Source organism: Schistocerca americana, chromosome 7 (genome assembly GCF_021461395.2).
Source record: "Schistocerca americana isolate TAMUIC-IGC-003095 chromosome 7, iqSchAmer2.1, whole genome shotgun sequence".
Taxonomy (NCBI): Eukaryota; Metazoa; Arthropoda; class Insecta; order Orthoptera; family Acrididae; genus Schistocerca; species Schistocerca americana.
The window spans coordinates 634118953-634191041 of NC_060125.1; positions in this window are offsets into that span (position 1 = coordinate 634118953).

Here is a 72089-nt window from a genome sequence, read left to right on the forward strand (position 1 = left end):
ACAGGAGCGCCTGCTATGGTGTACTCAACGACGAACCTGGGTGCACGAATGGCAAAACGTCATTTTTTCGGATGAATCCAGGTTCTGTTTAAAACAATATGATGGTCGCATCCGTGTTTGGCGACATCGCGGTGAACGCACATTGGAAGCGTGTATTCGTCATCGCCATACTGGAGTATCACCCCACGTGATGGTATGGGGTGCCATTGGTTACACGTCTCTGTCAACTCCTGTTCGCATTGACGGTGCTTTGAACAGTGGACGTTACATTTCAGATGTGCTACGAACCGTGGTTCTACCCTTCATTCGATCCCTGCGAAACCCTACATTTCAGCAGGATAATGCACGACCGCATGTTGCAGATCCTGTACGGGCTTTTCTGGATACAGAAAATGTTCGACTGCTGCCCTGGCCAGCACATTCTCCAGATCTCTCACCAAATGAAAACGTGTGGTCAATGGTGGCCGAGCAACTGGCTCGTCCCAATACCCCAGTCACTACTCTTGAGGAACAGTGGTATCGTGTTGAAGCTGCATGGGTAGCTGTACCTGTACACGCCATCCGAGTTCTGTTTGACTCAATGCCCAGGCGTATCAAGGCCGTTATTACGGCCAGAGGTGGTTGTTCTGGGTACTGATTTCTCAGGATCTATGCACCCAAATTGCGTGAAAATGTAATCACATGTAAGTCCTAGTATAATATATTTGTCCGATGAATACCCGTTTATCATCTGTATTTCTTCTTGGTGTAGCAATTTTAAGGGCGAGTAGTGTACGTACCTATTTGAAAGTGTCAGTGGAGCGTCCTGTACGCCGTGTTAAATTTCTGCGCGCTCTTACGGAAACACTCTGTACGCATCGGCCGCCCACAGGATTCGCACAGTGTCGCGCGCCACGGCTTGCCCCTCTGCCGCTCAGATCCCGCCGCAGCCGGAGGAGGCGCTGTGCTGAGCAGTGGGTGGCACACCTGTCTGTCTTTCTGTCTCCACCTGTGCCACAGCGCCGCCGGCCAGCTTCCTTATTCGGACGCGCATTAATCTCCGCTTAATCTCCCCCGGCGTAATTAACGCGCGACGCGAATGGAGGGGCTTCCACCCGTATTATCGTGACAACAATTCAGCCGGCCATTTAAAAACTTAATTTCCGAGAGCCGCGGCCCTTTGCCGTTAAACGCGCTCCCCGCCGTCTTTATTACCGGCTGTCTCGCCGCGCAGTTACGAGTGCCGGCGTAATGGCACACTTAACCAGCTCGTCCTCGTCCGACACGGCCGCCGCGCCGGCGCAAAAAACCCTAATGACAATAAAATTACGCCGCCGCCTGAAAAACCGCCCGCCGGTCCGCGGCCGTGGACGCTCAAGGTGCGCCACTTAATTCCCTCCGCCGCTCTCCCGTCGCCGGACCACACGGCAGTGCTGTGGGAACTCCGCGATCCGGTGTCAAGTGAACTGACGCACCACGAACCAACACAACTACTGGGGACGTTCGATAAGCAACGCAGGATCACAGTTCTCCATATTGTTCCCCGCTCTTTTGGCTAGAAAGCCATGTTCTTCGACATAATCTCTGTTCACTGTGACGGACTTGACGCCACCTTACTGGCAGGGCCTGTATGCCCGCGCGGTATCCCTCTGCTGGTCGACGTCAGAGCCAACGTCTTGTTGCATCAGTAAGTTCCACGTCATCACGGACTGCTTCCCGCTGTGATAAACCTTTTCCATTTCTTTTGCGTTTTCGTCTTCTTTAAAGGCAAAGAGAAAAGATGAAGCGGTAGCCCATCACAGTGTCTATACCTACCGTCAGGTATTTTTGATTTTCAGTTGTTAAAAAGAGAGGAGTTTTTCTTGTACCAGCAGGATGAAGGAAGGATTCGCGCCCAGCTAGTGAACGAGTGAGAAGCACGCCATTTTCGGCGAGTAATTGTAAACCGCCATTTTGGGGTCGCTATGAAGAAGTGAGGAGTATGTTTCACCAACTGCTACATAATAGCGTGTACAAACAGTGATCGAATACTGTAAAATGCTTTTATATTCCAGTTTCTGATCACAAATGAATTCTTTACACGATGACCAGTTTCAGTCTGTAATGACCATCTTGAGATACCATGTCCTAAAGTGATACGGTCATAATGGCAGCGTCAAAACATATAAATATAATCAGCATAGCATCGTCACATAGATTTAAAATATGGTGTAGAATAGGCCACATCGTCCACATACTGATTACTGCCAACTAGCTACTCAACAATCCTGGATGACAGGGTTCCTTTCACAATTCCTGTAGGCTGACTCTTTCGGCCATATATTTAAATGAGAGCGAAATGCTCTCACTCACAAACTTCATGAAAGTAAAGACGCTAAAGCGGGAATATTGCACGATATCTCACAGCAAATTCCCCATTTTTTCAACCTAAACTGATCGAGAGAAAAAAAAAATGTGTCGCATTGCTTACTGAACGCCCCTCGTACAACGTACTAGAAGTGGCATCATCAGCGCAACACGTGAAGCCGGCCTCACACGGGAAGTGTTTGCCACCGCCCCACGTGGTACTCGGCACCCGCCGACCGCTGTGCCTGCTGCACGCTCTGAAACGACCTGCTGTTTCTCAGGCCACGTGCTGCTCATCGCGATTCGCGATCGCAGCTCTCTCCAGCGCCAAATATCAGATGTATCTGACGCACTAGCCACACATTTTCTTTACGAAAATGGACGCGCATAAAACTGTTGTCGTAACTATTGTATGTTAGCGATTGTCGAAGAAGGGCGGAGAAAACCGTGAAGATGATTCTGCACTCGTCAATGGCTTGAACAACGAATTCCTAGTAGACGAACACTACCTATTATGTTGCACAGCGTTCTCAAATACGTACTAGCGGAAGATTTTTGTTAACTCAATTTAATCTCTGTCAAATGCGATTTTAAACTAGATGTAGTTAAAGTACAGTATTTATGCATGCATACTGTCAATATTCTCGATGCTGTATGGCTACCACCACTCAGAAGTAACGTACTTCACATCACATGGATATCAAAATCGAGATTCCTTTCATAATTTCATTCGAATGGTGCAGGAGATATATTCGAAGCTACTCACCATCATTCCATCATTCGAAAAAGGTATTTACCAGAAAGATATAAATAGGAGGCAAATCGTCATATTGCCATAGAACTGAAACGGTATACTCTCACAGTAAACAAATTATAATAAGAAAAGCAGCAAATACGAAAACCTTTTAACTACCAGTACGTAGTTTCCTATCATTTTCTTACCACAAATCGTACCAAAACTACACATTTTTAAGAGAGCCTCAATGTGCTGTTGCTTTGAACAGCTTATACGATACTTCGCACTCTACAATATAAAAACTGCCATATACCGAGTTTAGGTCCGTACAATATGGCGTCTCCTAAGTTTTGCTTGTGACGCAAAACCGACGCTGCGCCTCACTTGCCCCCTTCTTCTCCACAAGGCAAAAAGCTGACCTCTTAGAGTCTTCCTTTCACGCTTCGCAAAGTAGTGGCACGTGGAACTGCGAGCTGTGGCGCCCAGCAGCTGCTCGTCCGCGAGAGGACGGCTGTACAGCTCGCCCACCGCAGTGACGTGGCAACTGATGCGGTGCGTGGCGTGGCGTGGCGCTAGTGTCGGGCTTAATGTACAAGTTCACGTCCACAGCCAAAGGGCGTGTCGCGTTTTAAACGTGGATGCGTCTATGCACAGTTATTATCCACATTTAAAAAACGATGCGCCCACCATGACTGCAGGTGTGCGCTCGTACATGAGGCGTGGCACTAGCGACATCGGCAGCTTCCTGGTGCTGCTGGCTATGTTGACCTCTAGTTTGATTTTCACTTGCTAACTTGCTAAGACGCACATGTGGATTGTGACAGTCACTCTGCGAACATGTTCTAAGCACGTATTCCCATTATGATGTTTGTTATTAAGATCAGGCACATTCGGTGCAGATGTGTTTGAATTCAAATAATTAATTTCTAATATTTGTGGACAAAAATTAATTTCTGTTACATTTAAACTGATTATTGTAATTCCTCTTTTGTATTCATAGACAACCATGAACTGTTTTTTGTGACCTCAGTGGATCAGGCCTGCAAATGAACCATTTGGTGCGAAATTAGTCACCAAACACATGTACCACAACTGTTGACAGGTTCGTTAATAAACACTTTATGAAAAACTGAAAATGTTGCTACTTCCCTGTCAACAAAATGTTGAAACAAAATTAAAGTGTCGTCCCTGATGCGGAAATTTTATTGTATGAACGGCGAAATTATAGTAAGCAATAAACTTTTTTCCTTTCGTCATTTTTTCTGGGGTCGTAGGCGAGAAAAATTCTTGAAAACGTTTGAAATTACGTTTTAAGTTAGTTCCCAGTGATTAAGTGCTCTAATCTTGTGCCGAGCTACACTTCTTTTTCACTCCACCCCTTTCATACGCCCACACCGATTCTTTCCAGACAGTAAGTGATACGTATACCAAGTGTAGCTGAATCTGGTCCAGTGGTTTCGGAGGAGATGTGGAACATAAATCTGTACACGCATACATACATACATTTTATAGTATGTATGGCTTTGCAGCCTTCCTGCGGCAGAGACTTAGGTTCTGAAAGCAGGAGCTCATCTTCAAACAGTGCTGTACGCAGATAACTTCCCTTTAATACTGTCTCATCACTGGTACACCCACGCATCCTGCTCACGCAGCACAATCGACAAGCGCTCTCACTTGCGACACAGACAGGTAAGTTAGACCCTGATCGAATCCACGTGGCGAATCATCGACAGTGGCTGGCGAACCAGCCTGCCTGACAGCCGTTTTTAGGCAGTTTTCGACATTCATTTTCGACAAATATTGGGGTGGTCCCCAGTTTCCGCCTCAGAAAATATGATACAGAACAGTTGAACTACAATCACACGTAGAACGAAGACTACACAGGTCACTGCTGGTGACGCACCAAATCTTGAATACGGCGGAGCCCGTACTACACTCACGCTCATAAATTGAGGATAATGCCGATACATGGTGAAACAACTCTCTGGTGGGCGGTTTGTGGGTTTAAATCACCTCCTAGTATGGCCATGCGGTGCATTTGACCTGCGGTCGTCGCACGGTGGCGCTGGCAGCAGTCCACATACGCAGAGGTGTGTTGGTGCATGTCGGAGTACGGTGCAGCCAGTAAGTGTGCAGAGGTTTTCAGACGTGCTGATGGTGACTGTATGTTGAAAATGGCCCAAAGAACACGTACTGATGACGTTATGAGGGATAGAAACAAGGGTGACTGGAGGCTCGTCAAACACAGCAGGTCGTAGCAGGGGCCCTCCGTGTGCCACAGAGTGTGATCTCAAGATTATGGCAACGATTCCAGCAGACAGGAAACGTGCGCAGGCGCTACAGTACGGGACGTCCACAGTGTACAACACCACAAGAAGACCGATATGTCACCATCAGTGTCCGCAGACTGCCACGGAGTACTGCAGGTAGCCTTGCTCGGGACCCTACCGCAGCCACTGGAACAGTTGTCTCCAGACACACAGTCTACAGAAGACTAAACAGACATGGTTTATTCACCCGGAGACCTGCAAGGTGCATTCCATTGACCCCTGGTCACAGGGCAGCCCATAAAGCCTGTTGTCAAGAACACAGTACGTGGTGATTGGAACAGTGGTCCCAGGTTATGTTCACAAACGAATCCAGGTATAGTCTGAACAGTCATTCCCCCCGGGTTTTCATCTGGTGTGAACCAGGAGCCAGATGCCAACCCCTTAATGTTCTTGAAAGGGACCTGTATGGAAGTCGTGGTTTGATGGTGTGGGGTGGGATTATGATTGGTGCGCGTACACCCGTGCATGTCTTTGACGGAGGTACTATAACAGGTCAGGTGTATCGGGACGTCATTTTGCACCAGTATGTCCGCATTTTCAGGGATACAGTGGGTCCCACCTTCCTCCTGATGGATGATAACGCACGGCCCCACCGAGCTGCCATCGTGGAGGAGTGCCTTGAAACATAAGATATCAGGCGAATGGAGTGGCCTGCCTGTTCTCCAGAGTTAAACCCCATCGAGCACGTCTGGGATGCTCTCGATCAACGTATCGCTGCACGTCTTCAAACCCCTACGACACTTCAGGAGCACCGACAGGCACTGGTGCAAGAATGGGAGGCTATACCCCAGCAGCTGCTCGACCACCTGATCCAGAGTACGCCAACCCGTTTTGCGGCCTGTGTACGTGTGCATGGTGATCATATCCCATATTGATGTCGAGGTACATGCGCAGAAAACAGTGGCGTTTTGTAGCTCATGTGTTTGGGGACGGTTTTCTCAACGTATCACCAATACCGAGGGCTTACAGATCTGTGTCGTGTGTGTTCCCTATGTGCCTATGCTATTAGCGCCAGTTTTGTGTAGTGCCACGTTGCGTGGCACCACATTCTGCAGTTATCCTTAATTTATGAACATGAGTTTAGATAGAGGCAATCCCTTTGATTCTGAAACACCTAATATGAACTGTATCTATACATTCTGATCCAGATTTAGCAGAAGCTTTAACTCCGATGTGCTTTTCGTCGAAGCTACGACTGCAGTTCGACAGATTCCATAATTCCCAGTAACGATTGCCGTTTTATTCCCGATTTCTTGAACAGGTGTTGGCAAACATTGAGGCCCCATATGTAACCCATATTGCCTCTGAAATTTCAGCCAAAATACTTCGAATGGTAGTGTTTGCTCGGAAAAAATAAATGGAAAACACGATACATATTAAACTATTTCAACAAATTAATAGCTCGTCGTTCCTTCTCATTAGTGTGCCAGTAAGAATATACACATTAACATCTTCTGTACTTTTGTTGATTTACATCAGATAAGTTGACTAAAGCCTTCATCATCCGAAGAAGACATGGGGCCACTCTACTAATTCCGAAACACTAGCATCTCCGTCGAGACGCATACATGCCAATAGAGGCCGCCAGGAGGTGCGGCTTGTATGAGCAAACCCTTTGGTTTCTCGATTGCTTTAAGTATTTACTGTATAGGGTGACATACCCTCAGTTTCTAGCGCTGGTATCGTCGAAATCATCACCAGGCTACAGTATCTACTGAAGGTAAAGTAGTAGTTTATATATTCTTACTATTTATGACACCTGAAGGTTGAACAGAGTTGGTATGTAATTTAGGGAAAACACAATCATTAATGCATTATATGCCCGTATAAAAGATGCATCTGCATTATAAATAGAAGGTGTAATAAGAGAGTTCGTAGCTATTGACCTTCTGGAACTGTTTTTGTTTGCTCACTCCCATTTTATTTGGGGGGGGGGGGGATGAAATGAAGTAATCAGCATAGGCAATTGATTATAATGGAACAATCCAAATAGCAATTGTCAGGCAGTCATGATGTAGTGTAGGAAGTAAATGAGCTGAACAGGAAGGACACTTTTATTCAAAGACAACAACTACACTGAAGTGACTGCAATTCGTCACGGTCCAGTGTACATTACAAAAGACGGCACATAGTTCTTAATCTGGCGTGTAAACACCACAGATGGATATTCACGCCCTGCAACGTGATTCCATGCTCACCACATGGCTGCTAAGGAGTTGTTGTGGTAGGGATTTCCAGTTCTCCAGCAGCGCAGTTGACCACTCCGGTGCACGTAGACGTCTCCCAAACGCATCCTCCACGTACTCGATGGCATTAAAGTCGGGGGAACGGGTATGCCAGTCCGTTCGTCGCATGTGCTCTCGTTCCAAGAACTTCTCCACCTGCGCAGTTCCATACGATCGCGCATTGTCACCCATGAAAGTGAAGGTAGGGCTGAATGCACCCCTGGAGATATTCACATGCGAATAGAGTACAGTGTGACAAGAACACTGACCGGCGAAAGTACCGTGTTCAAAAATTTGGAGGTCGGTGCGCCCATGCAGATTATGCATTCCCTCATCCAAACACGTGGACCACCTGCTCCACGGTGTTAGATGTACCCTCATATATCGAAAGGTGGGAACATATAATGCAAGCAGGAACATTGTCGAACATGATAGTTTTGGTCGTCCAGGTTTTGTGATGTGAGGAAGCCTGCTGCAGTCGCAGGTTCGAATCCTGCCTGGGGCATGGATGTGTCTGATGTCTATAGGTTAGTTAGGTTTAAGTAGTTCTGCGTCCAGGGGACCGATGACCTCAGATGTTAAGTCTCATAGCGCTTAGAGCGATTTGTGAGGAAGCCGGTGACTTCAAAGTAATTATTGTCTTGGAATAAAAGTGTCATTTCAATTCGTTACTTTGCGGATTTTTGTTGTCATCATATGTACTACACAGTAGGAGCTCTGTCTCTGAATAATCCAAGTTTCATCGAGCTATGTTTCTTGTCGCTTACACATCATACGAAAGTTACTTTCGCTTTGCACACCACTGTAATTGTGCAATTTTTACGCGTTCCGGACGAGTACGAACTCCTTTCTGAACATCGAGTAGTGGGAATCGCCTATCGTGCGCGTAAAGAACAATTTGCATTTGTATCCAATGGGATACAAAATGGACGGCGTCAACATTATTGCGAATCATGTGCATCCGATATCAGGCACTAGCTCCGAGCTCACAAAATAACTGCCTGTTATACAAGGGAATAACGTGCCCTGTGGGTAGATATCTGGTCCCACATACCTCTCTAACCTACCGAGGCCTTGTCGAATCAACGAAACGCAGCATCGCTGTTCTACTGCGTTCCAAATGCCGCTGTATTGCATTCCAAAGGGCCATTAACACACTAGTAAGTATACTGCATTTATATTTTGGCTCGTCAATGTATATTCGATGAGAAGGATGAACGTTATAGTAGACAGATATTTGAGAAATCTCGACTCTGAATACATAAGAAGAGAAGAGGAAGATAAGTCAGTAGTTTGTTGTACTCCATTAAGGAAAAAAACATTTTTAAAAATTCTGCCCATTATCAATCGTCACATTTAGTTTCTTTCTGCGGTTATCGACTCCCCAAATAAGTACCATCAGTACTCCCATATTCAAGAACCTGTTTTCGTAAAGGTAGATTTATGAAAAACCACGACAGTTTCATATAATTTGTTGGCCTAGAAGAAACTACTGGGTAATACTTCAAATCGTCACAGAAATAGGCTTAAACCAAGAGTGGTAGTCACAAAGCTTTAATCGTCACCTCGAAAAAATGAAATTACGAAATCAATTTTTTGTCGGCTTTCACGTTCATTAACACGAACTAATTTGCCTTTATATGATGTGTGTGGACACAAGATGCAACACATGGCTTACGATTAATTCTGGAGAAGAGACTAAAGATGGTTCAGACATATAGATTGCCTTCGTCGACTTAGAGAAAGCATTTTATAGGGTAGATTGGCGACAGCTTTTTAAAATGCTTGGAGAGATTGGCATAGAGTGTAAAGAAGGAAGAGTACTGCACAGACTGTGCAGAGAAGAGGTGGCTGTGATAAGATGTGGCGAACATAAAAGAAGAAGCCACCATTGAGTGGGCTTTACGACAAGGCTGCTGAACTCACCTCTGTCTTGTTCAGTGGATACATTCAGAGGTCAATAGATGAACTCAGAGAGAAAATATGGGGCTGTAGGAGAAGTTCATTTTAAGCAAATAGATATATTGAGTTTTCCTGATAATATCACAGTGTAAAGTGAAGGTACGGAACAATTAGAAGCGATGCTGTTCCAGATGAAAATTGCCCTCAGCTCTTCCCCCAAGGTCAAAATTTACGAAACTAAAACAAAAATCTTACTGGTGAGTAGACAGAACACCGTTTCTCAATGCTCACAACAGTCAGCGATTGGATGTCATGGAATGCTTCACCTACCTAGGGAGTAAAATGACATCAGATGGAAGATCAGAGAAGAATGTTACAATTCGAATCTACCAGACAAAGACAGCTTTCAACAAGAGAAGAAACCTTTGCACATTCAGTTGCACTGAAGAAACATCTCAAGAAATATCGCCAAAAGACTACTGTTTGGAGTGTGCTGTTGCACGGAAGTGAAACACGAACACTCGGAGAAGCAGACAAATCTGAATGTCTTAGAAACGTGGTGCTACCGCAGAATGCTGAAGATTGGCTTGTCCAACACAGAAGGGACACATGGGTCGACCATCAGCTGAGACATGTCGGTCTCATTAAAACTATCATTGTAGCGAAAGTAGAGGGGAAGAACTTAAGGGGGAGACCAAGACTGAGAAACATCAACTGCATCATGCAGAATACCAGCTGCATCATCTATACGGCTCTCAAGAGGAAGGCCGAAAACAGATGAGCATTGCGAGCTGCCGTCAACCAGACTGATGGTTTAAGACGTAAGGAGAAGACGTACGAGTACATGTCTCGTGTCGTGGTACTGGTACATAGTGAAATCACCGTGCCATAGTACCATATAACGCCGATAGAGGAAGCAAAACCGAATGGTCCAGTCCATAGGTAAAGAGGATTGGGTGAAATTAGGTGTGGAAGAAGTCAGCCTTTTGTGAAATCGAACTCACTTCAAACAATCAATATTCCGTTAAGCATGCTTTTAAAAGTCTTGGCGAGTATCAGATCGAAGTGCTACAAATCTGAGTAGTTGTCACTGGGAATCTGACAACGAAGAAGCGCGGATCTGAGAGACGAGTGGTCACTTAATTCATATCAGCTGCCCAGCTAAAATCGAAAGTCAGAAGAATATATTCCAGAAGTTGACAGGAACCTCCTAGGATGCCACTACGACAGTATTCAGATCATCAGCTTTAGCTCTTCCATACCCATTAGCAGATACTGCTGTTCCACCTGAATGAACAACGCACGCACAAACATAATTGATACACATCTCATTAAAGCAATGCACCGCATCACAGGTTGTATTCGTCCCACAAACATGCTCCGGCTACTGGTTGTCAGTAATATTCCACTACTATGCATAAGAGGATCGCAGTCATTGCTGGTGTTACGTAGCTAGTTTTCTGTGAAACAGTCACGCAACAAATTTCAGAGGAATTTTATGCTCACTCCCATCATCAAATAGTCGATCTCTGGCACTGCATACTAATTTTATTAAATATTGAGTACCGCCAGTGGTCACGTCTATTTTATTGCCTTCTTTTGACTTTTGTCTTTATTACGGTGAAGAGACTGCACAGTTGAGAGCCTTCGAACTGGTTACCAAAAGACGAGAGTCTTAGAAGTGCTCATGGTACAAGGCTGGATACCTGCTCATCTCGCCCAGGCCCGCATTCCTGGTGGTGGATGGGACAACTACCTCGCAGAAAAAAACACAGCGTTGTTCTAAGAAGCCTTTTAGGAAGATAAAAAGGATCTAGCCAGGTGCCATTCTCCAGAGGACAACATGTAAATCTCCGCTACCCCAGAAGCGACGCCACAAAATAACGTTCGGTTTAAAGTTCAGAATCTAGCGTTCTGATTGGTTTTTGCTGTTATTTTCCGCGGAGTACGCGCTTTCTCGTCTGTGCCCACGTGTCGGGTGTCTCTTAAGTCTGTTTCTAAACTGTACCACGGGGTGGGGGAGATCTTAGATGTTCTGCCTGCGTCACCGTTCCACGGCTCTGTTGGTTAAACGTAGCGTAAATCCACAAGAGCAGGAGACTGTTTGACATCTTTGCTTGAGTTTTACTGGACGGAACCCGCAATGTCTGCCACCACTGGTCGATGCGATCCGGCTCTGGCAGAGACAGCAAAGTTGCAGAGCGTTAACATCGAAGACGTTAGCTGCTTGCAGATGCAGGATTGAGAAGGCACGAGGAGGTCGTGGAGAAAAGACTTGTCGCTGTGCGACTGATGAGACGACCCCTCCGGTTGGACAGGACGACGTCGCCACCTGGGCTCTGAGCACACAGTGGGGCCCGAACCCACACAGTCTCCAGCCGCTGGCACCGCCGCCTTCCGTGTTATGCTACGGGTTCGGCAAAGTGGGCCTTCTCTGCAATCACAGATTCTGTAGGGACGTGATATTTGTTGATTCCAGTCACGAGCCGGCGGTTCCACTTTAATGCTAGGCAGCCAGCTAGTTTGCTTTCAGTATCCTCTTCGACGATCTTACTGGTGTTCGAACGTATTTTGTCATGTTCGTCCTAAAATTTACTGACCATGCTTGCAGTCACTGGCTATCTTCGTGTAATATTCACGTAACTCTGCTGTTATTGTGCCCACCCTCCTATACCAAGGTCCAAGTTTATCGTTAGACTTCCTTTATCCCAGTATTAAATGCTCGATTTTTTTATCTCTCAAGGGGAGACCACGACGATGGGATTATAGATTTACTTAAAACTTCGTACATCTTTAGTAGGCCATGAAAACAACATAATGTGCAAATTGTAACGGCCACTACTTTGGCAATTCTGAGAAAATCGCAAGAGAAGTTTCGCGCGTCTATTATAAGGCGTACGTATCCGTGCGTAGGGGCCGAACATTGCAGTTGATGGTGATCCAGGGGTGGCGCCGGCAGGGCAGCTCAGCTTGTTGGGTCAGAGGGCTGGCTGCTCTCCGTAATAAAAAAAACTGAATAATTGTCTAGTGACTTGGCAAGACAGCCAAGCCACTCGGAGGTAGCCGAAAGGCACGCGTTTAGCTCACGCAGACTGGCTTGAGGTCTGGAACAGGACAATGTCTTGAGAATTGCAAATAAAGTACGAAGATCTTGGAATACTTAACTTTAATCCATAATTGGAGAACATCGATCTGACGGTACAGTCATCACAAGTTAAATATTTATTGATAATGGCGCCTTGCTAGGTCGTAGCAAATGACGTAGCTGAAGGCTATGCTAACTATCGTCTCGGCAAATGAGAGCGTATTTGTCAGTGAACCTTTCCTAGCAAAGTCGGCTGTACAACTGGAGCGAGTGCTAGGAAGTCTCTCTAGACCTGCCGTGTGGCGGCGCTCTGTTTGCAATCACTGACAGTGGCGACACACGGGTCCGACGTATACTAATGGACCGCGGCCGATTTAAAGGCTACCACCTAGCAAGTGTGGTGTCTGGCGGTGACACCACAAATAGAATCAACGATCAACTTGAAACGGTGTCCTGTGACGTCCGCCCAGACGTCCGAGTAAAATAAAGAGAAGTGAAAAAAGAGAGAGAGGTTAGCGTTCGAGCTCCCTGAGACGCACGTGTAGGTAGCAACGATTCGGCTCCCGCTTAAATTAAAAATACAATCTATACTATCGGAAGAAAGAGAAATTTTTCAAAATGTAAAGGAGGTGTGTTTTGCCTTACAAACTCTGAACATTGCTTGTAAATGCGGAAAAACTTTATTCATTCGATGTAGCAGACGCTGCTTCATTTTATGTTTTCCATGATCGTGCGACAAATACCATCCTGCGACGTGTGATGTCGACAGCACATCCGACGAGTAATTGTACATTACTCTTGTGGTCTGGCACGTTGTGACTAGGTATATTACTGAATAACGTCATTCGCATCATTATTTATCGAGGTTTCACTTGGGCTTTCCAAACCTGTCCCACGTCATTGAAAATTTAATTAAAAATAGTAAATAGTCAAATAACATGAAATTCACTACAACTTTACGAAGATACATCTTGGCTTTTTCAGTATATTACCTCTCAAATGACATGTAAATTAAATAATGTGACAAGTGACAAAAAAAGGAAGTTTTAGCATGACGTCCCCTCCACGACTCTCTTTCAACATGCGAACGCTAATCTCTTGACCACATTGACTTCGCATTCGGGAGGACGACGGTTCAAACCGTCTCCGGCCATCCTGATTTAGGTTTTCCGTGATTTCCCTAAATCGTTTCAGGCAAATACCGGGATGGTTCCTTTGAAAGGGCACGGGCGATTTCCTTCCCCGTCCTTCCTTAAGCCGAGCTTGTGCTCCGTCTCTAACGACCTCGCTATCGACGGGACGTTAAACACTAATCTCCTCCTTCACATTGACTTCGTACCGTCAGCTCCTTCGCACTAACACATCAGGTACATAAATGACGCGAAAAACTTCCCTTGCGATTTTCTCGGAATTCCCAGAGTAGCACACCTTACGACTTGCACGTAATGTTGTTTTAATGACCTACTAAAGGTGTAGAAAGTTTGAAGTAAATCTGTGATCCCAGCGTTGTGGCCTCCCGTTGTCAGTGGGTAACGCATGTGTTTTTCTTTTCGATAGTAAACCTGACTGCTATAGTGACCACTTGTTTCTGTTACCGATTAGATTATCCCTCCTCTCACTAATATACCTATGTGTACCTATGGTACTCATACTGTTATGCTTCAGGGGGCACCCCTCTTAATTATCATTTAGTAAGACGTTCCGTTGTGCAACATTGTCATTTCCTATAATTAATTTACATAATCATATGAGGTGCTCCAGTTCCTTGTAGGTCACCAGAGATCGGACTACAGCACCTAGGGTTATGCTAAGCAGCACAACCAACCACTCACACTTCCAAGAATAAAAAAACAACCCAGAATTCCCAGCCGCACGGGGTAGCCGTGCTGTCTGAGGCGCCTTGTCACGGTCCGCGCGGCTCCCCCCGTCGGAGGTTCGAGTCCTCCGTCAGGCATGGGTGTGTGTGTGTCGTCCTTAGCGTAAGTTACTTTAAGTTAGATTAAGTAGTGTGTAAGCTTAGGGACCGATGACCTCACCAGTTTGCTCCCATAAGACCTTACCACAAATTTCCAAATTTTCCAGAATTCCCAAGTCACTCACAAACTCTATTTTCAGATCGCCATCGATTGAGGTCTATAAAACCATTGTGGTGCACTGCAATCAGTCTGCAGTACAGTCGGTTCAACGTGCAAGATGCCTGGAACTATCAATGGCAGGAGCAAATTTCCTTGATGCATCATCAGCTAATTAAAACTCCCTGGGAGCGACTAGCAGTTTTTTATCCACCCTGACGACACTGTTGCATACTGAATTGGATCAGAACAGACCAGGGAAGACATGAAGCATTGCTACACCAGTGGGTACGGTATGATCTCTGTTGCATACTGTATTGGATCAGAACAGACCAGGGCAGACATGAAGCATTGCTACACCAGTGGGTACGGTATAGTCTGTTTGTAAACTCAAGAGCGAGTAGCGCTTTTGGTGGGGGAAGTGGCCTTTCCCGGAAGAACCCTGCCACTGGCCTACAGGGCAACCCAAAATCAGTTACCCGTTACCTATCTAGCGGTGTAGTTCGGCGTGCAGTGATATACGTCGTTTCTGTTCGTGCCAATCTCAGTCAGTTGACTTTGTATACTCACTGATACACTTCAGTATCCGGAAGTGATGGATAATCGACCTGCATTGCAAGAAAATGTGCAGAATATGAAGGAGAGGAGACATTTGCGCAGAACGAGCGTTCGATCGTCTCTAACGTTATTACAGTTTGTGTTTAGGAGGCTACGCAAAAAGAACTGTTGGCTAATATTACCAGTCCCAACCAAAGGGCTGCAGTTTATGCAAAAGTCAGCCTCACCAAAATAGGACGCATAAGGAAGGAACGCGGAAACAAGGCGCATGGTTTACTGGAATCGCCGCGAAGAAAAACCAATACTTTAGGGAGGAAACCCATCGTTATAGACAGTTTCACAAAATCGGTCATTCGACAAACGATGGAGGACTTTTCATTAACCAAAAAATAATGCCCACATTACGGAAATTACTCACTAGCGTGAAACAAAAAATACATTTTCGTTGCAGAAAGATGTTTTACACAAGGCATTAGGTGAAATGGGATTTACCTGGAAATACTTTTCAGACATGTTTACGAAGACAATGACAAAAAAGCAGTGTGAATCGAACTAATACAACACATGTAATTATAAATTTCTGGTTACTTTTTAAACATTCTTCGTGTTGCAAGAATTGTTAAGTTTTAATGCAGCCTTTCAAAGAAAACTTCTACCTTTTAGTGGCAACACAAAGTAAGAAGAAGCCTTAAATTCTACAGACTGATTGCACTATATCTGGTTCGTCTTACGAATAGAGGAACATACATTCATATGAATAGGCACTCGGTTCTATGTTTGTAGTAGGATCCTGACTTCCGTTCTTATGTTAATATTTTATTTAATCTATAATGTTTTGTTTCGAAGAAGCTATCGTCTTTTGTTTTCCATATACTCTTAACGCATTTGTCTACAAATAAACGCAGACGGGACGTATCTGTACACGGCGTCGTCACAGGTTTGAAGCGCGCGCCGCGGCAGGTACTGTACTTACGTTGTGGAACAGCCTGTAGAAGCGCCCTGTGACGTAGCGGGGTAGGCAGAGTGGCGACTCGCTCGCTCGCTCTTCAGTTTTCCGACAGACTTTATTCCTCTCCTCAATGCGATTGCGGCGTAGAGCACCACACCGTACATCAAATAACGTTCAAATATATCGTCAGAGCAATCGAGACCTGTAAACAATGGTAGGGGCTGTCGACGGGGAACCCAGTTATTGCGTGTAAAACACAGTACGCAATGTGCTTTGTTCATGCTAGTTGACACTTCCCCGGAAAACGGACATTTGGCAGCTCTATCTCTAGTTCAGATTCTCACTAATGGCAATTTTGTCAGGATGTGAGCACGTAAACAGTGTTAACTGCCAAGAACGTGACTGCCCGCACTAGTAACGTGTGGTGTTAAGGCCAGGCGTTTTGTACGTCCGAGGATGATGTGGATAACTGCGTCTCAAATAATGATCCACAGTATGTTCTTGAACGCAAATGCACTCCAAAAGTTGTTGCTTTTTTTTTTTTTTTTTTTTTTTGTCATCAGTCTACTGACTGGTTTGATGCGGCCCGCTACGAATTCCTTTCCTGTGCTAACCTCTTCATCTCAGAGTAGCACTTGCAACCTACGTCTTCAATTATTTGCTTGACGTATTCCAATCTCTGTCTTCCTCTACAGTTTTTACCCTCTACAGCTCCCTCTAGTACCGTGGAAGTCATTCCCTCATATCTTAGCAGATGTGCTATCATCCTGTCCCTTCTCCTTATCAGTGTTTTCCACATATTACTTTCGTCTCCGATTCTGAGTAGAACCTCCTCATTCCTTACCTTATCAGTCCACCTAATTTTCAACATTCGTCTATAGCACCACATCTCAAATGCTTCGATTCTTTTCTGTTCCGGTTTCCCCACAGTCCATGTTACACTACCATACAATGCTGTACTCCAGACGTACATCCTCAGAAATTTCTTCCTCAAATTAAGGGCGGTATTTGATATTAGTAGACTTCTCTTGGCCAGAAATGCCTTTTTAGCCATAGCGAGTCTGTTTCTGATGTCCTCCTTGCTCCGTCCCTCATTGGTTATTTTACTGCCTAGGTAGCAGAATTCCTTAACTTCACTGACTTCGTGACCATCAATCCTGATGTTAAGTTTCTCGCTGTTCTCATTTCTACTACTTCTCATTACCTTCGTCTTTCCCCGATTTACTCTCAAACCATACTGTGTACTCATTAGACTGTTCATTCCGTTCAGCAGATCATTTAATTCTTCTTCACTTTCACTCAGGATAGCAATGTCATCAGCGAATCGTATCATTGATATCCTTTCATCTTGTATTTTAATTCCACTCCTGAACCTTTGTTTTATTTCCATCATTGCTTCCTCGATGTACAGATTGAAGAGTAGGGGCGAAATGCTACAGCCTTGTCTTACACCCTTCTTAATACGAGCACTTCGTTCCTGATCGTCCACTCTTATTATTCCCTCTTGGTTATTGTACATATTGTATATGACCCGTCTCTCCCTATAGCTTACCCCTACTTTTTTCAGATTCTCGAACAGCTTGCACCATTTTATATTGTCGAACGCTTTTTCCAGGTCGACAAATCCTATGAAAGTGTCCTGATTTTTCTTTGCCTTGCTTCCATTATCAGCCATAACGTCAGAATTGCCTCTCTCCTCCCTTTACTTTTCCTAAATCCAAACTGGTCGTGACCTAGCGCATTCTCAATTTTCTTTTCCATTCTTCGGTATATTATTCTTGTAAGCAGCTTCGATGCATGGGCTATTAAGCTGATTGTGCGATAATTCTCGCACTTGTCAGCTCTTGCCGTCTTCGGAATTGTGTGGATGATGCTTTTCCGAAAGTCAGATGGTTTATCGACAGACTCATGTATTCTACACACCAACGTGAATAGTCGTTTTGTTGCCACTTCCCCCAATGATTTTAGAAATTCTGATGGAATGTTATCTATCCCTTCTGTTTTATTTGACCGTAAGTCCTCCAAAGCTCTTTTAAATTCCGATTCTAATACTGGATCCCCTATCTCTTCTAAATCGACTCCTGTTTCTTCTTCTATCACATCAGACACATCTTCACCCTCATAGAGGCTTTCAATGTACTCTTTACACCTATCTGCTCTCTCCTCTGCATTTAACAGTGGAATTCCCGTTGCACTCTTAATGTTACCACCGTTGCTTTTAATGTCACCAAAGGTTGTTTTGACTTTCCTGTATGCTGAGTCTGTCCTTCCGACAATCATATCTTTGTCGATGTCTTCACATTTTTCCTGCAGCCATTTCGTCTTAGCTTCCCTGCACTTCCTATTTATTTCATTCCTCAGCGACTTGTATTTCTGTATTCCTGATTTTCCCGGAACATGTTTGTACTTCCTCCTTTCATCAATCAACTGAAGTATTTCTTCTGTTACCCATGGTTTCTTCGCAGCTGCCTTCTTTGTACCTATGTTTTCCTTCCCAACTTCTGTGATGGCCCTTTTTAGAGATGTCCATTCCTCTTCAACTGTACTGCGCTATTCCTTATTGCTGTATCTATAGCGTTAGAGAACTTCAAACGTATCTCATCATTCCTTAGTACTTCCGTATCCCACTTCTTTGCGTATTGATTCTTCCTGACTAATGTCTTGAACTTTAGCCTACTCTTCATCACTACTATATTGTGATCTGAGTCTATATCTGCTCCTGGGTACGCCTTACAATCCAGTATCCGATTTCGGTATCTCTGTCTGACCATGATGTAATCTAATTGAAATCTTCCCGTATCTCCCGGCCTTTTCCAAGTATACCTCCTCCTCTTGTGATTCTTGAACAGGGTATTCGCTATTACTAGCTGAAACTTGTTACAGAACACAATTAGTCTTTCTCCTCTTTCATTCCTTGTCCCAAGCCCATATTCTCCTGTAACTTTTTCTTCTACTCCTTCCCCTACAACTGCATTCCAGTCGCCCATGACTATTAGATTTTCGTCCACCTTTACATACTGCATTACCCTTTCAATATCCTCATACACTTTCTCTATCTGTTCATCTTCAGCTTGCGACGTCGGCATGTATACCTGAACTATCGTTGTCGGTGTTGGTCTGCTGTCGATTCTGTTGTTGGTAATCAGGTAAATATTTCAAACGGTTCAAATGGCTCTGAGCACCATGAGACTTAACATCTAAGGTCATCAGTCCCCTAGAACTTAGAACTACTTAAATCTAACTAACCCAAGGACATCACACACACATCCATGCCCGAGGCTGGATTCGAACCTGCAACGGTAGCGGTCGCGCGCTTCCAGACTGAAGCGCCTAGAACCGCTCGGTCACAACGGCCGGCTGGTAAATTTTCAAGAAAGTAAACAGTTGTAGACTGTTTCCCTTACCGTGCTTCATGTGAATTTGCTTGACAGTGTAACATGGAACTGTTAAGGCTCATCCTTAACATTGTTTTCACTCTGTACTAAGGTGACAGTAAAATTAATTTTAAATGGTCCTAAATCATAGATTAATGTTTTGATATTGTTATACTTTATTACAGCAAAAATTGGTAACGCATATCTTTGTATCATAACGTTTGACACTTTTCAAACATTTTCAATTTTTGTTCCTCGAAAGGTTTCACAGTAATTTTGCGTTAACTCACCCAGCAAGTATACAATCGGATGTGAATGCTAATTCATGTTAACACCACAGCCCGCACGTCTCGTACAAATTTATTCGCTTGGCGCCGGCAGCGCTAATTCGGATTACTGGGCTTCTCGCCGTCCGCTTGTCACCTTTCTGTTGACGACAAGCTTCAAACACATTGACTTTTGCGCGCTTTAATTTTTCCGGAAATCCTCCATTTTGCCGTGTCGTTCCACAAACTTCAATTTTCTTTTCAAGTAACTTCTCTGCAAGTTCTACACTGTTATAATCATTATCCATGTGGAGGTGATTCCACTTTCCATAAGAAAGTCTCAATAGTTCCATCACTGTTTTTGCTAAAGGTTGTCCAGCGCCGGAATACATCTTGAATGAAGAAATGTATCCCGTACTCGAATCACACAGCGACCGAATGAGTATGCCATATTTCGTAGTTTTCGACGGACTGTAAACTTTAACTGTCTACACCACGATATCATTCCTTCATCAATTGAGATGTTTAGACTTAGATTAAAAGTTTCTTAAACTTTTTGGAAAGATAATCAATTACGAATTGCACTTTGAAAAGCCGGTCGGCATTATCCGGTTTGCTGTGGTCGAGCGGTTCTAGGCGCTTCAGTCCGGAACCGCGCTGCTGCTACGGTCGGAGGTTCGAATCTTGCCTCGGGCATGGATGTGTGTGATGTTCTTAGGTTAGTTAGGTTTAAATAGTTCTAAGTCTAGGGGACTGATGACCTCAGATGTTCATTCCCATAGTGCTTAGAGCCATTTGAACCATTATCCGGTTTATTGTTGCTTTCGGGAAAATGTAAAAATGATAATTTTGTCTAAATCGGTTACGGGACATCATTTGCGAAATATCGGTGTGTCCATCAATGGATTCGTTGACCAGTAATCATCGAGTCCATAAGGATAGCAAGCGAAAACGATTTTGTAAGTTTGGGCCCCGTAACGTCGACAAATCTGGCATTTTTTATCCAGTTTCCTTCTATTGCAATTTTGACTGTAATACATGTTGGTTTCGTTGCTAATATATTCAGATAGATCGTTCCCAATATATTGAGAGGCACCCACATGCCTTGCTCATACTGCGGCATCAAGCAGTCACGCCTGCAAGATGAGTGGTCTGCCAAGCGAGTGGATTCATTCTTATTTATCGAGTAACATGAACTCTACTACTCACACTTAAGTTACAAATTAACCTCCTGTATGAATAATACGCAACGGAAACGCACATCTGACTATCAGTAATTTACAGAACTCTGACTGTTCACTACGCACTGGCAATACCACATTTTCTTTCTTCTTTTATTTAACGGGTTTTATCAACACGTGGCCACCGCACTGAATATGAATGGAGCACACATTATAAATTCGGGACATCATGACAACATACAATTCGAAGGAAAAGTCCACCGATCTTTTTCTTTTCACTATCTTATTTATACCGATAAATTCTATAACCTAAACACACAATTTCTATAACCTACAACAATAACACATGAGAAATTCCGCCCAGTGGGCATGGCTTTACATTGGTGATTCTCTACCTTATGGTCTCGTAATTATTTAACGCTACAGTGCACTTTCTGGATAGGATGGTGGATCTTTTATTATACTTCACACTTCGACTCTCACAATCATCATCACGAAACTTTCCTTCAGACCGAGCGGTACCGAAGGAACAAGCATAACCCAGTAATCTTTTGAAACTACCTTGCTACTCTCCCATGCAAACCACACATACCCAAATTACATGACCTACACCACACTACAACATGGAATACAATACAATAAATAGTCACAACACTATCACTTTCAGCTTTCCCACTTCAATTAGTATTTATCCCAGTTTCACACGACACTGCCCCACTTTGTAATTCTACTTTCCTACTATGAACTCTGGAGATATATGCACGTCTTCCTGTGCAATGCAAGCCAAGTGGCGTTGCTGGATAGATGGCCGACTCACCTTGCTTCTCTCTCAGAGTTTGAATCTAGCGTCACACGGAATCATATCAAGCAAAGTAATATTAAGAACATATTCATCACACACGCGAGTCCTCAACTGATACCATGGACGAGTACCTCTCTTTATCCTTTGTCTCATACACAGTGTAAGTAGCGTGGATAAAAGGACGCTATGTGCAAGAAGCATGAAGCGCCCTTTGAATGTATCCTGATAGCTAAAAGAGCCACGCGCACTTAGAATAAGAAAATGCTACTTGACACTGAAATCAATATAAAAGATAGGGTCGCCACCAACTCTAGCCACACGACAAAGAAGAAGTAGCACTGAGTCGGAAAATTACTTAATTTATTAATAAGAAAAACTCACAAAAGAACATTCACTGTAAAGTCATTGATAGAGAATGGGATGTAGTTATTAATATGATCCAGGCATTCTTCCCGTGAATCAAATATTGAGTAAAGTAAATAGGTCGTGAACACCATGCGTAAGTGCAGCCTGCAGCAAGATTCGTGAAAACACGATCTATTCCAGAGCATTTGTTTCAGATAAAAAAAGGGACACTAATCACTACACCTGTGCACATGGAAACGCTATAGGTGGGCCAACAAGGAAAACTACAAGGTAAATGGCGAAGGTAACGGCGACGTAACATCGGTACACAAGATAAGATTGAAGGCAAAATTATTTATTACTTAAAACATTGATGTAGTGCATCTATAGACTGCTGTTGCATGCTAACTATGTACAATTGCTTGTGAAATACTATACGTTTCATAACAGACTCGCGTGCCCACTCGGTCCGCGGAGACAATTTCTATGGACCGTGGCCAAATTTTAATCACATGAGACAAAGAAAATTCACAAATACACAAAAATTACCAAGATCCGGAAAAGATTAGAAGCATACACACACAGTTGTAGGCACATAAACATTCACACTGAACCGAGGGCACTTCAACATATGCAACTCCTTTGTGCTGTGTTCCTCTCACAGATCAAAGTCAAGACTGCATTGGGAATCAAACTGAAAGTCTACAAAAGCCTTGCATTCCCTGCTGCAACCCAGCAAGTAAATCTTTATAAGACGAAATTCGAGACCAAAAGCTAAAAGCTCCCCTCTCTATGTGACAACGCGCCACGCGGTCAGTCCAACTCACCCTTCTTCAACTGGAGCACAGCTGTGTACGCTTCCCGTACCGGCGGCAGACTGCCTCCCGCTTCTCCAGCCTCTTCCACGCTCCGCGTGGACCGGAAAACCCCAGGATGCCATTTCCGCCACCAACCTAACGCAGGTGGATTTCTCCCAAGTAGCGGAAACCTCTTTGCCGACTTGACCACTACGAGAGTTGGCAATGAAAGGTGGCTACAGGACCCTTTCAACAGATTGAGACTCACACAGTACTCACCACGTGGAAGTACTCGTCTCTAATTTCAAGTCCTGCACACGCCATTTCTTAAATATTTCAACTTATGGTACACACGCTATTTCTTAAATATTTCAACTTATTGTACACACGCTAGTAATTCAGCTTAATTTAAGCACACGGAAGTATTTCAACTTATTGCTACACGTGGTTTCATTGTGACCGTTGGTCACTTCCGAAGATTACTACGATCGCATTAATATTACCTGCCTGACATTTAATTCTCCCCACAAAAGTTCCTGAAATAGAGAAATTATTATTTCAAACTACTCTTAAATATTCCGCATGCATACCATGTCTCCACTCTTTTGTCTTTACGAAGCACACCTAAGACAGGTCTTAACAGCATAAGATCCAGCGTCAGAGTGCCGAAACATGGCCGTTCTTCAAGTCCTCTCGCATCTCTGCTGAAGTGGGGGGCACCTTGCTACCATATTGGTCAGCCACATTTCAGGCGCTCAAAGCTCCAGTAAGTTTCATCTCTTTGGTTCCACCAAAGGTGGCTAAAGGATCGCCTCAAAGATGATCATATATTCACATTCACTATCTGCGGTTAGCAGACGACCATACATTCGTTCATTTCACAGATCTCACCAAACTGGATGTAGGGATTTATTTTGTGGGGGTGCACCTGTGATCAATTAAATAAATAAATTGTCATTCTTTCCAACACTGGTATCCGGCTTCGGTGTATTAATTGAAATTGAGTTATTTTACAAAAAGATGTGTTGTTCTGACAAAAATAATGAAGTATGTTGTACCTATTTTCAATGTCGGGTGGTACTGTACCCTTTCAATATAATTCTATGATATCCACGACGCTCTGTGTATCTTTGGGAAATATGTGTGGACCCGGAGATCCTCCAAATGTTCAAATGTGTGTTAAATCTTACGGAACTTAACTGCTAAGGTCATCAGTCCCTAAGTGTACACACTACTTAACGTAAATTATCCTAAGGACAAACACACACACCGGTGCCCGAGGGAGGACTCGAACCTCCGCCGGGACCAGCCGCACAGCCCATGACTGCAGCGCCTCAGACCGCTCAGCTAATCGCGTGTGGCCCCGGAGATCCTTCAAATTTATTATTGGTCCTCAGTAAATGATAGTCTTTCTTGTTCGCCTGAGTCATTCGAAACAGTTGGCAACCGTAGCGTTCGCCGAATGCATCTTGGACGTATTTCACTATCTTCCGACGATTGTGCTTCACTTTCATTTGTTTTGATATCCAGTGTCTCCTTCCCAATCGGCCAAGTCGTCCGGAACGTCAGACTAGACGTCCGCGCATTCATCGTAAATAATCGTATCGTCTCTTTCGTCTGCCATGATTAAAGTGCACGAGTACTTATAAAAACAAAAAAACTTGTTGACGTGTGTAACTTATTGTCACCTAAACAGAACAGCAACAGAATGAAAAAGATACTTAAGTGCTGTGGCCGCCCACTGCGCGGTACTATGCTCACGACACCACTGGCGTCTCGCTGGACACTGAGCGACACCGCGCACACGGCACCGCTGTGGTGTCGCCGGCCGTTGGCCGCTATTTCGTGCACGACACCACTGTGGTGTTTCCGGACGGCAAAATGTTAAAAGCACTCAGTTTAAATGTAAACATTGGTAATTACCCATTGATGTGTTGTTAAGAATAAAGTTTTCGATAGAATTAACGATTTTGGAAATGTGTAGTTACCCGATAAATATTGTCTAGTACCTCCCACCGCGGAAGTGGAACACGCGCCAGAACAAATGGACGTGGTCAGCCCATAGAGGGCTCCGCGTCCGCGGCGGCTATTCCGGGCAGCGGCTCTCGCGCAGCGAGAGCGCCACCGCTACGCCACGTGCAGACAGCGGCCAACAGCCGCTCCCTCCGGTTTTGTATATATGGACCCGCTCTGCCCTAGTCCAGTCAGTCTGGTACTCGCTCTGTATTGCGTCTATATCTCGGCGGTACTGCGTTCTGGTCGTTGCTCGTTGTTGACATTTGCCTGGCTCCGGTTCCGAGTGGATTTACTGTTGGTGTTTGGTGTTGTGGTTTCCACAAGCCTCCGTTGTTTGTCTCTTCCTTGTTGTGTCGGTCATAGTCGGTTGTTGTCGGTTATCGTCGGTCTGTCGCCCGACTCGTCCTTGTGTTTACCCGGTGGTGCGTGCTCCACCGGCGGCGGCTTCCCCGCATGGCGGCTCCGATCCGCAGCCCAAGGCGTTCCCGCTGTTGGTTGTGGTTACTGCATATTGGAGAAAAAGACTTACCTAAATAAAAAAAATTGCAATGGATATACTTGAAATATCTCATTTGTGGGTTTTTATTCTGACTTTACTACACAATTTCTCTAAACAACCTACCTGCCGCACACCACTTTGTGCTAATGAGGCCTTCAGTTTGTGTACAGGAGCTTCTGACTGGATTTCAAACTTGTGGAGATGGAAATGAGCGTTTGGTGTCATTGACCGGGAGGCCCCTTGCGGGGCAGGTCGGGCTGCCTCGGTGCAGGCCTTGTTACATTCGACGACGCTTTGGGCGACGTGCGCGCCGGTTGGGGATAAAACGATGATGAAGACAGCGCAGCTCCCAGTCCCTGAGCGGAGAAAATCCCCCACCCAGCGGGTAATCGAACCCGGGCCCGTAGGACGGCAATCCGTCACGCTGACCACTCAGCTATCGGGGCGGACATCAAACCTGTAGTTAGGGCTATGAAACCGTTACGAACTTCAGGTTGCATGTGTTTCTGCAGAAATGCGTACATTTATGACAAATAATTGTTATACACTGTAGGAAAAATATTGGTAAACCTGGAAAGTCGAAATCGATTTTGATCTGATCATGGTGTACGCCGCCTGAAGGATGGTAGAGGTAATGATACTGTTTTCAACTTCGTCCGCCAACCTGTAGCTCAGTGGCACAGGTACCAGAGTGCCGCCTGTGTCTCTACCCTTGAGTAGGGGACGCTCACAGCCAGCAGGCTCAGCGTGGTGCAAGCGTGTGAACCAAGCAGGCGACCACGGCGCAGGGGCGCACTCTTGCTCGCTACAACCAAGTGAAAGAGTCTGAAAGGGGCCTTCTGAGTGGGGGGATAGTTCTTTCAGAGCATCGCCACAAAAGTTGGACGTGCTGCGTCAGTTCTGCAACGATGTTGCTATCAGTGGTCACGTGGACCTTCTCACACCCATAGACCACGGTCTGGAGCCGCCCGAAGTGGCCGAGCGGTTCTAGGCGCTACAGTCTGGAACCACGCGACCGCTACGGTTGCAGGTTCGAATCCTGCCTCGGGCATGGATGTGTGTGATGTCCTTCGGTGAGTTAGGTTTAAGTAGTTCTAAGTTCTAGGGGACTGATGACCATAGATGTTAAGTCCCATAGTGCTCAGAGCCATTTGAACCATTCTCATTTTCTATAGTAACAAAGTATTTCAAACCAATACAAATTTTAAGAATAAAGATTACTTCATCATTTAAAATGCAGTTTATTTAAAAACGAAAAATCTTAGCGCTGCTGCTATGGCTAACTGACATTTCGGTTCCTTTTACTCGGTTACTAATGAAAAATAAAATAAAAACACGTTTTTTTAACCAAGACCAAGCAAACACCGAAAAATACATGTTATTCAAAATTAAAATACCGGTATTGGTTTTAACTGATCGTTTTTCCCCATGCCTAGTGAAGGATGGAAGGTAGAAGGAATTTAACATCCCGTCGACATCGAGGTCATTAGTGGCCAAGCGCAAGCTCGGACTGTGTCAAGGAAAGGGAAGAATCGACGGTGCCCTTTCAAAGGAACCATCCCAGAATCTGCCAGGAGAGATGCAGGGAAAAACCTAAATCTAGGAGGCCAGACGAGGGATTGAAACGTTGCCCTTCCCCAGTGAGAAGAATAGTTCTCCCCAGAACGCCTGAACTGCAGGAACTGGGAGGCTAGAAGTATTGCCTCTTAGATACACTACCGGCCATTAAAATTGCTACACCAAGAATAAATGCAGATGATAAATGGATATTCATTGGACAAATATATTATACTAGAAATGACATGTGATTACATTTTCACGCAATTTGGGTGCATAGATAATGAGAAATCAGTACCCAGAACAACCACCTCTGCCCGTAATAACGGCCTTGATACGCCTGAACATAGAGTCAGACAGACCTTGGATGGCGTGTACAGGTACAGCTGCCCATGCAGCTTCAACACGATACCACAGTTCATCAAGAGTAGTGACTGGCGTATTGTGGCGAGCCAATTGCTCGGCCACCGTTGACCAGGCGTTTCCAGTTGGTGAGAGATCTGGAGAATGTGCTGGCCAGGGCAGCAGTCGAACATTTTTTGTATCCAGAAAGGCCCGTACAGGACCTCCAACATGAGGTCGTGCATTATCCTGCTGAAATGTAGGGTTTGGAAGGGGTCGAATGAAGGGTAGAGCCACGGGTCGTAACACATCTGAAATGTAACGTCCACTGTTCCAAGTGCTGTCAATGCGAACAAGAGGTGACCCAGACGTGTAACCAATGCACCCCATACCATCACGCCGGGTGATACGGCAGTATGGCGATGACGAATACACGCTTCCAATGTGCGTTCACCGCGATGTCGCCAAACACGGATGCAACCATCATGATGCTGTAAACAGAACATGGATTCATCCGAAAAAATGACGTTTTGCCATTCGTGCACCCAGGTTCGTCGTTGAGTACACCATCGCAGGAGCTCCAATCTGTGATGCAGCGTCAAGGGTAACCGCAGCCACGGTCTCCGAGCTGAAAGTCCATGCTGCTGCAAACGTCGTCCAATTGTTCGTGCAGATGGTTGTTGTCTTGCAAACGTCCCCATCTGTTGACTAAGGCATCGAGACGTGGCTGCAGCTATGCGGATAAGATGCCCATCATATCGACTGCTAGTGATCCAGCACGGCGCTCCGTGTTACCCTCCTGAAGTCACCGATTCCATATTCTGCTAAGAGTCATTGGATCTCGACCAACGCGAGTAGCAGTGTCGCGATACGATAAACAGCAATCGCGATAAGCCACAATCCGAGTTTTGTCAAAGTCGGAAACGTGATGGTACGCATTTCTCCTCCTTACACGAGGCATCACAACAACGTTTCACCAGGCAACGCCGGTCAACTGCTGTTTGTGTATGAGAAATCTGTTGGAAACTTTCCTCATGTCAGTACGTTGTAGGTGTCACCACCGGCGCCAACCTTGTGTGCATGCTCTGAAAAGCTAATCAATTGCATATCACAGCATCTTCTTCCTGTCGGTTAAATTTCGTGTCTGCAGCACGTCATCTTCGTGGTGCAGCAGGTTTAATGTCCAGCAGTGTAGTAATATCGTCACCGTGAGTTCTGCGTGCCGCTGCTGGTTTGCTGGCAGAGGTGCCGTCCCGGCTTACCCCGCAGGCGCCTGGCGGCTGTTTAACGCCGCGTTACCCCGCGGGTCGGCAAGTGGCTGGCGTTGTCTGCCGAGGCCCGTAACAACTTTACAGCCAGTTAGGACAATTAAGCGCGGGAGCCCGCGCAGCGCGTCTAATTGCAGATGGACCGATACGCCGGCGGCAGTTGGCGAGGCGGCATCTGATAGCTGGCCGGCCGGCCTCCCTCAGCTCTGCTTCTTCTTCCTCGCCTCTGCGCCGCCGCCCCCGTCTGCTGGGGGAGACAACGGCATCGGCCCTCTCCCCCGGCCCTGAGCGCGTAATGGACCAAAAGCAGCCCGCGACTTGCAGCTCCTTCCCCCGAGACCGCACCACTGCGCGCAGAGAAGTGTCCGTCACCGAGCGTCCCCACCCTGCGTGCGCAGCAAGAACAGCCACAGGCTGCTCTCTCGCTCACACGACACGACGCGCTCTGTCAACAGAACTGAAACACTCACACGACTTGGTCGGATTAGGGATGGGAAAAACTAATCGGTTAAATCCGATACCGGTATTTTAAAAAGGGCATTCAGTAAGTAACGCACCACATTTTTTTTCTTTTTTCTCAGAACATATTGACTGTTAAGAGTCAGAATTTGGTCACAATATACATCAACATGTCTTGTCCACGTCCTACTTTTCTACGTAGTCTCCATCACGTTCTATGGCCGCACGCCAACGTTACGGAAGAGCATGTAATCCCTGCTAGCTGGCCAGTGTGGCCGAGCGGTTCTAGGCGCTTCAACTGGAACCGCGCGGACGCTACGGTCGCAGCTTCGAATCATGCCTCGGGAACGGATGTGTGTGATGTCCTGACGTTAGTTAGGTTTATGTACACTACTGCCCAGTAAAATTGCTGCACCAGGAAGATGACGTGCTGCAGACGCGAAATTTAACCGACAGGAAGAAGATGCTGTGATATGCAACTGATTAGCTTTTCAGAGCATTCACACAAGGTTGGCGGCGGTGGTGACACCTACAACATACTGACATGAGTAAAGTTTCCAACAGATTTCTCATACACAAACAGCAGTTGACCAGCGTTGCCTGGTGAAACGTTATTGTGATGCCTCGTGTAAGGAGGAGAAATGGGTACCATCACGTTTCCGACTTTGATAAAGGTCGGATTGTAGCCTATCGCGATTGCGGTTTATCGTATCGCGACATTGCTGCTCGCGTTGGTCGAGATTCAAAGACTGTTAGCAGAATATGGAATCGGTGGATTCAGGAGGGTAATACGGAACGCCGTGCTGGATCCTAACGGCCTCGTATCAATAGCAGTCGAGATGGCAGGCATCTTATCCGCATGGCTGTAACGGATCGTGCAGCCACGTCTCGATCCCTGAGTCAACAGATGAGGACGCTTGCAAGACGACAACGATCTGCACGAACAGTTCGACACCGTTTGCAGCAGCATGGACTATCAGCTCGGAGACCACGGCTGCGGTTACCCTTGACGCTGCATCACAGACAGGAGCGCCTGCTATGGTGTACTCAACGACGAACCTGGGTGCACGAATGGCAAAACGTCATTTTTTCCGATGAATCCAGGTTCTGTTAACAACAATATGATGGTCGCATCCATGTTTGGCGACATCGCGGTGAACGCACATTGGAAGCGTGTATTCGTCATCGGCATACTGGCGTACCACCCGGCGTGATGGTATGGGGTGCCATTGGTTACACGTCTCGGTCACAACTTGTTCCCATTGACGGCACTCTGAGCAGTGGACGTTACATTTCAGATGTGTTACGACCCGTGGCTCTACCCTTCATTCGATCCCTCCGAAACCCTACATTTCAGCAGGTTAATGCCCGACCGCATGTTGCAGGTCCCGTACGGGCCTTTCTGGATACAGAAAATGTTCGACTGCTGCCGAGGCCAGCACATTCGCCAGATCTCTCACCAATTGAAAACCTCTGATCAATGGTGGCCGAGCAACTGGCTCGTCACAATACGCCAGTCACTACTCTTGATGAACTGTGGTATCGTGTTGAAGCTGCATGGGCAGCTGTATCTGTACATGCCATCCAAGCTCTGTTTGACTCAATGCCCAGGCGTATCAAGGCCGTTATTACGGCCAGAGGTGGTTGTTGTGTGTACTGATTTCTCAGCATGTATGCTGCCAAATTGCGTGAAAATGTAATCACATGTCAGTTCTAGTATGATATATTTGTCCAATGAATACCCGTTTATCACCTGCATTTCTTCTTGGTGTAGCAATTTCAATGGCCAGTAGTGTATTTCTAAGTTCTAGGGGACTGATGACCTCAGATATTAAGTCCCATAGTGCCCAGAGCCATTTGAGCCATTCCCTGCTGGTAGAAGTTCTTGTCCTTTAGGCGGAGCCATGTTCTCAGTGCATAACCGACGCTCTCGTCATCTTCAAAGGCCTCTCCGTGGGCCTCAAAACGCTCCAACAATTCAGATGAGATGGCCTTTCTTTGAATCTTGTGGTCCGCTGTGAGCATTCGTGGAACCCATCGTGATCAGCTCTTTGAGTATCCGAGAGTCTCTTATCATAGTACACGCACTTCCAGAGCCAGCTGTCGAGTTGTGATGCGCCGGTCGGCACGAATAATGGCATCCGCATGATTCAGCATGTCTGGAGCAGTGGCTGTGACACGACGTCTCGAGTGTGGTTGATCCTACAGCTCTGTTTCTGTATTTTCTGAGGCTGTAACTGTCTTTACCCGTCGTCCAACTGTACTCCTATCAACTGCAGCATCGCCATACACTGCACACAAACGTTTATGGATGTTCACTACGGTTTCTTTTTCTGTACACAGTAATTCAATAACAGCACGCTGCTTGTAATGTCAGTCGTATGTATATGCCATTTTGACGCTGTACTACGGCTCTGACATCTGCCAGAGTAGTCCAAAACTTCACCGGCTTACAGAACAAACATCAAATGTGAAGTAGCAACAGGGACTTTTATCTGTGTATATTAATGTCTCTTTAAAAGAAATGTGGGGCATTGTTTATTGAACGACCCTCGTAGCTATGAATTACTGGTATTTTTCGGTATTTATTTGGTCTCCGTTACGACAGCTGTTTTTTTTATGTTTTGTTAATAACTGAGTAAAATACCCGAAATATCAAATAGCCACAGTAACACTGCCGAAATTTTTCACTTTCCAATAAACCTTTTTTTTTAAATAAAAAAGGAGTAATTTTTATTTGTACAATTTGCATTGATTTGAATATTGTGTTATTATAGAAAGTGGGGAAAGCAATCAGTGCTATTGTAATAACAATGCTGGCAGCAACGAGCAGCAAACGCATGGAATAAGAACTGGGACGCCATTGCTGGAGACAGTAATGCCCCTGTTGTAGTGTGTCGTGGTTTGAGGTACCCGCGTACGACCAGTGAGCAACACTTGTCCCCACCTGGTTGAGACGGTAGTCTCTCGCTGCCATCGCCGATTATCCATTGCATTGCAGAATGCCGCCAACACCAGTCTGGAAATATTTTTACGGTGTGATGTAGCAACGTAGTGCACTTCTTCATTTGTTTCAAAAGATGAAATATTTGTGCGCCATTTCTATGAAATAATAAACGAGGAAGGAACTTATGGTATCATAAAAGATTAAAAATTTAACAAAAATTCATTCATAGTATACAGTAAAAACAGAAAGTGATCTGCTACCGGTGTCTACGTAATATGCCTTTATCTGCTCGATTAAAACATGATTTTTGAACAGACTTTCAAAAAATTAGGACTAGTAGGAGAATACTGCTGATTTTTTTAGTACTCATCCACTTCTCACTTTTCGAGAAAAGCAACGAACGTTGGGCGGACTAAGTTTTCTTTTATTTGCGTATTTCATTTAATATTTTGATGCTGTACGTCTTGAAATTGACACAACCTAAATTTTTCAATATTTGTTCGATTTCTACGTTTATTTCAGCAAAAATTTGGAATAAAATATCGAAAAAGACCAGTTATTTCATAAACGGTTATTTTGAGTGGTTTCAACAGTCAGATTAAACTGGCGTGGAAAAAAACGATGTAACCGAAATCCGATTGTTTCAGCGGCAATGTAACTTCGTACACGCAAATCTCGGCAGTTATGTAAATAATTTAGAGTCTGATTTGACCCATTATGAATTATACTAGCTAAAGAACTAAGAACCAGAAAGCTCCCCCAAGATGCTCAGTTTATATCACTTGACATCACCAACCTTCACTCAAACATACCCATACAATAAGCTGTAACAGTAATGCAAAGATCCTTATGAAACACAAGAAACTTTCATACACAGAGACTGTCGAATGTATGGAACTACTTTACTTTTAATGGCAATATTTATAAACAACCAGATGGCCTAGCAATGCGATCATGTATATCTGGTACCATATCTGACATATACAAAAATCACTTAGAACAAAAATTATTTAACAGCCAAGAACCTTGCCTAAAGAAAATTGAATTTTTTAGAAAATATGTAGATGACACATTACTATTAGTGAAATGGGATACCAAAGACATCACAGACATTCTAAATTACTTCAATAATCTACATGAGAAAGTCAAATTTATCGTAAACACCCCATGAGCAACACAATGAGCAAAATAAAAGCATCAACTTTCTGGACCTAAATACTACAAGACACAACAACGCATGCACATTCAAAATTTACAGAAAAAATTCAATGACCGACGCCACAATCCCTGCAGCCTCATGTCACTCAACTACACATAAACAGGCACCATACAGGTCAATGCTACACAGGGCAACTAAAATTCCATTGAACCAAGAAAACATGCAACAAGAAATAAATACAGTGAAAACGATTGCAGTTGCCAATGGTTACAATGTTTCAATGGTTGACACACTCCTAGACAAAGTGAAGAAAGACCCTGGTGCAAATTGCACCACAGAAGACAAAGAGAAAAACAAATATATATATATATATATATATATATATATATATATATATATATATATATATATATAGTATCCCATACACTGGCAATGAATCACAGAAGATTGAAAATATTCTCAAAAATCACAAACTAAAAATTGGGTTTTCTACATATGATAAAAATACAACAAAAACTAATACATAATATAAAGTGTAATTATGATCCATATTCAGAATGTGGAATATATAAGGTAACATGTCAAGATTGCTCCATGTTCTGCATAGGACAAACAGGCCGAAATTTAAACACCAGGTACACAGAGCACATTTAAGCTTACACACAATAAACACACTACATCAGCCATAGCAACACATATACATAATACAGGACATTCATTTGGAAAAACAGAGGAAAATGTCAAAGTACTCCATCGAATAAATAAAGGCCATGAAATGGATTTGCTAGAAGAATTGGAGATATATTCACGTTACAAAAAATATTAAGATCAAATATTAAACGAAAAACTTGAAAGTGAATCTCTTCAGATGTTTCAGTAGTACACTTAAATCAAAATAGTAACACACAGAAATAAACACAATAGTAAAATCGATATAAGTAAATTATGATCCAAATTGTTAAGGTAAATAACCCCTGGACAAAAGCGTATCATGGTCTGTGGAAGACCTACGATGTTATTTCTGTTGTCTACTTGTAGGAACATCATTGTAACACTTTTGTTTATGTAAGATATTTTCGATGTTTAAAGTGAACAGCAAATTGTGTTTGGTGTTTAGTGTGTGTGAGACTCTGGATAAATGGACAATAAGAAAACTGTAAGTACAAATTCTTCTAAATTTCACCACTATCTTCACAAAAATATCGATAACCAACTACAAATAGCGTCTTTCTTAAATATTGCAGTAAAGTCAAGGAAATGAAGCAGACTCTCACACGTCGACAACACCACATAGAAATGGCATAATACACACGGAAAACGCTGTTGAACATGGGAATCATTTCCCGAAACGTGTCGTGTCAAAAATAAATAAACAAAATCGTGACTGGTAGCACAAGACTTATTAATAAACAAACCTATTAATAATGCAGAGGTAAAACGGCCACCAGAGAGCACTGATCGTGTTCGTTTTTACTGTTGTTACCAGGCGTAACAGAGAATTTAATGAGTGTGAACAACATCAGATGCAGTGTATGGCGATGCTGCAGTTGATAGGATTACAGTTGGGCGGCGGGTAAAGAAAGTTACAGCCTCAGGAAATACAGAAACAGAGCTGTGATCACTGTGAAGAAAACAGAGGTGCTGCGTAGTCGTCTGAGACAGCGTTATCAGCACTTGACTTAGATTGCAGGTGGCCTCATTGTGGGTCTCCATTTTGCCACCTACCCGAATAGTGTAATATCGAGATTTACATTGAATCCAGATGTGATAATGGCCCTGGGTAGGTATACCAGTCTTCAAGCTTCAGATAGACCACGTCTGACCACCGAAATAGAGAATCTTCCTAATGTACACCGAGCACATCGTAACCCCTTCACTTTTGTGCCTGCTATCCCGCAACACGTGTTGGACTCCCTGTGTCTGCACTGCCCCAGATTGGCGTCAGTGACTCTGGCCACGACATCGCCAGTGTGTTAGACGTACACAGGCTCCAGGCTTCTTGGCGTGAGGAGGGATGGCTTATGACTTCAGGTCTTGACAGGTGGTGAATTAGCGAGCTCCAACGGCACGACGCTACGTCAAGCGCGTCCTGACTCCTCGTGTGTTACCTCTCATGCGACAGTGTCGTGGTGACATTTTTCAGTAGGATGATGCTCCGACACACATGGTACGTGTCTCTGTGAACTGTTTGCGTGATGTTGAGGTAGTCCCCTTTCCAGGACGGTCTCCAGATCTCTCGCGACAGAACAAGTGTGGGACCATCTCGGCCGTCAAATCCATTCTAGCGCCAGCATCCAGGATGTCAAGGACCAGTTGTGGGCAAGCTTCCATGAAGAGAGGACACGACTGCTTTGACACACTTCCCTGCCTTGTACGTAGGCCAGAGGGGGTTCAACCACGTGCTAATGATTGATAAGTAACTCCTAAGTGCAGTTGCATGAATAGGACTAAAAATTAAAATGCAAGGGTCGTTCAATAAGTAATGGTCCACATTTCTTCTTCTCAGAACATTTTTATTGTTAAGAGTCAGAATTTTCTGACAATATACATCAACATGTCTTGTCCATATCCTATTTTTCTACGTAAAGCCCATCACGTGCTATGGCCGTACGCCAACGTTGTGAAAGAGCATGTATTCCCTGCTGGTAAAAGCTCTTGCCCTGTAGGCGTAGCCATGTTTTCACTGTACGACTGACACTCTCGTCATCGGCCGTACGCCAACGTTGTGAAAGAGCATGTACTCCTTGCTGGTAAAAGCTCTTGCCCTGTAGGAGTAGCCATGTTTTCACTGCATGACTTACACTCTCGTCATCTTCAAGGTGTGTTCCCTGTAGAGAATTTTCAAGCGGCCCATGATATGGAACTTAGAGGGTGCCAGGTATGGACCGTAGGGTGGATGCGGCAATGATGTCCAACCCAATTTGGCGATGTGTGGGCGTGCATTATCGTGTTGGAGCAAGATTTCAGCTGGATTCTTGTTCGATCGAACACGTCGGAAAAAGTTCTTGACTTTATACAGACTCTTCGCTATGAATCAGAACTGATAGTTGACCCTCTTGGCATCACATCCACAAGAATGACGCACATCACAATCCCACAAGACTGTCACCGTGACTATTCTGACAGAGGGGGTTGTCCTGCATTTCTTCTTTTCTGGTGAATGAGGATGATGCCGGTTCACGGACTGTCCAGAGTGGTGCACCCAGCTTCCGTCCTCCGTAACGTAGCGATTCGTGGCAGAAATGCCTCTCCGTCGCTCCCAAAACGCTCCCACATTTCAAATAAAATGGCCTTTCTTAGAGTCTTGTTGTCCAGTGTAACCATTCGTGGAACCCATCGCGAGCATTTCTCTGGATATCCGAGAGCCTGGATCATTGCAGACGCACTTCCAATGCTGACCGACGATTGTAGAGCCAATTGTCGAGTTGTGTTGCGCAGGTCGGCACGAATAACGGCATCCGAACGATTCAGCATGTCTGGAGCAGTGGCTGTGACAGGACGTCCCGAGCTCTGTTCCTGCGTTTCCTGAGGCTATAACTTTCTTTACCCATCGTCCAACTGTACTCCTATCAACTGCAGTATCGCCGTACACGGCACACAAACGTTTATGGGTGTTCACCACGGTTTCTGTTTTTTTCACACAAGAATTGAATAATAGCACGCTGCTTGTAACGTGAGTCGTATGTAGAGGCCATTTTGACGCTGTACTACGGCTCTGCGTTCAGCCACAACGGTTCGCAATTTCACCGGCTTACAGAACAAACATCATACGTGAAGCACCAACAAGGACGTTTGTCGATGTTTATTAATGGCTTTTGAAAAAATGTGGGGCATTACTTATTGAACGACCCTTGTAATCAATGACGCCAACAGTCAGATAGGGGTGGTCCCACAGATTGTCGATTGGGTTTTAATCCGGAGGGTATGGTGGCTAGGGGAGTACTGCAAACTCACCCTGGTGATCTTCGAGCCACGTGCGTACACTGCGGGCTTTGTGACACTTTGCATTGTCCTGCTTCCAGAGGGAAAGCAAACTGCGTGCAGGGGTGTACGTGGTCCCCAAGAATAGAAAAGGGCATCCAGCCATTCTTATGACTGAACAACACAAAACATTGCGGAAATGCAGAGTGAATCCGTCTGCCATTTTTACGCTTGCAGTACGTAGTGATATACACACATCAAAAAAGTTTTGCATCACCTCGGTTCGGAGAGTTCCGGAATCTGTACAGAAAATTGGAATAGAGATCAGCATAAACATCAGTTCTGCCCTTTTTATTGCTCATAAAAACCACACATTGCATGTTATACCACCATACAGCGAGACCTTCAGAGGTGGTGGTCCGGATTGCTGTACACACCGGTACCACTAATACCCAGTAGCACGACCTCTTGCATTGATGCATACCTGTATTCCTCATGGCATACTATCCACAAGTTCATCAATGCGTTGTTGGTCCAGGTTGTCCCACTCCTCAACGGCGATTCGGCGTAGATTGCTAATAGTGGTTGGTGGGTCACGTCGTCCATAAACATCCCTTTTCAATCCATCCAGGCATTTTCGATAGGGTTCATGTCTGGAGAACATACTGGCCATTCTAGTCGACCGATGTCGTTATCCTGAATGGCGTCATTCACAAGATGTGCACGTTCGGGGTGCGAATTATCGTCCATGAAGACGAATGCCTCGCCAATATGGTGCCGATATGACTGCACTATCTGTCGGAGGATGGCATTCACGTATCGTACAACCGTTACGGCACCTTCCATGACCACCAGCGGCGTACGTCAGCCCCACGTAATGCCAACCCAAAACAGCAGGGAACCTCCACCTTGTTGCACTCGCTGGAAAGTGTGTCTAAGGCGTTCAGCCTAACCGAGTTGCCTCCAAACACGTTTTCGACCATTGTCTGGTTGACGGCATATGCGACACTCATCGGTGAACAGAACGTGATGCCAAGCCCGAGCTGTCCATTCGGCATGTTTTTGGGCCCATCTGCACGGCGCTGCATGGATGTCATGGTTGCATAGATGGACCTCGCCATGGACGTCGGGAGTGAAGTTGCACATCATGCAGCCTACTGCGCGCAGTTTGAGTCGTAACAAGACGTCCTGTGGCTGCACCAAAAACATTATTCAACATGGTGGCGTTGCTGTCAGAGTTCCTCCGAGCCATAATCCGCAGCTAGCGGTCATCCACTGCAGTTGCAGTCCTTGGGCGGCCTGAACGAGACATGTCATCGACAGTTCCTGTCCCGCTGTATCTCCTGCATGTCCGAACAACATCGCTTTGGTTCACTCCGAGACTCCTGGACACTTCCCTTGTTGAGAGCCCTTCCTGGCACAAAGTAACAATGCTGACGCGATCGAACCGCGGTATTACACCGTCTAGGCATGGTTGAACTACAGACAACAAGAGCCGTGTACCTCCTTCCTGGTGAAATGACTGGAACTGATCGGCTCTCGGACCCCCTCCGTCTAACAGGTGTTGCTCATACATGGTTGTTTACGCCTTTGGTCGAGTTTAATGACATCTCTGAACAGTCAAAGGGACTGTGTCTGCGAAAAAAATGTCCACAGTCAACGTCCATCTTCAGGAGTTCTGGGAACCAGGGTCATGTGTGTATAACGAAAGTTAAAATATTTGAAGAATCGCCTCAAACTGTGCTCGCGATGAAACGTTATCGCGCTGAGATCCACATAAATGTGCACTGCAGAAGAAACAAGCGTACCATAAGACTTGGGAAGAATCTGTACCTTGAGTCGCTCGTTAGAGCAATAAATGAGTAATCTGAGTCATATACCCTCTTAGCGCAGAAGGCTCATTTATAGCTTACTGCGAAATGGTTATACTTCTGATTTACGGCGCAGTTTTGCTTATCATTTCGGTGCGATATTACGAGCCTATTGGGGACAAGAAATAAAACCAGTTGATGTGCATACTGGAGCAACGTGGGTAATCAAAAGAGAGGGGTAGAAACAGCGAAGGAATAAGGTAATGGGACAAGCATGCTGCAAAAGAACTTTCGTTCGTTAACTGTCACTGTACTTTTGTTGGTGTCTACTTTACCATCTCTTTTCGAGACACTGTCCATTCCGTTCAGCTGACCCACTATCAACACGACTTTTTCGTTGACCAATCATAAATTTATCGTTTCTAACCTCTGAACTTTAATCCCTTTTCCAAGTTTCCTTTGGTTTCCATTCGTGTACACTCAACGCATAGATTGAATAACATGGGGGATACCTGTAAGTAGTGGAACTAGGCTGGCGTCACTCCACTTTCCATTGCTGCCAGATGTATCCAAGATGGCGGCGATGACGTCATCCCATATGGCAGACTGTAGACTTGTCAACAGCACATGACGTCATCCAAGATGGCGGAATTTGGCGGGAAGATAGGTCAATTGGTCTACCTCCACTAACCTAAGTCATCGAACCGCCAGCTCCTACTAGAAAATGGTGGAAAGACAACTCGATCTGTGCTGGACATAATGCTTTATTTTCTGTCTTTATTTCAACAATTGGAGGCAATACCTCCATCCAGTGTGTTCACCACAAGGTCCAGAGTCCAACTGACCTAGTACACAGTACTGCCACCAGAGGCCCTTCCATGACGTAATCCGAGATGGAGGCTGGTGGTGAAGAGAAAGCGTCTTATAACAGAAAATTGAAGGGTACATTGTTTATTTATAAAAAAAATAGTTTGTGGGGTTTGGAATTCTCTTACTCATCATTCTCTGCTGTTTGAAAACATGTACGTCTTGAAAGAAGTAATTACACGAAATCAACACGTTGCATAATCTAATGTTCGTCACTGTACTCTGGGTGTCTAAACCTAACGTTTGGCCCTTGTCGGCACTTAACCTATTGTTCTGATAGGTGGTTTCCAATGTCACCCCTATTTCCTTAAACAGTTGTACCGCCTTTGACAGAAAATTAAGTAATTAGTTGTGTCCTCCCACCATTTTCTGGTACATTTTTCGAATATCACATGCTTTTGAACGCCATTTCTGGCGCATTCTTCTTTGTCACCCACACCCTTAAACTATTGTACTGCATTTTACATAAAACTACTGCAAAATAACCTGGTGTTCTGCACTTATCCTGCTGTTCTGCTGTATGTCACCCACTCTCGCACACCCTCCCCTTAACTAATGTACACCTAACACCACATTGATATAAAAAATTTATGCAAATTAATTTACTGATATTTTGCACATGTATGGGGTAGTCTTTTTTTTAATTCAGAGCATCCTATTGGTCGGTGAAATCGATGGAATACAGTTTAAACAAAAAACAGCTAATAAAAACCACACATCCCTCCACTCGATGCCTGACACCTCCGCCACTACCGCCGCCACCGCCGCTGCTGCCCCTGGCCCTGACCCTGGTCAGGCCGCGGCCACCACGGCATCGGTCTGGGTCTGGTGTCCATGGGCCACCCTCCCTATGGCTAGCGGGTTAGGCCTGCAGCAACGAGGCTGCTCGCAGTGGCCCGAGTCCACATAATCTCCCCCTCCGCTGTCACATCCTATCCAATCACCTGGGTACAGCAAACAGCCCTGTCCATCTTGCCACAGGGCTCCAACATGCTCACACCGATCACATATGCGAAACGCCTCTGGCCAGCAAGTGTGTTTACCATTTGTGATGCTATACCTGTGGATACTGGCATCACAGATCGGGCTATAGAAATCCGTTCCAGAATAGCACAGGCTGCGTTCTCCCTAGCGAACCAACAGGACTTACAAGCTGTGTCCAGCTGTGCTTACCTGCCCCAGCACGACTGACGCATTGCCGCAAAACTTCCATGTGGCGACTACCATTTAAAATGTACTAAATGTTATACTGATGTCACATGGCTATGCAAAATACGAGCCAAGTCGACCTCTCAGAGATTTTATAGTGTCCCAGAAATAGTTAACGGCCACTTTTGTATGAGCTGTTATGATGTCTCAGCTTATCCGCACAGAAGTTCTTGTCCTAACAGAATCTGTTTACGAAACTAGTGTGGAATAACGCCAAATGCATTCCTCCTGATGGTTCTAACGTGAGACCCCATCAATCATGTCTTACCCCTTCCTGCTTTCAACATACACAAACGTTCTTACCGCTATGCAGAGACTCCTATATCCCAGTACAAATGATATCTTGTGGGATTATGTGGGGTGATTTCCTTGTTGTCTGCAAGAGGCCATGGACCAGAACGTCTTAATGTCAGTTTAGAACCTTACGCAGACCTCAAAATTGTGGCAGAAAAACAAAATGTTTGGCAGTGTACAAAGTGTGTTAGAGCAGAAAAAAACAATGTTTCAAACAACGAGACAGGGCCACTGGGGGCGTCTCTTACGACTTACAGTATAGTCCACGTGATATGATCATCCTGCTACACCAGCCATTTTGGCCGAGTGGTTCTAGGTGCTTCAGTCTGGAACCGCGTGACCCCTACAGTCGCAGGTTCGAGTCCTGCCTCGGGCATGATGTGTGTGATGTCCTCAGGTTAGTTAGGTATAAGCAGTTCTATGTTCTAGGGGACTGATAAGCTCAGGTGTTAAGTCCCATAGTGCTCAGAGCCATCCTCCTGTAGTACAGGTGATGAAACTTTTAACTGGTCTGTGCAGTTGATCTATACCTGTATATTTAATAGGATCATCACATGTGCTCGATGCCTCCACACATGCGGTATTTGTTTTCGATATATGAGAGGAGGGAGATGTGATAAAAATGTTACCTAGTTCCCTATTGGATGAAGTTTGTTGAGCTTTTATAGTTCCTAATTTTTCTCTCATGGATGGTACGGAATAATGAAGATAGAACGTTGGGGAGATAGATGTGAATGGACGTGGATCTTTAGTACTTTTAAGTTGTTTGGGGGTGCACCACAGTACAGTGGCAAAAATCCTCGTCCTTCTCTCAGTTCCTGTTTCCATCGAATGGTTAAAACAAAGGCCTGTCGCAGTAACCCAGCTTAACCTGTTTCTACACAGTATGCAGAAGATGGTAGACATAGTTTCCTCCAACTTCTACTCAGTTCCAACTTACAATGGAATGATTACATGCACAAAGCTGCAGGGATGGTAGTGCAGAGTCTGAGACTGCTTTTGCATGATACATAGTGACTACCTAAAACGAGGTTGGAATTTTACTGTAGCAGATAGGTTCTAGAGAGATGACTCGTTTCGAGATATGAGAGTGTCAGAAATATGTTTCGCTAGTGGCTGTAATCATTAAAGGATTTCTCCATAGGATCTAGTGCAGGTATGTGCTTGAATGGAGGCACTTGATTCAAAATAATGACATCATTTCTAGCAGATAGCATGACACTAGAGATCTCGAAAGCTAGCGTATATTTCTTATGACATCAATCAGCACAACATCTACTACTGTTTGTGAACCTCCTCAATCAGTCATCGCCTGCAACTCAGTGGGTATATCACCGAACCTCTGACATAGTATCGAGACAGGATGTATTACAAATACTGGAGAAATATCTAGCAGTGTGAGAGAGTTGCAAATACCGGTTTCAAACCACGTTCCTTGACGGAATCACTTTCAAAATTCAGTGATTTTATCACGAGGTTGCATCGTGGGCTATGTGTAACAGGACTGCTGGTCTGATAATATACGCTCCTACAATCACCATCTTGGTATTTGTCTGGAAAAACCAATTCATTCGGAGGTAATGCCATACCTTGATTTATAAAGCCAGTATAGCTTTTAACTTGGATACTTGTGTGCACCTGTAGAACCAAGATTCCTTGTGATGGTAATACAATTGTGTTCTTTATCATCTAACGGTTTTGAAGACGATTACGCCTCTCATTCTAAGACGCAGTGGTACCACTCGCAAGAAAAACTTAGAGACATGCCCACCAATGGTTGATTTTTGGTCATATTATTTCGTATCGCCGGCGATCAGTTATTGACAAGGTATTATACTTAGTAGTAGGGAATGTGTGATAAGTTTCCCTTGGGCATCAGGCTTATAAAGTATGTGTTTGTGTTCAAACATGTGCAAAGGAAGGTATGCATCTGACGTGGAATACTGTGACAGCAAAAGAAAGAGTATGTCAGGTCATAAGAACGGCACAGAAATTTCTATTTCCCGACCAACAGCTGTCAGCATGGTGTATTTCCAATACTTTGCTCATTGTCGAATGTTGTTCAGTTGAAACCGTGATTGTAACATTTAATTGTAAGTACAATGATAAAACATATATGTGAACTGTTTTCTAGGATGATTCTGCCAATGTGTCCTTGGCATGCAGTGCAGGTGACAGGAATGGTCCACGTTCCTCGTTAATGGTAGGTGCTGTCCGAATGGAAAGGCCTGTTGGAGGGTAGGAATGTAGCTGACTTAACTGTGTAGCCCTCCTGACGGTTGAATAGCGAACTAATACTTAGTATGTGTTGGACAGCTTTCATGATCGCTTGGAAATTTGAGAAGATTCAATATGAATGTGTGTCTGAGCTTGGCCATTATTCCCTCCCATGTAAATTGTTCCACTGACTGCTTCTTCACATTTTGTGTCTTTATTTAGTTGAGAGAACATCGATTGTGGAGCGTGCATCTAGCAGGTGGAATACATGTATGCTGGCTCTCTAGACGTGAGAAACACGTTATTTGAGTTTGTAAATTAGAGGGATGATTTGGAATCTGTTACATCACCGACATCAGTATTAGCGAGTGGAAATATCAGTTTACTCTATTTTTCTTTTGTCGAGTTTTTTCACGTAAAGGTCTTTGCAGACGCGATAAGTTTCTAGTTACTCTATGGTTTACAGCATGCTCCACCTAGCTTAAGTTTTGGATTTCTAGAGAAATAATTTCCAGTCTGTATCTTCAGAATTATATTGCGTGAGCGATACTGATATGCAAGCGATATCGATATGTGTTTGATATCTAGAAGTACCCAGTAAAAGGTATGGTATTCTAGCAAACCATGCAAAATTAGATATGTTCTTGTAATCACAGAGTCTGGAGATGTGTGTAGAAAAGCGAGCAAGCAATCAGGCCTGGACCAGAAACAGTAATACATTTGTGCCGAATGGAAACAGAATCGGTCTTTGCACAACAGTTGTGAGAGTGACTTCGACCACTGAGGGCGCTCTGATCATGCCTTGAGACTGGATGACCACCTGACCTTGCAGTAAATATCTAGTGCCACGAGTATACCTACAGTGCATGTGCTTATGCTGTCTGTCTTCATGGTATATGTACAAATGATGTAAAAGGGGTGATGTTGTATGGCACAGGATATGAACTGCTTGTTTACTACATCGACACGGTATGCGGTGATATATTACTGTGTTGGAGATCAGTTTCATGCTCTAATATTCAAGCTCCAGTCTTCAGTCAGATAGAAATGTAATCAGGTAAGAGTCTTTCCGTATTTGACGATATGTAGGGCACTTTGCAGGGTTTAATTGAGGGTGCAATATGGCTAATTGTACAAAAAATATATTGGTGGGTGAAAGTCTTGTCTGTAGAAACAAAAAAGGCAGACTGTGCTTCCACACCAGCGGCATCAGTAATTCGGCGGGTAAATTCGATAAGAGGCATTCATAATCTCCCATTCATTCACAAGAAATCTTTTGTGCTGGGATATAGGAGTCTCTACATAGCAGTGAGAACGTTTGTGTATGTTGAAAGCAGGAAGTGTAAGACATTATGGACAGGGTGCCACCTTAAGACCATCAGGAGGAATGCATTCAGCATTATTCCACGCTATTTTCGTAAATAGGTTCTGTTAGGACAAGAATTTCCATGTCGACAAGTTCAGACATCATAAAAGCTCCTACAAAAGCGACCATTAACTATTTCTGAGACACTATACAATTTATGAGAAGTCAACTTGGCTCTTATTTTACATAGCCATGTGACATCAGTATAGCATTGAGTGCATTTTAGATGGTGAGTCGCCACATGGACGTGTCACAGTGATGCGTCAGTCGCACTGGCGCAGCTAACCACGGCTGGAGGCAGCTCATATGTCCCATTAGGATTGCTAGGGAGAAAGCAGCCTGTGCTATTCTGGAACACATTTCTATAACGAGATCTTTGACGACAGTATCCACAGGTACAGTATCAGCAACAGTAAACACACTTGTTGCACAGAGGCGTTTCATTTATGGGATGGGTGTGAGCACACCTTCGAGTTCTTTGGCAAGATGGACAGGGGTGTGTGCTGTACCTCACGTGATCGGGGAGGGTGTGATGGTGCAGAAGGAGATGCTGTAGAATCGGGCCACTGCGAGCAGCCTTGTTGCTGCAGCCCTAACCTGCTAGCCATAGGGAGGGTGGCCCATGGATACCGGAGCGATGCTGTGGCGGCTGGGATGGCGACAGGGCCAGGGGCAGCGGCGGCGGCGCCTGCAGCTGCGGCTGCGGCTGCGGTGGCGTCTGCGGGTATGGGGAGATGTGTTTTTTAATAGCAATCTTTTATTTAAACTGTATTCCGTAGATTTCACAGACATGCTGCAAACTAAAAAAAAAAAAAACTACCCCATACATGTGAAAAATATCGATTTAATTAATTTCCATAAATTTTTTATATCAACATGGTGTTAGCAGTGCAATAGGTAATGGGAGAGTATGCATGAGTGGGTGACATGGAGCAATACCGCAGGTTAAGTGCAGTACACTAGGTTAACTTGCATTATTTTTATGTAAAATGCAGTACAGTAGTTTAAGGGTGTGGGTGACAAAGAAGAATACGCCAGAAATGGCGTTCAAAAGCATGTGACATTCGAAAAGTATACCAGAAAATGGTGGGAGGACATAACTGATTATTTAATTTTCTGTCAAAGGCGGTACAATAGTTTGAGGAAATGCAAAACCACTTAACAGAACAATAGGTTAAGTGCCAACAAGGGCCAAACATTAGGTTTAGACACCCAGAGTACAGTGCCGAATATTAGGTTATGCAACATGATCACTCCATGTAATTACTTCTTTCAAGATCTACATGTTTCCAAACAGCAGTGAATGATGAGCAAGAGAAATCCAACCCCCACTATCTGATTTTTTTTATAAATAAACAATATACCCTTGACTTTCCTGTTTTGAAACCCTTCTTCCCCACAATCAGACCGCCATCTTGGATTATGTCATGGAACAGACGACAGTGCCCTGTGTTGGTGGCACTGTGTACCAGGCCTGGACTTCATGGCGAACACACTGTTTCCCACCATTCCCCCCCCCCCCCCCACCCTAGACCGCCATCTTGGATTATGTCACGGAACAAATGACAGTGCCCTCTGGTGGCAGTACTGTGTACTAGGTTAGTTGGACACCAGACCTCATGGTGAACACACTGGATGGAGGTAGTGCCTCTAATTGTTTAAATAAAGACTGAAAATAAAGAATTTCGTTCAGCACAGGACGAGTCCTGTTCCCGCCTTTTCCTGTTTCCGGCGGTTGACTTAGTTTACTGGAGGTAGCCCAAATGACCTATCTTTCCTCCATTTTCTTAGGTTAGTAGAGGAATCCATGGTGTGTTGCATTATCCTGATGGAATTTGAATTTCCCACCATTTTCTGGGGGAGGGGAGGGGTGGAGAGGGGTTAGGTTAGCGGATGTAGCCCAGTTGACCTATCTTCCCGTCAAAACCCGCCATATTGGATGATGTCATGTGCTGTTGCCATGTCTACAGTCCGCCATCTATGATGACGTCATCACCACTGTCTTGGATACATCTGACAACAATGGAGAGTGGAGTGACGCCGGCCTAGTTCCACTACTCCCGCGCTCTGTCTCACTCCGTTCTCAAATACTGCTTTGCTTTCATGTCCTTCGACTCTTCTAACAACAGCTAGTCTCTTACATGTTATACTAGATAACTTGACACTACATCAGTGTCGTGTGGTTTCGGTGTGAGTTGCAGATAATTTTTTTCTCGGTTGTGCGATCTAGCAACCACGTAACCATTTCAGTTTCTTATTTTTACGTTTATTCTTTTCTTCCACTACACTTTCATCTTTTCATTGTTTCTTACTTTCTTCTGACCACTTCACGCCACTTTTGTATCACTGCTGTACCATGGAATCCCTCAGTATTCAATATTTTTTTCCCTCAACAGTTCTCTGTCAGTTTTTACTCTGTTTTTTCTAAACTCTTTTTTTCTTCATGGATTCAACTTGTTATTGAATCTTAATCATACAAACAGTTGAAGACCTTTTTGTTTAATCTATTGTGTTGCATTCGATATAAATGTACAAAAAAGACCAGTCTTCTTTTTCTCGTTACTTCTAATATGTTCTCCGTGTTTCGATAAATTTCATCATTAGAACGTAATTTCCAACCTACTATAGTTTTTCGGGGGCCTAATATTTTCTAATTATCGCCTTTCTAGTATTTCTAATATATCTATGTAGTAGTTTAATGCTCGACATTCACTTGCATATGGACAATCTGGCTACACTACTGTTGTGTAACGCCTTATTTTTGCGGTTTTCGTCGGGATTTTCTTGTTGTAAAAATCTTTGGTTATTACCGTTTGTCCTTCCAATTTTATGTATCCCTTCCTCTATAGTAGGTTTTTCCAAACTCCCTATTTAAATGTTAACGAGCCCATTTGGCCAGTATATGTTTTCAAGCCAGTCTCACTGACTTTCTTGTGAAAGATTAATTTGAGTTACAGGAGACATCACATTTTCAGAAACTGGGGAAAAAGTCATTCGCAAATATGAGACAATTTATTCCAGCGTTTTTCTGTCCACTTCCCAACGTTATTGATGAAATCTTACATTCATTCATTTTTTCATCCCAAATTCTCACTGTTTTGTCTAGAACACGATTAAAAAGAATAGGTGATACAGCATCACCTTGTCGTGCAGCTGTCCTTATTTTATATGGCTGGAATATTTTCCCCATACATATCACTTTTTAAGTGCTTCGCCAATTACATATCTTAATTTAAACTTAACACAAAAATTTCAAATTTGTTTGTATATAGTTTGATAATTTGTCTTGTCAACCGAATCGAAGTCTTCTTGAAATTAACAGACCTTACTACAATATCTTTTGAATTCCGTAATCAGTAGCGAATTATTGATTTCAGATTAAAAATTTTTTCAGAACCGCGGTAGCCAGTGATCATGTTGCTAATGTGCTACATCATACTGTAAATATCGCACTAAAACTGTGCAATTTCTCTTTGTATGAGAGCCAGAAATCGCACTGAAATTACCACATCTCTCTTCGAATGCCTGCTGGTATGCAAATAAAATGAGCGAAGCAGCACTCTCTTCACGGCAACTAGAAAGCAGTGTCGAGTGCGAAATAATGGTTAGCTGTGCAAGTTATGTAGCTGTCTTTTTTTTACTGTGCGTGCTCTGGTGACAGTCATCGCGTAAGGGATGGTACTATGGGTGCAATGTTGGTCACAGCACCACGTCAGAATTTTTCTTTGAAAATGCATGTAAAGTATTGTGCAAGCAGCATGGCGAATTCTGTAGATGATCTGGTAAAGAGATTGCCTAGTAGATCTTTGGAGGATATTGTGAGAGTTAAAGATTCCGGTAGATCTAATTCATGTTTAAATCTGACAAAGGAAGAGTGTGGGACGGTGGGACGCGACTCACCGATATGGCTCGAGCTATGTGAGTAGAAGCAGGTAGATATCCCTTTTAAGGTCGTAGAATATTTCGCCTGAGTGAGCCGCAGGAAAAGGTAGATTGCTCTCTGAGGATTTACGAGTAGGGAATGACGAAATTTTTCACTTGTACTTGGTGTATCAATACCATGACACAGTTATCAAGGATGTTGACCATCATTTCGTCACTTTGGGTTTGCTCCTCAGTGATACCAATTTTTTAAATTTTATTTTACTCATTGCAGTGTTAACCTTTTAATAATAAAATTTAAGTATATTCAAACATTTAATTTTATATACACAAAATCAATATATTCAATTTAGTTACAATTACTATCCTTGCAATCGAAAGACTATAAGTGGTGATAAAAAAAGCGATTACAGGAGGAAATGTACGACGAAAGTGAATTAAAAGAGTTGGATCTGCGGGTACGATGTTCGCAGAGCACTTTTTTTTTTTTTTGCTTTCCACGTTTGTTATTCGGAAATAATGATGCATGGGGTACATGTGGAATGAAAGATTTAAGGTGTATTAATGTATTAATAAAAAAATGGAGCGGAGATCATAGAAGTATGTACAACGAAGTTGATCTTAGTGTTTTAGGTAAAGCTACAATATCAAGAATATTAAGTCTCGCCTATGATGACGTCATAGTGAAACACAATCTGTTTATTTTTAAAAAATTTTAGCACACTGGTAAAATTTTACAGACGCACCAATGATTCCGATCATGACCTGCTCTTCCTGAAACCACCTTGATATGCATCTAAATGGCTGCAGAGGCTGCAGATAATTAAATATTGCATATTGCTCAATAGCTGGGTGCAAGTTCGTGAAATGTAGACCGCTTCAGCGACTTACGTGTCCCTAATCTATCCCAGCTTCCCAACCGGGGAAAGGAGACCTACAGTTGAAAGTGAAATATGAACCACGTTTTGCTCATGGCGCCTCCTGACGTCGTTGGGAGGTGAAGGCTAAATTGGAGGCAGACTGAAAATTTCCGTTGCATGAACGAGGTTCGATTCCACAACCTCCCTGTTTAAATGCACGCGCTTTACCAGGAAATCACCGGGCCCGACAGGTTTCAGATAAACTTCAGTTTACTGTATGTGAGCCGTACGAAGAGGCTTCAGCCGTCCTCACACTTGACGAGGCAGCTAACGTTGGCGTGGACGCGGAAGTGACATCCGACTTCACGAGAGGCAGCGCCGTCGACACACGGTACGAGATGGCTAACGTGAATTGCGCTTTCACCTCTCTCCAGTGGCCTTTGTCGGCTTTATACGGCTCGCAAACCACACAGTCTCTTTACGGAAAACCACACGCCTAAAACAGCCGCGATAACTCTGTTAGCGACTGTCAAAGAAGAGCGGAGAAAATCGCTAAGAAAATCCTCGGCTCATCGATGGCTTGAACAGCGAATTGCTGGTAGAGGTAAGGCTGAACAACGACCTGAGATACATGCCAGTAAAAGTTATTCTTTAACTCAATTGCATTTTCATCCCATTTTCGGTTTCAAATATTGAATGTAGTGAAAGTATAGTGTCTAATATGAGTTTGTGCGTTCATAATATCCGTATTCTTGATATTGCATTGACTACGAAAACTGACATAGCTTTTAAGATCGAGATTCGTTTCACAATTTCATTCAAAGGAGGAGAGTTTTTCAAAGCTGTTCACCACGATAGAAGAAGGTTTTTTTTGTTGCGAAGATAGAAACATAAGCCAGTATGTCAAGACAGATATACGTCTATATATTTTACAGAAAGTTTCATAACAGCAAAAACGTGCCGTGTGTTCAGTTTCTGACATAGATTGGTAGTCACAAGGAAGGAAGGAAGGAAGGAAGACTGTGTTTAACGTACCGTCGACATCGAGGTCATTAGAGACGGGGCACAAGCTCAGGTGGTGTCAAGGATGGGGAAGAATACCGGCTTTTCAAAGGAACCATCCCGACATTTGCCAGAAGCAATTTACAGAAATCACGGAAAAACCTACATCTGGATGGCCGGACGCAGGTTTGAACCGTTTTCCTCCCAAATGGGAATCCATTGTGCTAACCACTGCGCCACTTCGCTCGGTACTGGCCGTCACTTAAAGATTTCTGGCGATTTTTGGGAAAACTCTCGACTCGGCTTTTGAAACAAAAATTTCAGTAGACACATTATTTACAAGAAATAGCATCGACTTTCGCGATAATACCTCTATTAAATGAATAAGAAAGACCCAGAATCTTCTAGAAAGAAAATAGCGAAAAGAAATTTTCTGGAAGGCAATTGGCGTGAACCGGCTACCTTTGTTTTTACTTCACCACTCCCGATACTATCGCATGCGCCGTAGTTTCGACAGAGCTGACGAGCTTCTGAATATTATACACGCTATCTAAATATTGTATCTACAAATACCACGACTTTATATTTACTATGAAAACTGCACCAGAAGACGCGGTTCTGATAGATTAACATTTGCCGTAACATTGAAACGGTATACTTTCGTAGCACAAAAGTTATAATACTAAATACATCAACTACAGGAATCCGTTACCTACAGATATTTACTTTCCCGCCGGCCGAAGTGGCCGTGCGGTTAAAGGCGCTGCAGTCTGGAACCGCAAGACCGCTACGGTCGCAGGTTCGAATCCTGCCTCGGGCATGGATGTTTGTGATGTCCTTAGGTTAGTTAGGTTTAACTAGTTCTAAGTTCTAGGGGACTAATGACCTCAGCAGTTGAGTCCCATAGTGCTCAGAGCCATTTACTTTCCCGTCGTGTTATTATAACAATTCGTAGCTAAAACGACGTGCTTTCGAGATCTCCTTAATTCGCCGATGCTTTGAAACAGCTTATATTCGTACCACGTCCTCTGCGGGAAAGAAAACCCACGAAATACGATGTTTCACCCGATTGAACATGGCGGCTGCTATATTATGCCTGTGACGTTAAAACGATGTCACATCTCATTGGTCACGTTCCTCTCCAAGAGGCAAAAATCTAGCATAATACGAATGCGTGGTGTCTGTTCTTTCGAACATGTCCGAAATAACAATCACCACGTGAAATCCGCAGCTGTGTTGCACAATTTGTAAACTGAAGGTGGAGAGGGCGGAATAGGAGGGAACTAATGACACGAGCTGCTCCGGGACTTTACGTGGAATCAGTGGGGACGAGTGCAAATGTGTGCCACACTGGGACTCGAACCCGGGATCTGCTGCTTCGCTAACCTCTGCGCCACCCAGACGCAGTGCTTATCGCAAATGCACGGACTGAGCCGATATGCTCCCTGGCTCTCATCTAGATGTCCATGTCCTTCCTCCATGCTCGCCAGTTGTCATTCCCGCCGGTGGTCGGACGTAAATGTGCACCCTCGCTGAAGGTTGCCTGTTGAGGCGTATCGATCAGATGAACGCGCCGTGCCTCGGTGCACCTGATACCATCAGTTCGCCCCGTTACCTTTCCTTTCTCCTCCACCCCTCAACCCCAGCCCCAGCCATGAATTTACATAAAAAAATCCAACATGCCTGATCCTATATTTCACGCTCCGCTCCTCGTACACGTGCGGTTTTACGTCCCGTGAGAGGACAACTTTGTGCGGGATAGCTTGAAGAGCTGGATCAAACCAGTCTTCAGACTGAAAACCCACCTCAGTGTTTTACACCTGCTACCTCGAGAGTTTCAAAGAGCATATTGCAGTGACAATTACCAAAAGGTTGCGGTGTTCCCGTGCTTGTATTGACGAGGCGGACTGGAGCGAGGGTGCGGGCAGCGCGGTGCGGCGCGAGTCGCCGCGCCGGCCGCTCGCGCTGGCGCAGAGCACGGCCGCGCAGCCGGCCGCGGGTTTTACTGCGCCGTTTACGGCGGGTTCCGCCTCACTTAGGGCTGCGCACGCCCGCCTTCATTTACCGCCGTGTACTTGCGCGCATCCAGACGGGCCACCGTGCGGCCCCGCTGCCCCCCCAGACAATGCGGGCCCCAATAAAAACAGCCGGCGCGGCTCCGAACAGCAATAAAACCGCTCGACAATCTCCGGAACAGAGCGCGTGCGAAAAGGATCGAGCGATAGGGCGCCTCGTGCCCGTTACGACGCCCGCCGTGCAGAGGTGACGCCTGCGGCTGGCTGGCTGCACTTCCCACAGCCCCCGGCCGCGCCCCGGTGCACCACGGGCGGCTGCTGCCTCTCATGAATGGGAAATCACGCGGCGCTCAACACCTCAGCGTCCGCTCGCCTACAACGCGAGGGGCTGCGTTGGCGGTGATGAGGCAAGCTATCCTGCGGGTTTTGACCGACATAAGATAGATACTGCCTACAGGAAAATTAAAGAGACCTTTGGAGAAAAGAGAACCACTTGTACGAATATCAAGAGCTCAGATGGAAAACCAGTTCTTAGCAAAGAAGGGAAAGCAGAAAGGTGGAAGGAGTATATTGAGGGTCTATACAAGGGCGATGTACTTGAGGACAATATTATGGAAATGGAAGAGGATGTAGATGAAGATGAAATGGGAGATACAATACTGCGTGAAGAGTTTGACAGAGCACTGAAAGACATGAGTCAAAACAAGGCCCCGGGAGTAGACAACATTCCATTAGAACTACTGACGGCCTTGGGAGAGCCAGTCCTGACAAAACTCTACCATCTGGTGAGCAAGATGTATGAGAGAGGCGAAATACCCTCAGACTTCAAGAAGAATATAATAATTCCAATCCCAAAGAAAGCAGGTGTTGACAGATGTGAAAATTACCGAACTATCAGTTTAATAACTCACGGCTGCAAAATACTAACACTAATTCTTTACAGACGAATGGAAAGACTAGTAGAACCCGACCTCGGCGAAGATCATTTTGGATTCCGTAGAAATTTTGGAACACGTGAGGCAATACTGATTCTACGACTTATCTTAGAAGCTACACTACTGGCCATTAAAATTGCTACACCACGAAGATGACGTGCAACAGAGGAAGCCGACAGGAAGAAGATGCTGTCATATGCAAATGATCAGGACTTCAGAGCATTCACACAAGGTTGGCGCCGGTGGCGACACCTACAACGGGCTGACATGAGTAAAGTTTCCAACCGATTTCTCATACACAATCAGCAGTTGACCGGCGTTGCCTGGTGAAACGTTGTGGGTGATGCCTCGTGTAAGGAGGAGAAATGCGTACCATCACGTTTCCGACTTTGATAAAGGTCAGATTGTAGCCTATCGCGATTGCGGTTTATCGAATCGCGACATTGCTGCTCGCGTTGGCCGAGATCGAATGACTGTTGGCAGAATATGGAATCGGTGGGTTCAGGAGGGTAATACGGAACGCCGTGCTGGATCCCAACGGCCTCGTATCACTAGCAGTCGAGATGACAGGCATCTTATCCGCATAGCTGTAACGGATCGTGCAGCCGCGTCTCGATCCCTGAGTCAACAGACGGGAACGTTTGCAAGACAACAACCATCTGCACGAACAGTTCGACGACGTTTGCAGCAGCATGGACTATCAGCTCGGAGACCGTGGCTGCGGTTACCCTTGACGCTGCATCACAGACAGGAGCGCCTGCTATGGTGTACTCAACGACGAACCTGGGTGCACGTATGGCAAAACGTGATTTTTTCCGATGAATCCAGGTTCTGTTTACAACAATATGATGGTCGCATCCGTGTTTGGCGACATCGCGGTGAACGCACATTGGAAGCGTGTATTCGTCATCGCCATACTGGAGTATCACCCCACGTGATGGTATGGGGTGCCATTGGTTACATGTCTCTGTCAACTCCTGTTTGCATTGACGGCACTTTGAACAGTGGACGTTACTGTGGTGTCACCGCCAGACACCACACTTGCTAGATGGTAGCTTTAAATCGGGCGCGGTCCATTAGTACATGTCGGACCCGCGTGTCGCCACTGTGTGATCGCAGACCGAGCGCCACCACAAGGCAGGTCTCGAGATACGGAATAGCACTCGCCCCAGTTGTACGGACGACGTAGCTAGCGACTACACTGACGAAGCCTCGCTCATTTGCAGAGCAGTTAGTTAGAATAGCCTTCAGCTAAGTCCATGGCTACGACCTAGCAAGGCGCCATTAGTAACATTGCATGTATCTACAGAGTCTCACTTGTATCGTCAAGAGCGATGTATACAACAAGGATGGATTAGAGTTAAGTATTCCAGAACCTACGTACTTTTCTTTATAGCATTCATTACGTATCCTGTTTCAGACCTCACGCCATCCTGCTTTAGCTTAGCGCGTGCCTTTCGGCTTCCTTTCATTGTGTCTAGGCTGCCTTGTCTAGACACAACAGTTACATTTCAGATGTGCTACGAACCGTGGTTCTACCCTTCATTCGATCCCTGCGAAACATTACATTTCAGCAGGATAATTCACGACCGCATGTTGCAGGTCCTGTACAGGCCTTTCTGGATACAGAAAATGATCGACTACTGCCCTGACCTGCACATTATCCAGATCTCTCACCAATTGAAAACGTCTGGTCAATGGTGTCCGAGCAACTGGCTCGTCACAATACGCCAGTCACTACTCTTGATGAACTGTGGTATCGTGTTGAAGCTGCATGGGCAGCTGTACCTGTACACGCCATCCAAGCTCTGTTTGACTGAATGCCCAGGCGTATCAAGGCCGTTATTACGGCCAGAGGTGGTTGTTATGGGTACTGATTTCTCAGGGTCTATGCACCCAAATTGCGTGCAAATGTAATCACATGTCAGTTATAGTATAATATATTTGTCCAATGAAAACCCGTTAATCATCTGCATTTCTTCTTGGTGTAGCAATTTTAGTGGCCAGTAGTGTAGATTAAGGAAAGCCAAACCTACGTTTCTAGCATTTGTAGACTTAGAGAAAGCTTTTGACAATGTTGACTTCAATACTCTGTTTCAAATTCTAAAGGTGGCAGGGGTAAAATACAGGGAGCGAAAGGCTATTTACAATTTGTACAGAAACCAGATGGCAGTTGTAAGAGTGGAGGGGTATGAAAGGGAAGCAGTGGTTGGGAAGGGAGTGAGACAGGGTTGTAGCCTCTCCCCGATGTTATTCAATCTGTATATTGAGCAAGCAGTAAAGGAAACAAAAGAAAAATTCGGAGTAGGTATTAAAATCCACGGAGAAGAAATAAAAACTTTGCTGTTCGCCGATGACATTGTAACTCTGTCAGAGACAGCAAAGGACTTGGAAGAGTAGCTGAACGGAATGGACAGTGTCTTGAAAGGAGGATATAAGATGAACATCTATAAAAGCAAAATGAGGATAATGGAATGTAGTCGAATTAAGTCGGGTGATGCTGAGAGAATTAGATTAGGAAATGAGACACTTAGAGTAGTAAAGGAGTACTGCTACTTGGGTAGCAAAATAACTGATGATCGTTGAAGTAGAGAGGATATAAAATGTAGACTGGAAATGGCAAGGAAAGCGTTTCTGAAGAAGGGAAATTTGTTAACATCGCGTATAGATTTAAGTGTCAGGAAGACCATTATGAAAGTATTTGTATGGAGTGTAGCCATGTACGGAAGTGGAGCATGGACGATAAATAGTTTGGACAAGAAGAGAATAGAAGCTTTCGAAATGTGGTGCTACAGAAGAATGCTGAAGATTAGATGGGTAGATCACGTAACTAATGTGGAGGTATTGAATAGGATTGGGGAGAAGAGAAGTTTGTGGCACAACGTGACTAGAAGAAGAGACTGAGATGGCAAAAGTAGAGGGATACCTACTAATATCGCGTAAATTTGGAAATTTGTGGGAAGGTCTTATGGGACCAAACTACTGAGGTGATCGGTCCCTAAGCCTACATACTACTTAATCTAACTTATACTAACTTACGCTATGGACAACACACACACACATACACACCCATGCCCGAGGGAGGACTCGAACCACCGACGGGGAGAGCCGCACGCACCGTGACAAGGCGCCCGAGACCGCGCGGCTACCCCGTGCAGCTGGCATCGTGTCGGACCTCCTTTTGCCCGGCGTAGAGCAGCAACTCGACGTGGCGTGGACTCAACAAGTCGACGGAAGTCCCCTGCAGAAATACTGGGCCACGCTGCCTCCATAGCCGTCCATAACTGCGAAAGTGTTGCCAGTGCAGAATTCACCTCAGGCGGTCCTGGTGGTCAGATCAGCCGCTCGAAGTGTCCAGAGTGTTCTTCAAACCTATCGCGAACAGCTGTCGCCCGGTGACGTGGCGCATTGTCATCCATAAAAATTCCATTGTCATTTGGGAACATGAAGACCAGAAATGGTTGCAGATGAACTTCAAGTTCAAATGGCTCTAAGCACTATGGGACTTAACATCTGAAGTCATCAGTTCCCTAGCCTTAGAACTACTTAAACCTAACTAGCCTAAGGACATCATGCACATCCATGCCCCAGGCAGGACTCGAACTGGCGACCGTAGCAGCAGCGCGGTTTCGGACCGAAGCGCCTAGAACCGCGCGGCCACAGCTGCCAGCTGAACCTCAAGTAGCCAAACATAATCATTTCCAGTCAATGATCCACGTCACCACAGCCCACGCCATATTACTGACCTACCACCGTGTTGCAAAGTGCCTTGTTGAGAACTTCAGCCCGTGGCTTTATGGGGTGCCACACTCGACGCTTCATCAGCTCTTACCGAGTGAAACTGGCCCTCAACTGACAAGCCGGTTTTTCAGTCGTCTAGGGTCCAACCGATACATTCACGAGATCAGGAGAGGCGCTGCAGGTGATGTCGTGGTGCTAGCAAATGCGCTGGTCACTCGTCTGCTCCAGTAGCCCATTAGTGACAATTTCACCTCACTGTCGTAACGGGTGCGTTCGTCGTACGTCCCACATTGAGTTTTGCGGTTATTTCACGCACTACTGCTTGTCTGTGAGCGCTGGCAACTTTACGTAAGCGCCGCTGCCCTCGATCATTAAGTGAAGGCCGTGATGAGAGGTAATGCCTGAACTGTGGAATTCTCAGCACATTCTCTTGATATTGTGGATCTCGGAATGTCGAATTCCCTAACGATTTCCGAAATGAAATGTCCCATGCGTCTAGCTACAACTACCATTTCGCCATCAGCGTCTGTTAATTCCCCTTGTCCGCCCATAATGAGGTCGAAAACCTCTTCACACGCAGCACCTGAGTACAAATGACGGAGCACTGCCCTGTTATACCTTGTGTATGCGATACTACCGTCAGCTGTATATGTGCATATCGCTATCCCATGACTTCTTTCACCTCACTGGACGTACACAGGGTACTTCAAAACGTACGGTATATATTTTTTAACGTGACAGCATAGAATAATATGTACAAAGCATCGTCTAAAACATAGTCCAATTTTTGTTGGATACAAACACACATCTTGTGGCGTCACCTATCACTTGATGTATAAAATCAATAAAATTCTGAACCCCTATAAATTAAATTACGCCACAAATCCATATTATGGATTTCATCGACAATCAATGATGCATTGATTAAACTTGCTTCAGACCATTCCAGGAGTTTGGTCCCAGGGTACACTTGTCCTGGCACTGTGTTCCATGAACAAAAACAACATTTATTACACAAACACAGTTCTATATAGCGTCACACATATCGACCGGTCTCCGCCATGTTTTCACGTTATGCCAACCTAAACTTTGGCAAGGAATCAGAAAAATACACGCATTGTTGGTCACATAACCTACTTCAATGTTATCTGAGCCTGAACTGCCGGCTAATGTTTCTCAAAAATCTACTCCGCTGTTTTTGAAAAGTGCAACACCGAGAAGGAATTACCCGAATAGCTGCACACTTGGTGGAAGTGGCGATGGGCGTGCAAGCAATACGTGATGCGTTTTGCAGCGAGATGGGGTACACGTAGGTCCAGCAGAGCCCCCTCGTGTCGGTCCGACAGGGTCGGTGCTGCGCCTAGTATAGTCGGCGCAGAGCTGTCACGCAAGGTGGAAACAACGCAGCGAGTGCCAGTGTGCCTCGTCGACGTCAAAGGGAGCCACATCGGCACGTGAGCGAGTTAGAACAGGGCAGAATGATCGGTCTCCGGGAAACGTAATTGTCATACAGTGATATTTCGGCTCGCACAGGGCATGCTGCTACGACAGTGATCCGTGTGTGGAAGCAGTGGATAGAAGAAGGTCGTACGCAGCGACGACCGGGCGCTGGAGCACGGAACACGACCACAGCACGGGACGAGCGTCATCTTGTCCGTATGTCCATTACGGACCGTACAGCGTCATCCACAGTGTTGGCTCGTCGATGGAGCACTGCAACAGGTATTAACTTGCCTGCATAGACGGTTCGTCGCCATCTGCTGCAGGTTGGACTGGTTGCACGCATGCCATTACGTCGGTTTCCGTTGTCCAGAAACCACAAGCTCCTCCGACTGCAATGGGCACGTGAACACCGTCACTCTTTTCGGATGAGTTCCGCTTCAGTGTGTCCTACAGTGATGGCCGCATACATCTCTGCCTGTACCGTGGTGAGCGCAACCTGGAAGGCTGAATCGTGGAGCGGCATAGCGGACAAACACCAGGTGTAATGGTTTGGGGCGCCATTGGTTACAACAACCGATCTCGCCCCGTGCGTATTGCGGGCACTTTGGACAGCAACCGGTACCTAACGGAGGTTGTGGAACTTCAGGCATCTCCACAGGCCACATTTCAGCAGGTCAATGCCCGGCCACATATTGCGAGGAATGTACAGGCCTTCTCCGAAGAGCGACTGGTACCATTGCTCCCCTGGCCTGCACGTTCGCCAGACATGTCGCCCGTCGAACATTTCTGGGACATGGTTGGTCGGCACCTGGTGCGCCACGGTCCTGCAGTAACTGGTGTCACGGGTTTGTGGGCTCGGATACAAACTGCGTGGAGGGAAATCCCTCAGGAACGTATTCAGAACCCTACTGATTCAATGCCACGGCGTATAGCAGCTCTAATAGCAGCGCATGGTGGCCACACGACATACTGAATAGTCGGGCTCAAAGGTCACGTACAGACTTGAAAAGGTAATCATTTGTCACTTGTCATGTAACTAACCTGGGGTATTAAATAAATTGAATTCATGAGTTTCCTTCTTGCTGTTGCCATTCCCACAAATGGTAGTTTATTTATAAGCGTGCCTTTCTCCACCAATTTGGGGAGGGGGGTGGGTGATCTGAGGTCACAGAAACAAAGTATAAATACGTACTTCATAGTAGAAGTAAGCTGCCTGATCCCTAGCACTATTTTCATTTATATTAGTTTTTACGTAAAAGAATTTGTCCTGTGTGTATTACAGTAACTGTAATATGTATTAAGGTGGTAGCAAAAATATTAAGAGTCATCTATTCCTTCCGCAAGTCGTTGTGCCATCTTGGCAAAATAAAATAACTGTACTTCTACAAAAACTGAAATGACCGTAAAATTATGTGTAAAATGCGAAAGAAAATTTTGTGGTGTTTTCAAAACTGGTCCTTGATATTGCGTGACAGCGTTATGTCCAAATCTGTGGAGAATTTAATGTGATTAATATTTTATGAATACGTGTTTGCGATCCACTTGTCTTTTGTCCTCCAGCGTTAGCTAAATAAACTTTACTTTTAAAAAAATAGTTTAACTGAGTTTTGATATTGCGTAACAGAATAATTTGTCAAAACGTGATAAAAATTTGTAATTAACTAAAAGATAAGTCGTCCATGAAATCTATTATCCTATGTGATATTCAGTACTTGTAGACACTCTGTTCATGGCAGCAAAATATGCGATAGTGAATTTTTCTAGTTTGAACATTCGAAATATGGATTTCTTGCATGAATATGAAAATATGATTTCAGAAGTTTTGTATGGTGTCTACAGAATCACCAAGAAATGTTGTGTTATTGTTAAAAAAAATTTCAGATGTAACTAACTTAGAATTTAAGTAATAACAAACTAGATAAAGATCGGAGAATCTGTTACAAAGTGTTGCGATCGACTTTGCTTCAATATTCGCTAATCGATTACGTAAGTTATATCTCAAGCTAGTTATAGCTATCAATTTTCATTTCTCGTCTTGGTGTTCTACTTCATATTGGTCACTTATTAGCCGTCATTTTTGTTTCAATGTTCAAATCGTGAAGCTGTGCTTGAGTGTACATAACTTAATTATTGTGACTGGGGCTGGTTGCCCAATTATAATGTATCTTTTAAGCAAGCTGCAGATATTTATAAAGCTGCGTACGTCGGTATGGTATTTGTCATCGGGTCTTTTAATGGGAACGCTACTGTTATAGGATGTGTGATGTCCTTGGGTTAGTTAGGTTTAAGTAGTTCGAAGTTCTAGGGGACTGATGACCTCAGAAGTTAAGTCCCATAGTGCTCAGAGCCGTCTGAACCATCTGAGACTAGCGCTGTGCCCGGCAGTCATATTTCATCTGAACCTGTAAATGAGCTCAGAGTGGATTAAGCAGAGTACATCAGTCAGCTAGCAGAACACCCAAAATTCCTAAACGTATCGTCGTTCCACACAGGCCTACAATAACATGATGGATGTTACGTGTGCACTGCTTCTGTTCCTACTTCATTTATAGTGGATCCAACACATTCGAGAATAAGATGGAGGTTAATGATTAGATATTTATGAAACAATTTATATTGCTTCACACACTTTTTTACTGATACCTAATTGAATCGACCCGTTTCGACGGCATGCTACCATCATCAGGTGCGTTCCACTTACGCTATATCAATCTGAAGTGTGATTAGCTTCGTTTGTTTTTTGTGCCAGTGAGCTTAAGTGTGGAATTAGTGCAGTTACTCACATTTCTGTTGGAAATTTAGTTGTACAGTAACAAATACTTCAGAGTTTAGCACTTTCAAGTGCAGATGTTTTCATTATTTCAAATAGTCTTTCATAATTTGGTAAATTTTTTTATTGTTACAGAAAATATTTTCAGTAAAATTAGCATTCAACACTGGAGAAGTTTTGAAGAATTATTGTTACGTTCTATAAGTTAGTAACATGTTAACACTTACTGAACCATTAATAGATGAAGATCATTCACGATATGATGGAATGGGTTTATGGTGTCCTTTGTGTGGGTGGCTATTGCTGATTAATTGTGGGAATTTATATGTTCATTGCATATTTCTAGAAGTCTCACCTAGTTTGCCCTACATAGAGGACTTTGCATATAATAGTTTTTAAATGCCTGATTATGTGCGTTTATGTTGTGTCTAAATGTGTTCCAGTTTGTTATGAGTTGTGAAGGCAATGTAATGTTGTGCGGTCCGAAAATGTTCTACGTTTTGTAGGAAAGTTTGCCTGTGAATGATTTGCAAGCACTGGGTTCCTTTTTCATTTTCTGAGTGGCAGTTCCATTATGTCATTACTCCTTTTCTGTGTGAGGTTGTTGATATGTGTGCCGTCGTAGTAGATTGCTAGAGCTATTTTTTTGACTGTGCTGAGTTCACGAAGCTTTGCATGTTTATCCACTGGAATACTGCTGCTCTGTTTACTAGTGGTCTCTAGGCAGGATGTTGTGGCAAAATGAGCTGTGTATGACGGCGTCTGTTATCTGTGGACTTTAGTGGTGTTTAACATGCTTTATTTACTAACGTTTAGGTCCAGGAAACTGATGCTACCATTGTCTTCATATTCAAAAGTGAATTTCATATTTTTGTCTTGTTTGTATATTATGTGGTTAATGTCATGTGTATCACCATGTGTCAGGAGCAATATATCACGAAGATAACATTTTCAGTAAACAACAGAGCTTTATTTCATTGCAACAACTTTTGCTCAAGGTGGTTAATTACACCAGCTATATTTGAACTCGTTGTGACACATTTATTTTCGTCTTATATATTTGGTCCACGCGGTATGTACCTGTAGCTGAGGATAGAATCGACTGTGACCTTTGGAAGATAGTCATGTACAAACCTGTCAACTATCAGGAAGGTGTGTTTCACAACCTGTTCTTTAAATCTTAATTCCAGATTGACCTATATCTTCACATCCTTGCCTCTGCCTGTGCTGGCATGTAAGATAGACACCTTCTTATGTTCAGAACTCCTCCTGAACAAGGTATCTATGCTAAAGCCATTTCAGCCCCAGAATTAGGTACCGCCTCAGTATCTACGCATTGTATTCGAATAAAAAGAATCGATACACTCTTCCCTACCGACCAGAACACTGGCCGTACTCGTGTGTTCGCAGTTAAGTCTTCAAAATGTGCGTGAATTCCTGAGGGACCAAAGTGCTGAGGTCATCGGTCCCTAGACTTACACACTACTTAAACTAACTTATGCTAAGGACAACACACACACACGTGCCCGAGGAAGGACTCGAACCTCCGGCGGGAGGGCCGCGCAATCCGTGACATGACGCCTCTAACTACGCGGGCACTCCGCGCGGCAGTTAAGTCTTCCTGGATGTTTCGACCAGAGGGCATATCGGAATGATGGTCCTGATCACGTTCTCTGTTCTAGTTAAACTGATAATGGTTCCCATTTCCACATTATTGTTTCATCATGATGGTTGGTTGGTTTGTTGGTTTGGGGTAGGAGACCAGACAGCGTGGTCATCGGTCTCATCGGATTAGGGAAGGATTGGGAAGGAAGTCAGCCGTGCCCTTTCAGAGGAACCATCCCGGCATTTGCCTGGAGTGATGTAGGGAAATCACGGAAAACCTAAATCAGGATGGCCGGACGCGGGATTGAACCGTCGCCCTCCCGAATGCGAGTCCAGTGTCTAACCGCTGCGCCACCCCGCTCGGTGTTTCATCATGAATTACTTGCACTACGGTTTGTATTGCTGCATCACTCAACATGCACATTTCGTTTTCATATAAGTTTTTGTATAAGTTAAGCATGTTCTGTCCATTTTGTCGTGAATGGTTATTGTCGTGCAGTATACAAGAATTATTTTCAGCAGAATGTTATTATCAGGAACAGTTTCTAGCTTTTCCCAGATGCTAACTGGAAGTTATCTTTCTAATATTTTAAGTACATCTGTAGGAGACATTCCTTGAAGCCAGTATTTTGTTCCTTTTCGGTACTCTTTTAGGTAAACACACAAACAGCTTGGCCTTTGGACCAGTATTATGCTAACGAAGCATTTCTGAAGTCATCGTGTCTGATTTCACCCTGTAACTACAAACTTAATCTTTTGTTCATCGTTCCAGTTATTCACAATAGTGGCGCAAAATTATCTTCTAAAAAGTGTGGAATGTACCTATTGCTGACTCATCTTAAATATATCAAATTGTCTTTGCCTAACACTGTCCTCTCGTATGCTAGGATGTCATAACATGGAATTTCATGTTCCAGAGCGTTCCAAAGCGTGAAAGGCTTAATAAAACTTAGATTTTGGCTACGTAGAGAGGTACGCCACCAATGAGACGCAAGTTCGCGTTCTAAGTCACTAGCAGACCTTGGGATTGCCACATTGGATTATACTGTTTCCAGCTGAAGCCTATACTTGCTGGGCTTCATGTCACAACTTACATCATATGAATACATACTGTCTCAAAACACCAACATATTTTGAAAACGGGTCGGTTTTGGTACAGTTTGCTGTAATAATTGATGGGAACGTAATATTAATGGTAAAGAATTTTTGTATTTGGGGTGGTTTTAGAATTTTAACTCGTTTGTTGTCAAAGCATGCTGTTCCAGGGCAATGGCACATTGAACTTTTATACGAAACTTTATTATAACCAAATGTCAGTTAATGACGTATCACCAATTGAAACATGCAGAAAATTGTAACATCAGAGACATATGTCCACATAAAACCATTTCACTGTGGTGTAGTGCATAGTGACACTGAGTGGTGAAATAAGATGTTGATTCTTGTCCTGCACGTAAATATTGATTTATTCACCAACCCATTACTAAAATACTGTGTGACTTTCTTTATAAATTAATAGAAGTATTGACTGTTTGTCTCTCTCTCCCTCCCCCCCCCCCCCTCTCTCTCTCTCTCTCTCTCTCTCTCTCTCTATTTTGGGAAAGTGTGGGGGAACTGCACAAACACACACACACACACACACACACACACACACACACACACACACACACGTGCACAGGAGGTACAGAACATTTAATGTAATGTTGCAGTAACAAATTATTTGGATGGCTTACCCTAGTAGAAAGCTTGTACTACTTGCAGTAGGAGATTGTTTTTACTTCTGACCAGTTTTGTATTTCAAGTGTTCTAAAAATACTGCTACTGAACACAAGCACTGATCTAAGAAGAATTATCTTAGGGTTTCACTAAAACATTACTGTTGTAAATTTGTATTACATTATTTCTAACGGAAGTTTTAAAAGCTGTTGTAATTTTTGACTGGATATGGAACTTCCCTTTTTGCCTTGTGTCATGTTAATTGCCATTGAAATGTTTATTTATGTGTACCACGTTTGAAATGAAACAAAGAGCACGTGGGTAAGGGAGCGAAGCTAAAGTCCAGTTTTCCTCGCATCCATTTTTTTAACAAACTGTGAGATGTATGTTTTTTTATATATATTGGTGTTTAGCTTATACCAAATAGTCAGCTTATTCTTACATAAAATGTATAGGTACTGATAGATCAGCACTGTTGGAATATTTGTTTTTGCACACACACACACACACACACACACACACACACACACACACACACACACACAGACGCTTAAACGTGTGATTTGAGAGCCAGATACAGCAGTCACTTGCCTCTGCGACAATGGTACCTATTATCTCCATTTTTTGTGGAATGCGTTTATGTTCTGCAGCGATGGTGGTTACAACGTCAGCATCAACAAGTAACTCTTCTTTCGGAAGTGTATATGCTATTATTTTCACAGTTCCACGACTTCAGTCTAGTACTCATCACCTCATCAGATTCAGGCTTACCCTCAGAGCTGCTGCGTAAATCCGAGGTAAATTCAAAACAAAAGTTTTCACATTAATGATAAAGATAATATTATCCACAAGTGATAACCAGTTTTTAAAAGAATTACATGCAATTTAGCTTTAGGCTAGCTGTTAGCAGTGCACAATAATGGCTGACCACAAATAACAAACACAGTCATAGCTTTGATCTCAACGACCGATCCTACCACCAGCACTCTTCACTGAGCCCGAGAAAATTCTGAAAAAAATCGCTAAATTGACTCTTACTAAAAGTTCTACACCTAATTATTACTAGTACTTGCGATTGCTACTGAAGCACAATAAAAACAGATGAGGCTCCCAATGAATTTTATCCATAGTGGATGCTGTTGAACCTCGTGACTATTCCTTTACAGAGTGTAGAAAAATTTCCACTACCAGTCACAATAAAAAATTATTTATTTGTCACATCAACGGTTTCAGGCTTGTGCCCATCCTCAGGTGTTTATATATTCATGTACATGTTTATATTGCTCGAGGTCAGTGTACAAACACAAAAAAAAAATTGCTGGTGACTAAACAGATACAAGTGGGACAGTTGTAAGTGGCAAGGCAGCAGTTGTCGAAAATACATCTGTACTTACATAAAGATGAACCATCGTTATTATAATTACGCTGTGGAGACAGTTTTCCCACTTAGTTGCACCGGTCGTGTGACAGATAAATAATATTTCATTGTGACTGGTAGCGGAAATTTTTCTACATCTTGTAAGTCTCCCAATTGCACAATTTTTTATTATTGTCTTACGTATAGGTCCACTGAAGATTTATATTGGTTTGAATTTTGTATCCTTCTGCATTTATCCTTTGGTGTCTTTTTCTGTCTTTCTCTTCCGCAGTCCGTGTTATGCGCTGTACAACAAAATTACAATATAAATTTTAGACAACTGACGAAAAGTGCATCTGTAAATACATTTCCATTAAAACTAATTATCTTACATACTAAATGACGTATTTCGTAGCTATGTATTTTTTTAATAAGATCCAGCCCTACGGTTTGTGAAATTTAATATATGATTCGTAAGCTACAGGAAAAGCAAATGTAATAAAAAAATTATTTGGACTGTGGAGTTGAGACGGCATCTGGAAACTCTGTTTTAAATGGGATTAGTGTCATTTGCAAAAGAAATTCTTCATACATCTTTTTTAGTTGTTTTCCAAAACTCGCACAAGGTTTGAGTATGCGACGTCTAATCTTTTCTCACTTCAGAATTCTTAATTTAATCCGTCTTAATTAATATCATCTCTGTCAGCTTATCCCGGGGATTAAGAAGCCGCTTCATTTGTATTTAAGTTTTCCTTATCAGACCTGATAATACAAAGATTAAATACTGCTGAATCGGTGTCTTAATCCCCAAGATGATTAGTCAAAGCTGTGGTTGCCCTGTCCAAAAGGTTTTTGTCAGCTTAATTCTTTAGTCAGTATCATGATGGCTACAGACCAACTGCATGAGTTTGTGTCTGATGACGAAATTGAACTTTCTCTCAGAGAATGGGTACAGATGAGAAAACAAGAAGGCAGCCTTATGAATAACTTTCCATAATCTTAGGTCGACGTTACTCACTTAATTACTACTTCGATATTTTATAAAAAAAACTATGACGTAATTCCTACATAGTATGGAAGTGGGAAACATACGATATGTAACATCAGCCGCCGAATATCTTTTTATGATGAAGGTATCGTCTGTTCTAGTTGGCTGTGTGTCAACAAATAACAGCTGCGATATTTCGTTGTCAGGCGTTTGGTTGACAGCTGAAAGGTATGGGCTAACACTCTGTTTCTTTAGCTTACTCCATAACATGCTGTTAGCTGGGGTTCCCTGTAAACTGTTGTTTACAGATTTTGTTAATTCATGTCCCTAATTCATTTCGGACGTTGGGACTGACAGCAATAGGCGCTTACTGTGTTTATTTAGTTAAAAGCTTTGCAACAGTATGAGTGTCATTTGAAAGCAGTAAAATAAGAATAAAATTTTGCTCAGAACAAAGAGAAAACACTTTCTCAATCCACATACGTATATTTGGCACAACGAGTGTACATCGTTTTAATTCCGTTGGAAAAATATCTTTTGCCAAACCTCCGGAAACATTTTCTGACAGTAATGATCACTTCCTTATCTGTTGCAAATTCTTTTCCGACCGAGGCCAGTTTCCAAGTCGGTGAACAGGAATAGGTCATTAAGGTAAACCTGGCGAATAATATCTACATCTACATACACAGTCTGCATACTATCATAAGGCGCGTGGCGGAGGGTTCCTCATACCACGACTAGTCTTTCCCTTACCTGTTCCTCTCTCAAATGGACTGAGGGAAAAACGAATATCTATATACCTCCGCGAGAGCCCTAATTTCTCTTATCCTGTTTTCATGGTCCTTACCAGAAATGTTCGTTAACGGCAATAGAATCGTACTGAACTTCAAATTCCGATTCTCTAAATGTTCTGAATAGCGTTTCGCGAAAAGAACGTCATCTTCTGTCGAGGGCCCCCATTTGAGTTCTCGAAGCAGCTTCGCAACACCAGCGTGTTGATCGAACTTATCGGCAACATATCAAGTATCACGCCTCCGACTTGCTTCGACGTCTGCCTTTAAACCGACTGGATGTAGCTCCCAAACGCTCGAGTAGTACTCAAGAAAGGGTCGTCTCTTTCACAGATGACCCACTCTTTCCCAAAATTCTCCCACTGAACGGAAGTCGACAGCTCACCTTCCCTGCCACGGTCCCCACGTGCTCGTTGCGTGTCATGTCGCTCTGCAGCGCTACGCCCAGACATTTAAACGACTTTACTTGTCAAGCAGGTCACTAGTAATACTTTATCTTCCTACTCATCCTTATAAACTTACATTTTTCCACATTTATAGCATTCACACCAACTAGAAATTTTGTCGGTCTTGTATCTTGCTACGATCACTCAATTTCGATACCTTACCGTACACCATAGCATCATCAGCAAACAACAGCAGACTGCCGCCCAACCTGTCCGCCAAATCCTTTATGTACATAGAGAACAACAGAGGTCCCAGCACATTTCCCTAGAGCACTTCTGACGCTACCTTAGTCACTGAAGAATACTCGCCGTCCAGGACAACGTACTGAATTCCATTACATTTGAAGTCTTCGAGTCACTCATATAAATTATGACCTATTCCGTGTGCTCGGACCTTCATCAACAGTCACTGTGTCAAACGCCTTCCGAAAATCTAGGAGTACGGAATCTGCCGGTTGCCCTTCACCCGTGGTTAGCATAATATGGTACGAGAAAAGGGCAAGCTGAGTTTCGCACGAGCGAAGCTTTATCAATTCGTGTTGACTTTTGGAAAGACGTTTCTCTGCGTTGAGAAGATTTAAGGCATTCGAACTTAGGATATGGTCAATAATTCCGCGGCAAACCGATGTTAGGGATTCCTTAAAGCGTTTATTAACGATTCAGTATTTATGTTCTTGACATAATCGTTAATAAATGCTTTAAGGAATTTAATAAAGTTGTTGGTTTCCTGTCAACAAAATGTTGAAAAAGATTTTAGGGATATTGGTCTGCGATTTTGGGGATCCGTTCTTATATATAAAAATCAAATGCACTTTCTTCCAGTCGCTTTGGACGTTGTGCTGGGCGAGATTTGCAATAAATGCAAGCTAAGTGAGGAGTCATTGCCGAAGAGTACTCTGTAAATTCGAATTGACATTCAATTCGAACCTGACGACTTCTTGTTTTCAACCATTGTAGAAGATTCTCAACGGCAGGGATTCCCATGTTTATGTCCTCCATGCAAGAATGTGTGCGATGGTCGAACAACGATGTACCAGAACGAACGTCTTGGGTGAATTATTTTTTAATATGAATTATGTCCCAGTTCCTAGTGTATTACATGCCACTGCCCCAGCTGCATTGTAAAACAACATATTGTCTTGGCGAAAGCGTATCTTTCACGTGCTAATGTAAGTCTCTCTACTCTGAGTGCATCTATGAACGATCCAAAAGTTCTGACTATTAGGCCCTTGTTATGGCTCAGCCCCTCTTCCTATGAGGACTGTACCATTGGAATCCCAACACAAAGAGATTATCATCTTAACAGCACAGTTACTGGATTTTGTGCACTGACTTTTGCTTCAGTTCTGCACTGTAATGATGGATCCAGATTTCATCTACAGTCAGTAAGTGACCAAAAACGTCCTAGGGATTGCGATTAAATAACGGCAAACACTGTGTTCCAGCATTTTCCCGACACATATTTGGTCGGCAGTCAATTATCGCGGCAACCATCGTGCAACAGCGTTTCCGAAACCCGTTTCCCGTGCAGTTTATTGTGTACCTGTTCAACTGAGATCCCTGCCATCCTACCTATCTCGCACAATACAATTACATCGGATATCATTCCAACCTCGTCGTTACATTTTCATCCATCTATAAGAATCCACTCTAATTTTTCTAATGAAAGAGGAAGCGAGCAACAAGGGGACTGATGACCTCAGATGTTAAGTCCTAAAGTGCTTAGAACCATTTGACAAGTTTTAAAATTGTTATTTTTTAATAATTTTCAGAATAATTATAAATAACATCTTCTTAACTTGGTGAACTGAAAGCATATCCTAATGCCAGTACAGTTAAATATAGCGTGCTGCCGTGTCACCCACTCCTTTAATGAAATTAACTCTTTTGCAGATATAAAACTGAAATTTTTTGCTCATCTGGCAATGGACACTGCTACTGCAACACATTTTTAATATTGTCAGAGAGGCTGACATTAAATAATGTTCATGAGAAACGTATTACTACTTTAAATTCATCTGTATATTAGTTCAAAAGTCGAGGAGCCCTGCCTTCATTTATTAGGAATGAATTAGAGGTTTTGGGCCTTCTAATTCAAAGTAAAGAAACAGTTTCACAGTGACAATGTATGATAATTTATTTAACATTTGACATTGCCATTAAAACACTGTAACTTTACAATGAAATACTTTTATACTAAAGAGATCTTTTCTACCATTTCGGCTTTTTCATGATAAGCTCAATTCAAAGACCACATATATAAATATAAGATGCATGCATATTGCCAACTACTGACTTCGGCAAAGAACATGCACTTGATACACAAGTGCTATCACTGTAAACCAACTGTGTGCTTTAGCATGGAATTTGTGCTATATATTAGAACATGACTTCCTGTAATGTTCTAGAGATGGTAATGGTTCAAATTACTATTTTATTTACATCCTGTTTTTCAGTAGTGAGTAATATAAACAAAACTATATCTTTTGGAGTTTACAAAAATGAAAGGATAAAATATGTAGCATGTATTGTTTTAAATGATTATGGAGTACAATATTTAAAATTTCTGTATATACCACATCTGTAAGACAATAAATATTTAACTTTTTCAACCATGTGAATGTACAAATATGTTTGTGGTAGGCAACAACATGTTTCTATTAACTGAATAAATAAGTTTTGTAATCATTTATGTAAATGAGATTTTGGCAATATCTGAAATACAAGGCCTTCTTCTAACTCAATGAACATATTTTACACACCCATATTGAAACATGTAGAAAATAATCCTATTTTCATAATGAAGTACATTTAAGCATTCTCATAATATTTTTTCAGACATTATCTTACGAGTGTATTATAGAACAGCCAGGATCACTCAAAAGTTTGTTCACCTCAATTATATTACAAACACAATTTCTTAACATTTTGCCAACACCAACAAATCCCATTTTTTTCACCACTTTCTTCATGTTAAATAATCCACTATTTTTATTTATGTGAATATATGTGTTGAATATATCACACATTTTCAAAATTTATAATCAGGTAATACCTATTTGCAGCCAACTACATCATTACATTCGATATTTCACAAAGATCATCACACTACTTTTCTCTTCCTGATATTGTGTCATTGCTATAAATTTATCAACTTAAATTTAAATACTTCAAACAAGTCAGATTCAGAGCAACCATGCCATAAGAATCAGCATCATAACCACAGACCAAAATTTTACTTCAACAGATACCTAAAAGTCATGTTACTTATTTTCCAAAACCATATACTGTGTACTGTCATAAATGAGAGTAAAACAAATCATAAAGTGGAACAACAATCATCATACTCATGTGACCATAGTTTCCTTGTAAACATCATGAATGTCAAGGAATATATCCCCAAACGTCAGCAAACCTTCATACACCTCATCATAACATCATAAATCTCACAAAATACATTTCTATAGCCTTCACATAACTCAAAAAGCATCATCATATCTCAAATATAAGAGTGTACTGAATATAATTCTCATACTCCCACATCACAGAATATTCTTAAAAACAAGAACTTCTGATATGGCGACCTATTTTTCAAGCATTTCACAATACTGATCTAGCTTTTAGTTTTCATAATCCATTCACTCTTATGTTCTGACATA